A 72089-nucleotide genomic window follows, 5' to 3' on the forward strand; every position below is an offset into this window, starting at 1 on the left:
AGTGTGAGGTGAGTTACCTTCCAGTAGCGGTGGGTCTAAGGCCACAATGTCGGCCCACCAGTAGGAGACGTATGATAGATGATTGTCTTTGTGATATCATCTAAGCTTGCTACTACTTGATATGTTATATGCTAGCATGATATGTTGTGTGTGATAGTAGTCGAGTTCGGTTGTTAGGACCGAAGGGTAGTCAGACACCCCAGATACGTCTGACAGTATGTGATGATATGTTTGCATGCTGGCTTGTAATGTTTTATGCGATAGAGGTAGTATGAGGGGACCAGTCCCCGTGTTCGGTTGTTAGAACCGAAGGGTAATTCAGGCACCCCAAATATGTCTGATAGTATGTTTATGTTACGATATATGTGATAGTAGCAGTAGGGGGTGGAATAGTCCCCGAGGGTCGGTTGTTAGGACCGACGGGTAGGTCAGCACCCCAAAATGGCTTGACATGGGTAGGTCAGCACCCCAGAATGGCTTGACACGGGTAGGTCAGCACCCCATAATGGCTTGACACGGGTAGGTCGGGCACCCCAGAATTGTCTGGCAGTATGTATGTTATGTGATTGTATGGTATATGGTATGATGGGGGAACTCACTAAGCTTTGTGCTTACGGTTTTCAGTTTTGGTTTCAGGTACTTCGTGTTAAAGGAAAGGAGTCGGCTTGATCGCAGCGCATCACACTACGGTTTTCCGCACACGAGATCTTTGGGATTACACTCTGATATTGCTTAATGATAACACGTTTGATTATTTCTACTTTGGTTTTGACATGACATTATGTTACAAATGTTTTATTACATTGTTGGTTTTATAATGGCGTATTTAAAAATGAAATTTTTGGCCTGTATTTTTGGGATGTTACATTCGGGGTGCTAGAAACCCTAATGGGCTCAAAGGAGCTCTAATGGGCCTAATGAAGTTTAATGGACTCTAATGGACCTAATAAAACCCAAAGGGGCTTAATAATATTTCAGTGGGCTTAATAGGCCCCATAAAGCGCTAATTGATCTAAAAACCCAACAAATAAATAAATGGGCTAGTATATGGGTTGGAAACCCTAATTAGGGTTTGGAAAGCCCTAATGCCAATGAAACCCTAACTTTAAGAATTAATCGGGTCACACACACAAGAATTATTTAATAACTTGAGATATTAAATAATAAACTTTGGCAGAGATTAATCTAAGCGATAATGGACTTAATGGGTTAAGTAGGAAACTTAACCCTAATCATCATTTTATGTGAAACCCTAATTTCACTCGGGTTTAATTTTTGGGCCTTTCTATTGGTCCTTTATGATTTGGGTTATTAAATGGACTATCCAAGATCAAGCAAATGGTCTAGAGTAATTTAATGGGCCTAGGGTAAGGCCCATGTAAGGGGATTGGGCCTAATTTGGAAAATTGGGCCATAGATGGGCAAAGTTTTGGGCCTTAATGAGTATATGATGTTGGGCCTTAGAATGAGACCATGTATAGGCCTAGGCCCAATTTGGAAAATTGGGCCATATGTTGGGATTTGATTCCTAATTGACTTTGGGCCTACAGATTGGGCCTTGGGCTTAAATAAGCCAAGCCTGGGGTAATGTAGTAATTATTCAAGTATGAATTATGGTTATGTGTTGGAACCCAATTATTAATTGGGCGTTATTTTGGTGTTGACAGTTTGGGAATCTGTCAACTAATAGATGGGGTTCAGCCTGCGGGACTTCAGTAGTGTGGGATTGTGTCTACGGGACTTCAGCAATGTGAGGTGAGTTACCTTCCAGTAGCGGTGGGTCTACGGCCACAATGATGGCCCACCAGTAGGAGTTGTTGTTAGATGATTGTCTTTATGATAATTGTTTATGTTTGCTACTACCTGTTATGTTTATGTGCTAGTATGATATGATGTTATGTGCTAGTGACAATAGGGGAGATAGTCCCCGGATTACCGGTCGACAGGACCGAAGTGGTAGGCCAGCATCCAGATATGCTAGGCAGTAATGTCTTATGTGTTTATGCTATGCTTTTTATGTGGTAGTGTTAGGGGGTGAAATAGTCCCCGGTTACCAGTTGAAAGATACCGAAGGTGAGGCCAGCACCCAGATATGCTAGGCAGTATCCGGTCGAGACGACCGAAGGGGAGCCCAGCACCCAGATATGTTAGGCAGTATCCGGTCGAGAGGACCGAAGGGGAGCCCGGCACCCAGATATGCTAGGCAATATCCGGTCGAGATGACCGAAGGGGAGCCCAACACCCAGATATGCTAGACAGTATCCGGTCGAGAGGATCGAAGGGGAGGCTAGCACCCAGATATGCTAGGCAGTATCCGGTCGAGAGGACCGAAGGGGTAGGTCGGGCACCCAGATATGCCTGACAGTATATGTATGTTATATGATTGTGTGGTATGTGGTATGATGGGGGAACTCACTAAGCTTCGTGCTTACGGTTTACAGTTTTGGTTTCAGGTACTTCGTGTTCAAAGGAAAGGAGTCGGCTTGATCGCAACGCATCACACTATGGTTTTCCGCACATGAGATCTTTGGGATTACACTCTGATATTATTTTATGATAACACGTTTGATTATTTCTACTTTGGTTTTGACATGACATGATATTACGGATGTTTTATTACACTGTTGGTTTTATAATGACATATTTAAAAATGAAAATTTTGACCTGTATTTTTGGGATGTTATAGAATCTCTGGTACATTTGGTGTAATTTGTGCCATGGATCTGTAGTTTGGTTGGATTTTCAATCCATGCATGTGATTTAGGTCATAAACCCTCATTTTGACCAAATATGGGTTCAATACATGCATTAGACATGCATGTCTGTAAAGCACCAACATTTAGGTTAGTTTCGATGCTAGAATCACTTCTAGAAAGGTTGGATTTCGGACCTTAATGAGTAAGTACTTGTTGGTTAGGTTCTTGAAATATTAAGCCTTTTGGGACTTATGTAACGTCCCAAAAGTTCATAGTAAAATTTTCGTTTTTAAAACAATAAACCATGCAAATGAGTTGTTCGAAAACCGATCAAGGTGAATATTTTATTTAAACATCAGAGAAATATTGAAAATTTTCAATGCGAAAAACTCTGGTGAATAAGGTGCAGTCATGTCGTGCCCTTCACTTTCGTACCGAAAATACCTGAAACCATAAACATAAACTGTAAGGACAAAGCTTAGTGAGTTCCCTAAGTATCACATACCATAACATACAACTGTCATGGGCTACCCTCACGGTCTTTCCTTGCAATGTTGAGGGTCAAATCCCGGTCTTACATACAAGTCATGGGCTACCCCCATGGTCTATCTTTGCAATGCCCAGGGCTAAATCTCGGTCTTACATACAAGTGTCAGGGGCCAGATCCTGGTCTTTCATACAATTACCAGGGGCTAGATGCTGGTCTTTCATGCAAGTATCATAGAGACAAGTAGCATTCTACACAACAAAGTAATGGGCCGACATTTGTGCCTTCAACCCACGGATACAGTGAGAAAACTCACCTCACAGTCTGAAAGAATAGTTGCACCGATCACTGCTCTAAAAGCTATCTCTACCAGTCACCTATACAGTTAACAGGAACCCAAATCTCAAACTATAAATCAAATTACCCAAAATGCTCTCAGGTCAAACTTGGTCAAAATCCTGGTTAAAGTCAAAAATCAACCGATTTGACCAGGTCAACTCAATTGAGTACGTTAGGCGTACTCAACACGTACTCGGGGCATACTACGCCTTGACCAGAACTCGAGGGACTGACCACGTACGTGCAACATACCCTTTGGTACGCCCAGCGTACATGGCTGCCATCCTTCCAATCCATTAAGAGCTTAATCCTTTAAGCTCTTTCTTCCAAAATCCAGATCTAACCCTCAAATGATATCCTTAACCATAAAGTTTCCAACTTTATGGTCTTGCATGGATATTAAGTCTTCAACATCCAAAAACCCTAACTTCTTAACCCATTAAGACATCCAAGACCATGCATGGAGGAAAACTAGGGACCAAGGTCACATTTTTATGGTTCCTAATGACTCCATAATGGATAAAGTTGCCAACTTTATCCATTAGAATGGTCCAAAGAACCAAGAGCTAGTCTTTAAGTTTCAAAGGGACCAAAAGTGCATATCTTTCAACTTAATTCATTAAGTCCAAGTCTCCAACCTTTAGATCTGAATCAAGATGATGTTTAAATGGATAACGTTTCCAACTTTATCCATAACAAGGTCACAAACTTTCAAGATCTAAACTTTAAGCACTAAAGTGACCAAAAGCTCATAACACCCAAAACTAGCTACATCTAACAAATACATCATCAAGATTCAAGCTTTATACCTCTATAAGAAAGATCAAGGTGAACAAAGTTTGGATCTACAAGCTCCAATGCAACCAACACTTCTCCAATGAGCTCTTTCTTCTCCAAGATGCATCAAGAACACTCCAAATCACTTAAAAACACCTTATTTTTGTTCACAAGGCTCAAACTATGGTTAGGGTTTCAAGGGAGTGTGTTGGAGAGGTGGAGGCTGAGAATGGAATCGGTTTGGGGAAGTTAAGGAGCTTAAATAGGGCTCAAACCACGAAAATAGGGTTTGGGCACTTATTGCGTACGCCCAACGTACTCTTGGTACGCCCAATGTACTCAGGGATACCCTAGTACGCCACACGTACTTCCTATTACGCCCAACGTATGTGGTTTAACCCAAAACTGTCCTAACTTCAAACGGTTATAACTTCTTCATTTCAATTCCGATTTCGACGATCTTTATATCGACGGAAAGGTGAGGAGCTATACAACCCTATCTAATTACTTTTAAATTAAATCACATCAAACTAAAATTCTTAACTCATAAAAGAAGTACAAAACATCATTTTTCCCATTATACCCTTTGGATCTAAAGCACAAACCAAATCTTGGATCACATAATCTACATTAACCACATCCAAATGGGTCTAACATTATTTTCCTCAATGCCCGAAACCTTATGATAATTGATCTTCGGGTCACAACCCCGAATTATGAAACGAATTGAACCAGAGTGTTACAACTCTCCCCCACTTAAATTAGATTTCATCCTCGAAATCATTTCTTATTACCTTCCAGGAAACTATATGATCCGACCAAAACCTCTCGAACCCCACTTCGACGAGAAGGTTGACTCAGACTCACGGCGACCTTCCAATGCTACCATCGAAACTTAAACATAACATGACCCACACGCCTTGATAGTGATCGAATTATTGATCCACTAACTTATTCAATATGGAAAAACTAGCACTTAACTGCTATAAGTCCGGAACCTAAAACTTTACCTGGCCTCCTCACAGGCATACTCATTTTGAAACACAATCAATCAGACCTTTCTCTGCAATCTGAACTGAAAAACATCTTCCGATACTAAATTATCTAACTAATACCCTTGGCGGATAGAATTCTTGACCGTACATTGTTGCCGAAAAGACCATTCATATCAGAAATGGGGACCCTCAATGCAAGTCTCATCCCTTTTAGCCAACCCGGAACATATCTCACACTCAAAATACATGGCGACCTTTTACTAAACTAAAATATATAATTTCCCCAATTGCCCAACAATCTTGCGCACGGTCACACAATAGACCCAACCATTGAGTCTAACTGGTACAGGCTAGTTGAGCTTAAACACCACACAGATGACTTCCCTTGATCACCGAGTCATACCATTCTAAACATGATCTAATACCTTATTTAAGTCTCTTTTTACCGGGTCTCATCCATACTATCATAACCCTACGGGCCTCGCCCACTAGCCTCACCCAGCCTGCACAATCGAACAGGCCTCGCCCACGGGTCTCACCCAAACGAGTGTTGCACAGGCCTGACATTACCTTGGATCCAACGATCCTCATACCAAAACAATAGAAATCCTCTGACAATACTGTCAATCTTAACCCATGCATGTGTTAATCCTCCTTCAGCCCAACGACCATTCGTACAGTGGCCAACATCATTCTGATGAATGCTACAACTACATCGCATACTCACAACACTTCCCCAACATCATATCATCCTTGTGTATGCTACAGTTACCCATTGGTCTTACAATCACTTCCATAACTGCCTATAAATCCAGTGAATACTATGGGTCACCCCGCAGTCTTACAACATTCCCATTATGCCATGGCTACATCACATGGTATTGCTAGCTATCTACAAGAAAACTTCGCCATGAATCAATACAAGTCAAAACTCTAATCTGTTGATCCTCAACATGCATTCGGTTCGGCTTCGAACTTTAAGGCCTTAATCAAACGAGAACAGGCAAAGAGGTCCTACATAACCCCCAACATGAGACTAACCACAAACCAAAATGCACCACTATTGATGGTTCACAACGAACCTTTCTTTCAGATGTTATAGTGTATGTTAAGTCATAAAAATATGATCTTGGACATTAGTTCCTTCCCATGATTAGGTTGTCTTAATGGGTCAAAAGGTTAGGGTTTTTGGTGACAAGGTCTTATTATCCATGCAAAACCATAAAGTTGGAAACTTTGTGGGTAAGAACACTTTTTAGGGTCTAGATCTGGATTTTGGACGTAAGTGCTTAAGGATTAAACACTTAATGGATTGAGTGAGTGGCAGCCACGAACGCTGGTTGTATCAAAGTGTACGTTGCGCGTTCAAGGTCAGCTCTTCGACGTTTGGTCAAGAAAGCAGTACGCCCCACGTACGAGTTGGGAACACCCAGCATACTCACCGAGTTAACTCAGTTGACTTTGACTTGGATTTTGACCTAGGGGTATTTTAGGTATTTTGACCTATATTTTGAGTTTTGGTCACTTTTTTTAAAGGTGACTGGTAGAGTTGATTTTAGAGCAGCGTGCTATTTCTATTTTCTCGTATGTCTATGAGGTGAGTTTTATCACTGTATACATGGGTCGAAGGCACCAATGTCAGTCCATTATTTTGATTCTATAGAATGCTAGTTGCTATGTGATGTGTACTTGTTTGTATGATTGGGTTGAAATATACCCCAGGGTGGGGCACACTATGGTATGTCGGGTTGAAATATACTCCATAAGCTGGCCTCATTTACAGCCTCCAATGTCCCAAACCCTAGCCACGAAACCCTAATTCACTTTTGAGAGTTTTGAGCCAATTTTGTGCATTCTTTGTGATTTTGAAGAAGAAGATACTTGAAAAAGGAGCAAGGACGTGTAAGAGGAGAGTAGATCCAGAAGTTGGGTTTCATTTCTGATTCATATGAGGTATAAAGCTCCTACCTTGCCTATAGTATGCTTAGATCTAGTTCTAGGATGTTTTCTCTATGTTTTGGTCCAAGATTGTTGGGTTTTGGGTTTTGGACACCCCATGTGGGCAAACCCTTCAGATCTAGGGTCTTTATGGGATAAAGGTGCCAACTTTATGGCCATGGAAGTCCCATGCAACTTGTAGACCATCTTTTTGGCCTTTTGAGACAAGTAGACCATGCATGTAAGTAATGATAGGAACTTTACGTGACCAAATTGTCCCTAGAGTCCAAATCTATGAACATGTGGCTTATCTTGATGTTTTGATGGCTTTTGGAGTTGGATCTAAGACATTTTGAGTTAGGGTTAGGGCTCATTTCTTCTTGGATGGGTCTTAATGGGTAAAGTCGGAAACTTTACCCTCCTGGATGTGTATTCGGCCCAAATCTGGAATATGGGACTTAGATTCGAAGAATGATGGCTTAATACATTAAGAAGGCTTAAAAACTGAAGGACTCAACGAGTTCATAAAGGAACTCGACGAGTTGGGTTGTAGTGTCCCGATTCTGTTAAAAAGAAGAACTTGACGAGTTTAAGGACGGATTCGACGAGTTGATCTTGAGAATTCCCTATTCTGTTGATAAGGAGGAACTCGACGAGTTGGATCGTGATTCCAGGGTTTTGTGATTTATGGAACTCGGCAGGTTGCAGGGCCAACTCGGCGAGTTGAGTCAACTCGAAATGTTAACTTTGACCAGAATATTGACTTTGACCAAAATGTTGACTTTGACTTTGACTTTGACCAAAGCTGACCCTTAAGGGGTTATGAGTATGAAAGGGTAATTAAATGAAATATTTTATGTGTAGGAGTTTGAGTGGGGTTGATTTCAGAGTCGAGGACCATTCAGCAACTTTACAACATTTGAGGTGAGTTACCTTCTAGTAGAAGTGGGTCGATGTAGCACCTGGTTCTTGGTACGTATTCTTGTATTTAATTCTGTTAATGATTTACAATTTTGGCCTTGGACTCGGCGAGTCGAAGGACTGACTCGCCGAGTAGAAGCGGGATGAGACGTGGAGTTTAAGTTGCAGACTCGGCGAGTCGGGTCCCGGACTCGGCGAGTAGCCGCTGTCTGGACAAAAACCCTAATCTAGGGGTTTTCACCCTATTTAAATGACCTTATGCAGCCTCCATCACGCCTTTATGCTCCCAAACACCCCTCACTGAAACCCTAGTCGTTTTTGAAGCAATCTAAGCCTTGTCGGTGGATTTTGGTGTTGTGATCTTAAGGAAGGAAGGAGAGAAGCTTGAGGAAGCAAGTAAAGATCATGGGAACCTGAGTTTGTGCACCTTCTTCAGCTCATTTAAGGTAAAAAGCTGTGATCTTGCTCATTCATTTGTTAGATCCCTCTTTGGGGAGGTTTAGGGCTTTTATGAGCCATTTTTGGTGGCCAACCATGTTTGCAAACATGGTTGGGGGTTTAAGCTTCTGAATCACGTCATGAAAGGAGTCACTTGTGACATCCCCATTTTCACGACCAGAAAAGACTGATTTTTTTATGCTTTGTTATATAAAATCAGAGTAATCTTTTAAAGAAAACGGTTACGGAATTTGTTCCCAAAACAAGATATGATAATAACTTATCAAAACATTTCTCAAAGAGAATGTATTTTCATTTAATAATAAAACCTCGGGATGTCATGTTCCGATACAGACATATAAGCATAAACAGAACTTACATTCAATTACACTAATGATTTACATCTCCTTTAATCTCTCAGTGCAAAGCAGCTTCGTATCGATACCTGTGATACAATTAAACTGAGTGGGTCAGGCTTGGGAGCCTGGTGAGCATATAGGATTTTCAACCCACAATAATATAATTATTATATTCAATCATCAAACAATCAACCCAATTACCCATCCCCATTATCTTTTTTTAATCTTCCCTAAAGATATTATCCTAAGGGTCATCTCCTATATCATTTTTACCTCTCATCTCCTTACATCTTATATCCTTATATGTTTGTTCCTAAGAACTTTTCCTAAGGATCATCGCATGAATACGTAGCCACAACATCGCCTGGACTAGTAATTCATAGTAAGGGTTAGACTATCATCGCATGAATACGCAGCCACAACATCGCCTGGACTGGTAATTCATAATAAGGGTTAGTCTATCATCGCATGAATACGTAGCCACAATATCGCCTGGACTCGTAATTCATAGTAAGGGTTAGAGTATCATCGAATGAATACATAGCCACAACATCGCATGGGCTCGTAATTCATCACCTATAGGTTATGAGCCTGCTGGTGTTTCCACGGGGTCATCTAGAATAGTCCATGGTCGCCATCTATACTCTGGTAGATGACTACATCGTCGGTCAAGGTTATGGTATCTCCTCTCATTTCACATCACCTATTTATCATCACCTATCTATCATCACCTTATTATCATCACCTATCTCTCATCACCTAATTATCATCACCTATTTCTCATCACCTAGTTATCATCACCTTTCTATCATCACCTATCTCTCATCACCTAATTATCATCACCTATTTCTCATCACCTAATTATCATCAAACATCATCTAATTCATCTACCCATGTTCTACCCAACATTTTGTAGATATAAAATACATATACAGATTAACTCATTTAACACCTATATAAAAGATCCATTCCACACTCATCTCAACTAAACAACAATATATAAACACATAACATGTATTTCATAGCAAATACTTCATATCTTTATGTTAGAAGAAAATAACCACACACTCACACATATAAACAACAATATATATACACATAGCACGTATTTTATAAAATACTTCATATCTATGTGTAAGATGAAAGTGACTATACACTCACCCAAACATATACTTAATACATTCAAACAATACTTGTATTATGCTCGTGTTTATGAAAGGGACTATACACTCACACATATAAACAACTTTATATTATACACATAGCTCGTATTTCATAGCAAATACTTAATATTTATGCGTTAGAAGAAAGTAACTACACACTCACTTGATTAGAAGATGACCGGACAGCACTACGGCTTGTAGAAGTAGTATTCTTTGGCAGATCTGGAAGATCTTCACAAAAACCGGACTCCTCGCGGGCAGAGCTTCGGCTCGGGAATTGCACTTCTCGGGATCTTCGGGGCCACGGGACTTGCTTCGGGGCTCGAGAATGATACAGGGGTTTCGGGATAATTCTTGCACGAAAAACGATGCAAAAACGCGAGAAAAAGGGAAGAAATGAGCAAATAACTCGGTTGCCCTCGACCTCCTTTTATAGGGGCTGGAAGGTCGAATTATGCTGGGCGTAACTTGAGATTACGCTGGGCGTAACGACGATAAGATCGCTGACTCCCCCCCCCTTCGGATAATATCGGAATATATATATATATATATATATATATATATATATATATATATATATATATATATATATATATATATATATATATATATATATATATATATAATATCGAAAATATTTAATAAACTTCAAAAATTCATATCTTCCTCATACGAACTCCGTTTTCGACGTTCTTTATATCCACGCGTAGGTGAGACTACGATCTACAACTTTCGTTTAGACTCCGTTGGCTAATTTTGACTTTATTTTTATTATTTATTTTTAGTAGGGCGGGACAGGAAAATTTCGTTATAAATTCATAACTTCTTCATCCGACGTCCGTTTTCGCCTATCTTTTTATCGTTTTACTCCTATTAACGAGACCTTTGATTCTCATTTATATTGTTTCGACTAAAAACCGCTCGGTCTCAAATCGAGTATTCGGGCTGCATACCGCTAAGTCGAAACTTTGAAAAATCATAACTTTCTCATAAGAAGTCAGATTTGGGCGTTCTTTTTATGCACGCTCATGGTTTAACGAACTCTACGACTTTCATTTAGATCGCTAAGGCTAAATATCACTCTAACATAAATTCACTTTTTACGTCATTCAACGTCGTGTCGGTTCTGTCGCGAAACTTCGACAGGTCATAACTTCTTCGTTATAGCTCGGATTTTGGCGTTCTTTATATGTACGGAATCCTTGTAACATATACTATAACTTAGATAAGATTATTCCTTCAAAATAATCTTCCATCAAAAATTCATTTTTGACGCCTATCGTCTCTAAATTGACTAGCCCTAATCTACGGGCATTACATCACTAGGTAGATTTGGGTTGCTTTTGCACCCATGAAAGGCCTCATGCGCCATATGAGATTGTTTTATGTCCTTTTGAGCTCAAAGTCCCATGCAAGCACGTAAAGTTTGTAACTTTACGTGCTAGATCAATTGTAGAAGCTTGGATCTAGCTTTTGATCAAAGGATGTTCATCAGAGAGCAAAGATTTATGGAGTGGACGTGACCAACTCGGCGAGTCTAGGGGGTTCTGTCCCATTCTGTTGAGGGTCGAAAGGACCCAGTTGTGTGTGGAAAGTTTGAAGGGGGTCTCCGGGGAGTGACCCGACATTCTGGACTAAGCCATTGATCTGGAAGTTCATGGGACTCAGCGAGTGCATGAAGGTGCTCGGCGAGTCCAAGGCAATCTTCATAGAACTCGACGAGTTGTTCATACAACTCGGCAAGTCGAGGACAGAACGTGTTCATCGGATGAAGATTAACTCGACGAGTTGTTCAAACAACTCGGCGAGTCGGATGAAGGACCATTGGGTATCAATTAGGAAGTGAACTCGTCGAGTCAATGCCTAACTCAACGAGTAGAGACGGGAGTAAGGACAAGCGACTGGATATGGACTCGACGAGTTAGCAAGCCAACTCGGCGAGTCGGGTCAACTGGAAGTTGACTCTGACCTTGATTTAACTTTGGTTTGGAATCGGTCAGGGGTAAAATAGTCATTTTACCCTGGGAATAGTATCAATGTCTGATTAAGTGTTTTATGGAAATATAGCCGGGGGATCACCGGAGCAGCTTTCAGACATCTGCAGATTAGCTTTTCAGCAACCAACATTTTGAGGTGAGTTACCTTCCAATAAGGGTGGGTCTAAGGCCACAATGCCGGCCCACCAAGTAGGAGTAATTTAGAAGATGATTGTCTTTGTGATAATTATCTTGGTATGGATACGTGTTTGGTTATGAGATATATCTGTATGATATGTTACGTGCATGATAGGGATAGTTTTCCCTGACAGTGGTGCTTAGGACCGAAGGGTAGGTCAGTACTCGGATATGCCTAATTGTATGCTTATACCTTGTTGTTGTATGCTAGTAGTATGGGGTGGAATAGACCCTAGTTACCGGTTGAAAGATACCGATGATGATTACCGGTTGAAAGCTACTGATGATGATTACTGGTTGTAAGATACCGATGAAGACTACCGGTTGAAAGATACCGATGATGATTACCGGTTGAAAGATACCGATGGATTTGTATGGTATGTGGTATGATGGGGGAACTCACTAAGCTTTGTGCTTACGGTTTCAGTTTTTGGTTTCAGGTACCTCTTCGTCTAAGGGGAAGGAGGCGGCGGCGTAGCATGACATCGCACACACATCTGATTTTCCGCACGAAGTTTTCTGGGATTGTACTCTGATATGATATTTGTTTATGACATGGGTTTCGAACATGATACATTGTTTTATGAAATGTCGTGTCGACACAGTATTTTCTAAAGAATGTTTTTATGAAATAAATAATTAAAATGAAATTTTTGGGCTTGAATTTTGGGTTGTTACAGTCGAAGGCACCAATGTTGGCCCACTAGTAGCTGATTACAATAGAGATGATTGTGCTTTGTGATAATTGTTTGGTATGCCACTATATGTTATGTTTTATGGGCTAGTATGCTATGATATTATGTGATACTGGTCGGAGGGGTAAAATAGTCATCGGAACCAGTTGAAATAAACCGGAGGGTAGGTCGGGCACCCAAATATGTTTGACAGTAGGTTTATGCTATGTTATTATGTGGTAGGGGTAGGGGTGAAATAGTCCCCGGAACCGGTTGAAATAAACCGGAGGGTAGGTCAGGCACACATATATGTCTGACAGTATATTTATGCTATGTTATTATGTGGTAGTGGTAGGGAGAAATAGTCCCCGTAACCGGTTGAAATAAACCGGAGGGTAGGTCGGGCATCCAGATATGTTTGACATGATAGGTCGGGCACCTAGATATGCCTGGCAGGGTAGGTCGAGCACCCAAATATGCTCGACAGGGTAGGTCGGGCACCCAAATATGCTCGACAGGGTAGGTCGGGCACCCAAATATGCCTGATACGGTAGACCGGGCACCCAGATATGCCTGGCAGTATGTGATTATGTGGTATGATGGGGGAACTCACAAAACTTTGTGCTTACGGTTTTCAGTTTTGGTTTCAGTTACTTCTTCTTTGAAAACAAAGGAGCCGACTTGATTTCAGCGCATCACACCATGATTTCCACACATGAGATCTTTGGGAGTTATACTCTGATGTTGTTTTATCATGACATGTTTGACTATTTATACATTGGTTTGATATGGGTTGATACTATGGATGTTTTCAGACAAATGGTTTTATAATTATTAAATTAAAAGTAAAATTTTTGGTCTTAAATTTTGGGATGTTACAAATGCCTACAAATCAATTCTAACATTTCCATGCTATTTACTACAACTTTGAATTTTACACATTACTACAAGTCAAAACTCAAAGACATTAATCACATGTGATAACCTTAACATTCACTCTTACAAATTATGTTGATGTTGATCATGCGACTAATCAATCACTTCGTTTTGCCGAAAAAGAAAAAGAAAAAAACTTCTAAGTTCTAACATCATCAGAGAAGTTAATTAATGGAATACATTTCGTAGCTATCGTGAGAAACAGAACAACCATACACACTATGATCAGTGATCACGATTACAAACGACAAATATATTAATCAATGGACATAAGCGAGTTTACATAGATGGTTGGTAAGTCACTTGACCCACCTTAATTTTCAAACCTTATAATAAGTTATATAGGAAAAAATTTAGGAACGACCTTGAAATTTTTTAGGACCTATCTTATAATGTTTGATCAAAATGGGTGATCAGTGTTAACGACCCAATTAGTTGATTTATAAATTTATCTATGTCTAACCCACATCGGAATCAAAGTAAAAGTTATATGATTTTTGTTACTTATAAAAGGGAAGGGTGATGGGAAGGTTTATTATGGATTGTTTAAGCAATAAAGTTTTCTATCTCCCACTCCAACATTATTCAATTGAGTTTAAGGGAAAATGTTAACGATTTAAATCTTAGACTTGGTTTATTACAAGTTTAAACTGGTTTTAGTTCTTTAATATTATTTTTGCATGTTGAACCGATTTTATTAGTTTAATCATGCTTTAGTCTAAAAAGGGATTGTGTTTTAAATTGAATCGGTATGAGTTGTATTGAGTTTGAAAGACTTCTGATTCTTTTGGTCAAGTAGGAAAAACTCGCCTTGGTAGCAAGCCGAGCCCAAGTAATTTCTGGAGTACTCGGCCGAATTATCCGAGTTTTACAATAGTATACATGACCTAACCCACAACTATTAATTTTAATTATTTCATTTTTCCTGGTTTCACTTCCCTATCATTTTTTGTTGTAAACTCGCCACTATCAATGGAAACCACAGGATACAAAACAATTAATTACGAACCATATTATCATTTATCAAAATATCAAATTCGAGTGGCCTTAACATCAACTAGTAATAGCAAAGTAATTGGACGTCTGGATCTAACATGTATGATTGCTTTACAGGAATAAGTTGATGGAGGTAGACGGACCGACAAGAATTGCGTAGTTTGATCAAAGCTATTCTTTGTTGGGGTGGGAAAATGAGGTTTTTGCAGGGAAGTAGCCAGTTGTAGACTGTAGACTGTAGAGGGCAAAATGAAGGGCCAAAGTGGGGAGACTGTATAACGACACGGTTTCTGACAAAGTCACAAAGTGACAAAACCCCACACTCCCTTTATACATTTGCTACTTGTCAGTGCAATTGAAAAAGCTGTGTTTGGTTACAAAAATGGTCCTTTTTGAGTAATAATCATTTTCATCCTTATATATTCCTCCCTTTTATGTTAACTAGTCGATAGTTAATCGAGATCTTTGGTACGGTAATTCAGAAAATATCAAATGATCTAAAGTGAATGATTAGATGTTAGAGAAAAAGACAAATTTAAGTAAAGGTATTATTATTATTATTATTATTATTATTATTATTTTGAGATTTAGAGAAAATTAAGTTAGGTCCAATCATAAATTGTTAGGTCCAATCTGTGAAATAACCAAAACAACAGAGTTTCGGGTCTTTTTTTTTTTTTTTTTTTCAATCGTAATCGCATGTTTGACCTGTGAAAATGTCCAATTTTCGAAAAATAAAATTATTTTTTTCGGAAGCCTGGCCTATGAAATTGCTATTCATTGCGATATTGTTCATATTTTTACAAAAGTCATGGGTTTTTTTCTTGTTAAGAAAACAAAAAAAATTTCCAAAGATCATTTTCACAATAAATAGAACTTTATGTTGCTAAAACCAAGCCTAAAGGTTGGTGAATTCATATGTTTGACCTATGAAAATATGCAACATGATGGTTCAAAAACAATTCGCTTGTGAAATAAGTGTTTGCACCCTAGGAAGATCAGGTTAGTCAGGGGAGTATTAGTGAAAAAAGAGAAAGATTATTGGCTGCATATACACGGTGAGGGGATGATTCTTTTTTTTTCTTTAAGTTCAGTACTGACAATAATATAAAGCTCATGATGACATGATAACAGTTTATAAGCTTGAGATTATATATTACTTATAGAATAGTTATAAAAGTTAAAATCTATTGTTACTATGATTTATGAATAAGTTTACAGTTATTTCAGATCACTTACATAAAAATAATTCACCGCGTAAAAATAAAGAGGGGGAAATAGTAAAAAGTGTGTGGGTGAGTGTGAATTGGGTGCATATAAAATACAAAAATGGTCTGGAATATCATTTTCTTCAAAGTCCAAATTCCACACAAAAAACAACAAAACTTTCGTAAAAGTCATGACTTCACACGGCTTTCGTTTTACTCAGTCAAGAACTGCTAGTCAAATCATTCTATTTATTAGTGGCTGCAGCTTTCGGTCCAGTCGTCGCATGAATCTGCTATAGAAATTTTGTTCTTTGACTAGATTACCAACGATTTTCTCTTATATCCATTCAAAATTTCTTCTTCTTTCTTATCAGTATACGTAGCGGCACCTTCCTCCTGAAGATCCTCACTCCTTCACTGTACGTTCTTCATCTTCAGAATTCCCTTTTGTTGTAGTATAACTTCAAATTTACGTAAATTATTTGTTGTAGTGGTGGAATTGCTTCTGGGTTTCTTATTTTCGGAGTACCTGATGCTTAATTTTGTTCACTGTTGCCGAATTTTATGATTCAATCATTTGGATCCACGAAATATTCAATTAGGGTTTGTAATATCTCAATTGGATAACTGAAATTCGTGAATTCTAAATTGAACATAAAATTACTGGGTGTTTGTATGCGCGTTCAAGTTCTGATCTTTATTTGGGTCAAAATAATCAGAATTAGGTGTTTGGTTGCCTATTTTTGGAAGTTTTAGTGTTCAGAGACTCTTGTTTATCACTTCCCATAACGCTGTCCTTTTTGGCAATGAAATTCCTTTTGTTACTTTATTTATTAGTTCTTTATACAATCTTAAATGACATAAACACTTCCTAAAACACTATCGAGATAGGGGCTGTTACATTAGAGCTGATTATCATATTCTTATCTTCTAGTCATTATCTTATCCTTATTATTCAATTTCACGTAATCATTCATTCTCAGTTCCCACATCCATAACCCTCTTTAGATGAGAGTTTCAGCAAGAAAACTGAATAAAAGATTTCATAACGATCCCTAGCTATAATACTATATGCTGCTTTAATAGCTAATTATAATTTTTTAGGTCGCAATACTTACTTTAAAACTCATATCCAACATGCTCAGTGTCTGAATTCTGAGATAAGTTGTTTTATTCTTTGACTGTTTGGTGACAGTAGCTTGTTTTCAGATTACAAAAATGAGTTAACTCGATACTATATGACATAAACATGTCATACCATCTACACATATCACTGAATACGGCTTGTTTGTTTTGCTATCTTTTGCAGGTTTGGTTCTTGGAAAAAAAAAAGGTTTTCTTGGGTATTACTAAAGTTTGATATGTGCCACACTTAAAATCTTCAATGGCACCAAGTAACATACCAATAATTACCACTTGTGTCTTTATTCTTTTGTGTGTCACATGTACCAATGCTGTCCAGAGTGATATTGATTGCCTTAAAGCCTTTAAAGCTTCAATTGAAGATCCAGAAAACATCTTAATTTCATGGGATTTTAATAACAATACCGAAGGATACATCTGCAAGTTTGCAGGCATCGAATGCTGGCATCCTGATGAAAACAAGGTTCTAAATATAAAACTCCCAGACATGGGACTCAAGGGCACATTACCTCTTGCACTCCAGAATTGTACCTCCATGACAGGATTAGATCTTTCTAGCAACAAATTTTTTGGAAATCTCCCAACCAACATGACAAAAATTCTAGGGTTTTTGACAACTCTTGATCTGTCTTCAAACAATTTCTCGGGGGAAATCCCTGCAAGCTTTGCAAACTGTTCCTATCTTAATGTTCTCAGACTCGGTAACAACCGGTTTTCGGGTCAGATTCCTTTAGAATTACGTAACCTTAATCGCCTCAAAGAGTTTAGTGTTGTTAACAATCAATTATCTGGTCAAGTTCCATATTTCCAAAATGGTACAGAAGCAAGCTACGCGGGTAATCCAGGGTTATGTGGGGGTCCTGTTTTGTCCCCTTGTCCAGGAACTGTTAAAAAATCCAATACGGGTGTCATTGTGGGGGCCGCTGTTGGTGGGGCCACTATTGCTGCGTTAATTCTAGTTTTTGGAATGTTGTTCTTTATGCGTAAGGTTGTTAGGAAAAGGAAAGATGATGATCCAGATGGAAATAAATGGGCCAAGAGTATTAAAGGAGCTAAAACCATCAAGGTAAGATTATAATTTTAATCCTTTTTATCTCTATTCTGTCATGTTTGGTGAATCAATCTGACAGTTTTTAATGTCATTGCAGCTTTCCATGTTTGAAAACCCGGTTTCCAAGATGCGATTGAGCGATCTAATGAAAGCCACAAACAGTTTCAGCAAAGATAATATCATCGGGTCAGGAAGAACCGGGTGTTTATACAAAGCAGAATTCGAAGATGGCAGTTTACTTATGATCAAAAGATTACAAGACACTCAACATTCCGAGAAGGAATTCGCATCCGAAATGTCAACCCTTGGAAAAGTCAAACACCGAAACTTAGTCCCGCTGTTAGGGTTTTGTGTCGCAAAAAAAGAACGCCTTTTAGTCTACAAATACATGGCAAACGGTAACCTCCACGACAAACTCCATCTATTATTGGAAAATGACACAAAACCCCTCGATTGGCCTTCGAGGCTAAAAATCGGAATCGGAATAGCCAAAGGGTTAGCATGGCTCCACCATAACTGCAACCCGCGTATCCTTCACCGTAACATAAGTTCAAAATGCATTCTACTGGATTCCGACCTCGAGCCCAGAATCTCTGATTTTGGGCTCGCAAGGCTCATGAATCCAGTAGACACGCATTTGAGTACTTTTGTAAACGGGGAATTCGGCGATTTGGGATACGTGGCCCCCGAATACGCGCGTACCCTTGTGGCCACCCCAAAAGGCGATGTGTATAGTTTTGGGGTTGTCCTTTTGGAATTGGTGACTGGTGAAAGACCGACACATATCAGTAAAGCTCCGGAAACTTTTAAGGGGAGTTTGGCTGAATGGGTTATTGAGTTGTCGTCTGAAGGGAGACTTCAAGACTCAATTGATAAGTCGTTGGTTGAAAAAAGAAATGAAAGTGAGGTCTTTCAGTTTTTGAAAGTTGCGTGTAATTGTGTGGTCCAGGCTCATAAGGAGAGGCCCTCGATGTTTGAAGTGTATCAGTTGTTACGGGCGATTGGTGCTCGGTATAATTTTTCAGCGGATGATGAGGTGTTGATGATGCCGAGTGATAGTGGTGATGGTGGTCATATTGAACTTATTGTTGCTGGTGGTGTACAGAAGGAGTTTTGAAGATAAGGTATGGTTTATATGTAATTAATTTGTTAGTTAGTTTGTTGTTGTTGAAATATATATAGATACATATGTTTACAGATTATGGTGTCCGTTTTGAGTTTGACCTATGATAGAAAATCAAGTGTCAACTTTTTATTAGTGATCACAAGTGTTTTTTATTTAATCTGATTAAATTGTATTTTAGGTATGTTTTTATTAGTGTAAAACTTTTATAGACTCTGTTTAAGCTAGAAGCTGTATTGGTGTGTAAATATAAAGATGCACTTTTGAATCAAAACCGATTAATATAAGGTTGAAGTTAGGAAAAAAAATGATGTTAAAAAATCAACACTTATAGAAAAAAAAAAGTTGGTGGTGTAAAGTTACACATTCATTAAAGATAATAATATCCTAAAATAAAATATTAAAAATAATGTTTATTAAAACGTCAAATGTATGGATGGATATAACTATAAAAATCATGGCGGAATTTACTATTTTAAATGCTCACCAAACCAAACAATGATACATCGTTCTAATCGTGCTTACAAGATAAACGGTATGTTTCATTCATATTAAATATTGATCGTCTGTAGATACATATTAATAAAATCATATTTTCCCATGCTTGTTATGGCATTTAGCATATTTGGGATCAGTTTGGTAATGAATTAGTCGATATATAACCATATGATTCAAATGCAAGACCTCTATCTTATTTTAGACACGTTTCAACCAAGCATTTAGCTTCGACGCTAACACAATGAGTTCAACACGAAAACAGCCTCACGTTCTGGTGCTCTCATACCCTGCTCAAGGCCACGTTAACCCCATGATCCAATTCTGCAAACGCTTGGTCGCCAAAGGCATCAAAACAACATTTGCAACAACATTTTCCTTCTCCAAAAATGTCCATATCGACCTTAACACCACCCTCATCACCTTCGAAACATTCTCTGATGGGTTTGATGACAATTGCCCTGATCAATTTGTGTCCCCAGATGTTTACTTCCCAAAGCTTCGTGAAGTAGGCCCAAAGTCCCTATCGGATCTTGTTAAAAAACTAGGGGGTGTCAACGCCATTGTTTATGATGGGTTTTTGCCTTGGGCTCTTGATGTTTCTAAGCAATTCAAGATCATGGGAGTCGTCTTCTTCACTCAAACTTGTGCTGTCAATAATATTTACTATCATGTCAACAGAAGCCTTCTTCAAATCCCATTGTCGGATTCGGATTCATTAGTCTCACTTCCTGGATTACCACCGCTTGAAAACTGGGAAACTCCTTCATTCGTGCACAAATTTGACTTGTTTCCTGCTGTTTCTGATCTAGTTTTTGGTCAATTTACCAACATTGATCAAGCAGACTGGGTGTTGATCAACTCATTTTACAAATTGGAGGAAGAGGTTGTGATTTTTCTTGAAACTATTTACTGATCATAAAGGATTTATCTGATACTCAAAATCGTAATTCCTTGATTGTAACATGCATATATAGGTGGTCAATTGGATGGGGAAGTTGTGGCGTGTAAGGACGATAGGCCCAACGCTTCCATCAATGTACCTTGACAAACGATTGTTAGATGATCGAGAGTATGGAGTGAATGTGTTCAAACCAAAACGGGTTGAATGCATGAACTGGCTAAACAACAAGCCAAAAAGATCGGTTGTTTACTTATCATTTGGGAGCTTGATGCAGCCTGGATCTGAGCAAATGAAAGAAATAACATGTAGTTTGAGTGATGGTGGTTTTAGCTTCTTGTGGGTGGTTAAGTCTTCTTTAGAGGACAATATCCCCCAAGAGTTTGTCGATGGCATGTCAAAGAAAGGGTTAGTCGTGGCATGGTGTCCTCAATTGGAAGTATTGGCTCATGAGTCAATAGGATGCTTTGTTACACATTGTGGGCTCAACTCCGTTCTTGAAGCCATTGGTTTGGGTGTGCCGATGGTTGCAATGCCACAATGGTCCGATCAGACCACAAATGCCAAGTATGTGGAGGATGTTTGGGGTGTGGGAGTTCGGGCTAAGCAAGATGTTAATGGGATTGTGACCAGACGAGTGTTGGATGCGTGCATAAGGCAAGTCATGGAAGGAGAGAAAAGCATCGAGATCAGGAAAAACACAACCAAATGGAGGGATTTAGCGATAGAGGCTATCGAAGAAGGTGGAAGCTCAGACAAGAACATCAACGAATTCGTAGCAGAATTGAGCTTACAATATTGAGAGGGTGTTTGGCTTAGCTTTTTAAATGACTTTTGATTTTATCTTTTAGAAAAAGTCCCAAAAGATGTTTGGTAAAAGGAAAAGGACTTTTGTAAATGACTTTTCCCATAGAGTAATTTGAGTCTTTTTGAAAAGTCACGATTAGCTAATTTTTCCCAACTTTTCACCAGCTAAAAATATTAAATTACCAATATACCCCTCATTTACCCTAAACATGTCTTTTTTTGTCATTTTACATGTAAGTATCTAATACATTTTAAAAACCACATATATCATTAAGCTTACATTTCTCCACCCACGTCATTAAATATTTGATAAATTACACAAATCATCTCTCTAGTTTGGGGCAATCTGCCCATTTCATCCCCTCGACACAAAAAAAGGCTTGTAGTGCCCTTACCATTTTTTATAATTTAATTATTTAAATAAATATTTGAAGGGTTGTAGGGTCCTCATCATCATCTTCATTTTCTATTATGAGATATACCCCCCACCCCCCCCATTAAATACATAGACTTGAAGAGGCCAGACAACTAGACAAAGGATGTGTGAAGTAAAAAAAAAAAAAAAACTCAAAAAAATCCTAAAAATCATAAAAAATACTTAGAGATCACAAATCTTTTTTATGACTTTATATTCTTAAAAATCGCAAGTTTTTTATAAATTCGCTGGAAAAAAAAATTAAAAAATCGATTTTTTTATATTTTTTATAATTATTTTTTATTTTTTTTATTATTTTTCTATTTTTTGGTTTTTTTTTTCAAAAAAAAATTCAACGAAATTATATAAAAAGTTGCGATTTTTAAAAATATAAAGTCGGAAAAAAAAACTATGATCTCTAAGTATTTTTTCATGCATTTTTAGGGTTTTTTGTTTTCCGTACAACCTAAACCTATATATATATATATATATATATATATATATATATATATATATATATATATATATATATATATATATATATAAGGCAAGGTTATAATGTAGATGGACAACTATTGTCCGAACGTGTTGACAATGTTATTCTATGATAATATATATATATATATATATATATATATATATATATATATATATATATATATATATATATATATATATATATAAGGCAAGGTTATAATGTAGATGGACAACTATTGTCCGAACGTGTTGACAATGTTATTCTATGATAATTACTAAAAGAATAAGTTGTTTAGTAATATGAATACGTTCAACCTCAGACAACTATCAGCATTTTCATGCATTTTCACCAGTTCTTATTCATTTTTGTTCTCATACATCGTTTTTCACTCATTTTCATTCTTATAGAATACGACTCAATAAACATTCTGACAGAATGAGAATAATAATAAAAAGTCTATAATAACCTTATAGACGATTTAATTAATGAGAATGTGTGATGATGACAATAGTTATGTAAGATTGAACGTATTCATATTATCAAACAACATATTTTTTTTGTCATTCTCACAGAATAGTACCGTCCATACGTCCGCATAATAGATGTCAATCCACATTTGAACCTAGCTCTCGTTCTCTCTCTCTCTCTCTCTCTCTCTCTCTCTCTCTCTATATATATATATATATATATATATATATATATATATAGAGAGAGAGAGAGAGAGTTTCATATTAACTCTGTAAAAGAGCCTTTATAGAAAGAATATATATATATATATATATATATATATATATATATATATATATATATATATATATATATATATATATATAGACACTTGTAGGACTGTGTAGCCCTAAATGTGAGATACACTAACAATTAATGTATTATCTTGTTATTTCAAAGGAATATGAACTTGCTTCCAACTATATTTTCAATAGATAACTTATTAAACTTATAGAGATCAGTTGATTCAAAAATCGTATTTGAAACGGATTAATTTGGATAGAGATTCTCAATGGTAATACGCCATGGCGCTCAAAAAACGTCAGTATAATGCCAGCTACACCGCCCCCGACAGGTGTTATGTTATGAGGCATTAGTGTGGTAACGACTAGAAACAGATTAATTTGGATTGAGATTCTCAATGGTAATAAATTGAAAATATATACACACACACACACACACACTTGATGAGTGCCCACGCAAAAGGGATGTGATAAGTAGCTTTTTTGTTGAATAATTTTTTCAGGAAAAATAATTATTAGATTTTATTATTAGTTATTATGTAATAAAAATTTACAACTTTTATATAAAATATTTATGTTTATATTGCTTGTTTATACTATTAATATAAATTAATTAATATTGGTGTTTATTTAAGAACATAAATTAATTTATACACATGAATTTAATATTTATAATCTTTATTTACTTCAAATTGAATTTCTTGATTACTTTCCTTAATTCAAGTCTTCAAACTTTTAACAATTATTAATGAATTATTTATATATAATTGATTTGTACAAAAACTCTGTAACTTATATCTTTTAAAATTCAAGATACAACTATCATTTTTTATAATATAGTTTTATATATATATATATATATATATATATATATATATATATATATATATATATATATATATATATATATATATATATATATATATATATATCTGTGTGTGTGTGTAACGTCCCAGAATTCAAGTTCAAAAGTTTCATTTTTTAATTAAGTTGTTCATAAAACATTCACTAGAAAATATTCAATCAACACGTCATCTCATAAAATCAAGTATCATGTTTCAAACCCACAACACAAGCAAATAACATATCAGAGTACAATCCCAGAAAACACCGTGCGGAAAATCAAATGTGTGTGTAGTGCAATGCTACGCCGCCGGCTCCTTCCCCTTAGATGAAGAGGTACCTGAAACCAAAAACTGAAACCGTAAGCACAAAGCTTAGTGAGTTCCCCCATCATACCACATACCATACAATACCATCGGTATCTTTTAACCGGTAATCGTCATCGGTATCTTTCAACCGGAAACTGGGGACTATTCCACCCCCTACCACTAGCATACAATAGCAAGATATAAGCACACAGTCAGGCATATTCGGGTACTGACCTACCCCTTGGTCCTAAGGACCACTATCAGGGAAACTATCCCTATCATGTAACATATCATACAGATATAACTCATAACCAAACGCATACCAGACCAAGATAAATTATCACAAAGACAATTACCTTCTAAATACTCCTCAATGGTGGGCCGGCATTGTGGCCTTAGACCCACCCCTACTGGAAGGTAAATCACCTCATACAAGTAGCTGCTGATAATTAGTGCAAGAAACCTCCGTCCGCTACTGCTCCAGAAATCCTCCGGCTACGAACCCCACAAACACTCAGTTAGAAACGGATCTCTATACTTAGGGTAAAATGACCATTTTACCCTCAACCAAGTCAAGTCAAAGTCAAAGTCAACTTCCAGTTGACCCGACTCGCCGAGTTGGGCCATCAACTCGTCGAGTCCCTCACTCTCTACTCATCCCCATCCGCAACTCTACTCGTCGAGTTGGGCCGACAACTTGACGAGTTCTTCTCCCATTCGAAAGCCACAAGGAAACTCATCCGACTCGCCAAGTTTGAAGAACAACTCGCCGAGTCCCATGAGCAGATCTCCTACTCGCTTCCAAATCCTCACCAGGGCATTCTTTATGAGGATTTGGGTTTCTAGGACTATTTCTACACGTTAATTTGCTAATTCCGCGAGTAGTGACGAAGGGTTGGACCTTCTACACTTAAACCCCTCTCAACTCAGTAACTGTTCATATGACTCGTCGAGTTTGAAGAACAACTCTTCGAGTTCCAGGAAATCTTCATAGGACTCGCCGAGTTGTTTATCCAACTTGCCAAGTCTAATGTCATCTTCATAGAACTCGCCGAGTTCCACTTTGGGACTCGTCGAGTCCCTTCGACCCATTTCCCATATAGGCCAAATCTGAGACATGCAACACTTCCAAACAATAGATCTATGTTCCTAGGGCATGCTTATCACGTAAAGTTGCAAACTTTACGTGCATGCATGGACCTATAAGCTCCAAAAGGCAAATCCAAGCTCTTTATAAGGTCATATACTCAATAGGAACCTCAATCACTTCAACCACAGAGGCTTTATACTTCTAATACGTCCATAAGGTCTAAATCTGAAGTCCTTTCGGATCATAGAGCATAAACACATAGAGTTTGAGGTTTTAGGGCTTAAAAACCACAAACTAGGGACAAAAGGGGATCTAATGAACTAGAGATCAAGGTAGGAACTTTTCTACCTGAATGGAAGCCTTCCACAGAGTAGATTTCGTATCTACTTCCCCTCCTTGCACCCTTCAACCTTCACCTTCTTCTTCTAAGCTCCAAACTTCCTTCACAAAGCCAAAATCACTCACAAGAACAATATGGGGGCTAGGGTTTCGCTCTACAGCTCTTCTGGAAGTTTTAGGGGCAAGGGAGGCCGAGTTAGAGTGTTTAAATAGGGTGCACACTCCTAGATTAGGGTTTTTGTCCGAACAGCAGCTTACTCGCCGAGTCCGGGACCCGACTCAGCGAGTCCACAACGTAAACCCCGTGCCCCTTCCCGCTTCTACTCGGCAAGTCGATCCTCTGACTCGCCAAGTCTAAGGCCAAGATGCAAAATGCACAAAGAATTAAATAAAAGAATACGTACCAAGAACCAGGTGCTACAGTGTGTGTGTGTGTGTGCGCGCGCCTAGGTTATAATGTGGATGGACAACTATTGTGCGGACGTGTGGACAATGATATTCTATGACAATTACTAAGAGAATAGGTTGTTTAATAATTTGACTACATTCAATCTTATATAACTATCGTCATTTTCATGCATTCTCACTAATTCTTATTCATTTTTGTTCCTACACATCGTTTTTCCCTCATTTTCATTCTTACAGAATACGACTCAATAAACAATTTGATAGAATGAGAATAATAACAAAAAGTTTATAAGTTATAATGTGGATGGACAATTATTGTGCGGACGTGTGGACAGTGCTATTCTATGAAAATTACTAAGAGAATAAGTTGTTTACTAATGCGAATACGTCCAACCTTACATAAATATTATCATTTTCATGCATTCTCACTAATTCTTATTCATTTTTGTTCTCACACATCATTTTTCACTCACTTTCATTCTAACAGAATACGACTCAATAAACATTTTCACAACATTCTGATATAATCAGAATAATAATAAAAAGTCTATAATAACTTTATAGATGATTTAATTAGTGAAAATGTGTGTTAATGACAATAGTTATGTAAGATTGAACGTATATATATCATCAAACATCATATTTTCTTTGTCATTCTCACAGAATAACACTATCCACACGTCCGTACAATAAATGTCAATCCACATTTGAACCTCTCTCTCTCTCTCTCTCTCTCTCTATATATATATATATATATATATATATATATATATATATATATATATATATATATAAAGGAAGCATTTTTCCTTTCACCACATTCATTTACATAAACCAAATGTAATAATTATTATTTCATAGTTAATGGATAGTATACTATAAAAGGCTAATCTATTTGAGTAGACACACAAATACCAATCACATACGAAATTCACACAGAAAATAAGTTTAAAGGTGTTTGTGTTGGTTTGAGGGCTTTATACCATTTTTCAAGCCATGTTATTATGTTAAAGTTTTTAATTTGTAAGTTTGTTATATACTAATTATTATTTTATTTAATTTTTTTGGTTTAGTATTCTTTTAAGACGATCATTGTATGTTGTGGTTGAAATTTTATTGTAAATTAGACTGGATTTATGTTATCGATCATATGTGATGGAATGTGATATAGATAATATTTAATTTAATATTGTATATATGTATGTATGTTTGTGTTGCTTCAAAGCAATACTTAATTAAAAATCATGTATATGTCCTATTATCCATATTATCCATGTAAGTCTCTTTTAAAATGCAAATTATTTATCTTATCACTTTATATTTTAGTATATATTTAACAATTGAAGTATGATAATAAGTGTTTTTTAAAAGTTTTCTTTCACTTATTAATAATAATAAGTGGTTTTAAAATTAATGAACAATAGTTATAAGTAATAAATCAAATTATAAAAATCATGGATATGTCATGTTATCCATGTAAATCTCTTTTGAAATGCAAATTGTCAATCTTATCACTTTATTATTTAGTATATGTTTCATATTTGAAGAATAATATAAAGTGTTTCTTAAAAGTCTTCTTTAACTTAATAATAATAATAATAATAATAATAATAATAATAATAATAATAATAATAATAATAATAATAAGTGGTTTAAAATTAATGAACAATAATTTTAAATGATAAATACGTCAAATTATAAATTACATAATGTTAGCTACAAATAATTGTATTTTAAATGAACGTCATTAAAAAAATTAGTAAATAATTGCATAAGTAAAAAATACAAATTAATCAATTATAACAATTGTTAAAAATAATACTAAATACATAATTATATTTAATTCTATTAATGAGGAAGGTCGATTGATGTCAATAAATATTATTGTTCAAAATAGTTGAGAATATATATATTTCAATATTATAACAATATATTTTTAACCTATGTCGCGCAACGAGTGGGAATTCGTTTAGTGTGTGTGTGTGTGTGTGTGTGTATATATATATATATATATATATATATATATATATAGAGAGAGAGAGAGAGAAAGTGAGAGAGAGAGAGAGAAAAGTAAGTTCAAATAAAAAATGTAAATAGTGTGAAAACGTAAAAACACTATGTTTATGTTATTATTCAGCAATAAATGTTGTATATGTGTCTTGTTGAAGTAATTCTATTGTGAATATTCACGTTTGATTATTCTTATATTCATTAGAATGTTATTATTCTATTATTGTTCTTTGGAAGATATATCTCGTGTCTGGTACTGCACGGTTCCACTCTACAAGAACTCTGGATCATTCTCTTGAAGCTCATCCTCTTCATCATAAACGATTCGCTTGCCTCGAAATGACCTGAACCAATAGGGAAATCCCAATTCATTGGGTCTTTCGATACAATCCAATAGAAAGCCCCAAGGGCGCAATATTCTAGGAGCCCAAACTATGTGATCGAATAAATCCTCCTCTATCTGTTGTCGGTCGTCCCCCTCTTCAAACTCCGATTCGTTTTTTCATAGAGAAATCTCTGATCAAGGATAGAACAAGATCCATTTTGTATCATATCTAAGGGATTCCTTGGTTCGGATCGAAGAAGCAATGTCACTCGATCCTTATCAAACTGATTGCATGTCCATGAGGATCCCACCAGAGTGCCTTCCACTTCTAATAGGCCATGAACTAGACCATAATCATTCTCAACGAGTCCATAATGAGTGATCCCATTTTTTTCATCGGGTACGGGTAGAGACCATTGATCTTGAGTGACCGATCCGGCAGAACAACTCAAAAGATAAAGAAGTATCGTTAATTTCTTCATGCTAGATCTAAGTTCGAAGTACCAATTGTACAAATAATAATCCACTTCGTTACATGATTTCTTTTTCATATAGATAAATATAGGATGGCTTTTGTGCCGGTCAATCTGTATCCCATTCTTCAGGTATAGTTTTCTTTGATCACAGATCGACAGTCCTTTCTCCCCTTTTGTCATAAGGCGTGGTCTGACTCTAAACCATTCCTCGGTTTAGGTCTCTACTAAGCATAATTCGTAAACTATGCAATGGCTATTTTAAAAAGTTTATATATGTGCATTTTTATAGTAAATTTTAATTTTGATTTTAACATATGACTATTCATTTTTCATTGTTGAATAATGACATAAAGTTGTGGATACAATATTAATGACAAAATAATAACATTATATATATATATATATATATATATATATATATATATATATATATATATATATATATATATATATATATATATAATGTATGCTCGTGCAAAGCGGCGACGATAAATAGCTCTTTTGGCGAATAGTTTCCTTACGTGGAAATAATTATTAAATTTTATTATTAGTTATTATGTAAAAAAAATTATCATTTTAAATAAAATATTTATGTTTAGACCTTATACTTATATTGCATGTTTATACATTTAATGTAAATTAAGTAATATCGTGTTTAGTTTTAGAAATTTAAATTAATTTATATATATATGAATTTAATACTTTAAAATTATCATTTTGCTCCAAATTAAATTTATTAATAACCTTCCTTAATTAATTAATTCAAGTATTCAAACTTTTAGCAAGTATTAATGATAATTATGCATAATTGATTTGTACAAAAAGTTTTTGAACTTATAAATTTTGAAATTCAAGATACGACTAATATGTTTTATAATATACTAGTAGTGTACCCGCGCGATGCAGCGGTACCTAATTCCTTTCGTCAAATTGTTTGTAAGCAGTGAATAGTTTCCGAACAAATAGTTTTTGGGTGACGTATTAGTAAGGTACATAATTCCGTTTTCAGTTCTTAGTTTATGGTTTATTCGGTTTTTAGTTTTTTTTATTCCAGTATCGTACCGCTCTAGTTCTAGATTGGTTAACATGCCTACATGCATAGACAATTCTAGCATATACCTAGGTGGGTCGCAGGTAAAGATGAACACTTTTCCCGAAAAACTGGACTAAAATTGGTTAGGAATGAATAAGTTGTTGTGGTTCGATATATGGTTTTGTGAATTGGGGTTAATCAGTTTTCGGGCTTTTCGATCCAGTTCCAACAATTTTGGGCATATTCGGTTGTAAAAACCCAGAATCGGGTAATAAACAATTATGTTTTTCGTTCCGGTTCCAACAGTTACATTAAATGTCGATGCCTACTGTTCAAATGTGTAAAATGACCCATAAAGTATTGCAAGTGTCATTTTAATTCGTTTATGGAGATTAGTTCATGCAACGAAATTGATAAATATTACTAACAGTATCTTTGGCATCGTAAGTTTAAAGCTGAAACATTTTTTATTGAATTATGTAGCTTTAGTTTTTCCAACTTCCCATCATAGAATATGAAACTACTATATAATTATATTAATTGTGCTCATAATATGAAAAAAGCAAAAAAAAAATCATTTTAGTTTACAATTGAATTTAGTGGCCTACAAAAATATGCTTTTATTGCATTCATTGGGACACCCAAACACATGTTTTTTTTACCAAAAACAGTCCCTCAATTTAAAAATAATACCAAACAGCCCCTGATATATAACTTTTTTTTTGCCTAAACAACCCGATTTTTTCAGTTATATAGCTTAAATTGGTTCTATCAGTCAACTTGAAAAAGCAAGGCATTTATCCGAACCAGTCATAAATGAGAATACTTTTTTCCATTGTGAAGGGAGTCATAAATAACAGCAGGGACAAAAATACCCGAACCAAAACTACAGTGAATATTTTACAAACAGTAACGTATAGTTGATTAGCATCTAGTAATAACAATGCACTTTCACTATGCAACCATTTATGACATCGAAATTTGGAAGTGCAAACCTTCTAAGAAAAATAGGAAGCATAAGCAGAAACCAGGTGTGTACATTGCCATATAGAGTGATATGTTAGCAATAGATTGTACCAATGAAAAAAAAACTTAGAATACAATCCAATGAATGCAGTTCCAACGTGATCACATTATCAATGCATGGGTAAGGCATTAAAAAATACTTAACAAAACTTATACATGTTTTGTTATATTTTGAGGATTAAACAATTGATCAAAGTTCTAAAAGGCAGCATTAACCTCCTGTTCTAGGTGCTTACCATTCCTATTTTGGACGATTATACCTTAGTCATCCAAAAGTTGTAAAATATCATTCCAGACTAAACAGATAGTGTTACTTCCGCCTCATTAACACATTTCTGTAATTTGTTTCTAACAGCTCGTTAGCAACAACCATCTGCCAAAGAAAAAGAAAAAAAGTAAATTAAGGCTTCTTAAACCAGACAAATAAGTCTATATGTTCATAACACTAAAATATTTCAAAATGAAGAACCTATTCGAAATAAACATTCACAATTAAAAAAAAAGGTCCAGTCTAATTTGATTTAGATGAATCTGCATGGATCATGGTTCCTCTACAGGTTATGTTACAGAGAAAATGATAAGAACCAGTAGCACTTTTCTTAACAAATAGCCTTTATCTCCGAGTCAAAATTAAAATCCCTAATATCTAGAGTCATTTACATATCACAAATGAATTCAGAAAAACTTTATATCATGAATTTCTCAACCCGTCTTTCATTAAAATACCAAAGCACTCTACTGGACGACCTGGATTACACAAAAGAACCCAAAAAAAAACAAAATGAAAACAAAAAAAAACATATGGAAAGTGAAGCAATTAGCTAGTAAAGGATTATAGCATGAGAATCAAGTTTTTATGACATAAAATCAAAGAAGCAATTAAAAAAGAACTTATATCCCCAAGCGATATTCATAAAAAGGCCTCGACTTCAAAGGGTAGCCACAATAGAAAAGTGTATGGGGGTTCATCAGGTTACAAAAATAAATTTACAAAGATACATTACCATGTAGATGCCTTTGCCTGCAGACTATGTATCGAAAAATCCTTAACATATTTCTCCAGCATCACTAACCATAATTAAAACATGTGTTAAAATGAAAGAAACTCATTGATTACAGGATGTACTGATGATATTCAAAATCAACAACCAATCAGTTTCTAGAGAAGCATATACGAACTCAATTGAGAAACAGGTCAGTCAAACCTACATACCTTTAGAACATAGCTCCAAGTCTAGTCTATTGAAACCAACAGTAAGAATCTGGAACAGATGAACAAAACTGCTTCATATACAAATATAACATAAATAAAAGTGAATCAATGCCTAAGCAACATCTAAGAAAACCATTCACCCGAATTGAAACTGTAGTAAAAACAAAACGAACTTCATAATGGTTGGAAAATATTAGGAAATATAAGAGAATAGTAGCACGCATATTTTTTTCTTTGGATTTTTCGTGTAGTAAAACAAAACAAACTACATTAGCCATGAGGAATCTTTGTTCTCTCAACATGATTTTCGGTACAGATATGTGAATATGGAAAACCCAATAAAAGACACAAATAAAGCCCATAGAATTGTATAGATTAGTAACCTGAGATAACTAATAAGAACCACAAAACAATGCTTGAGTTCAGTTGAATCTAATGGAGAAAAATCAAAATCAAAAGACAATACAGTAAAAAATGCAAAAGCATAGTTGTTCTTACCTAGATCCCGTTTTACAAAAGAGATAGATCTAAGATTCAAGCCTATGAAATCATAATATCACAGTGTCTGATCGAACATCCTCAACACTCAAGACAACTTTTTCAATTTCGCCTCATCCCACTACAATTCCCTACAACAGTTCCACAAAACATTGTCAACATATTCACTACAATACAACAAAATACCACACAACCACCCACACAAGAAACGATACCCGACACACAAGCGGGGGAGCCGAAAAAAGGGGCCAACAAAGGGAGAGCAAGAAGAAAAGGGAAAGTGGTCGCGGTGGAGCAATCGAAGATGAACCTCCAACATGGTGGACTACGGAGGAAGAATACGCGTTAGCGGTGTAGTGGTGCGGGACATCAAAAAATCCAACTCAAGGAAACGATATGAGAATAGTTGCTTTTTGGGAAGCTGTGATCGGAAAATTTCGGACCATTTTGAAGAATGATGCAAAATATCGCAATCATGATATGTTGAGTAGCAAGTGGACTCAAATAAGAAGGAAGTGCACAAAGTTCAATTCCATCTACAACAAACTTTCCTCACACAAGCAAAGTGGTGCGACCGATTTTGACGTTTATAGAGCGACGAAAGAACAATATCATGTCGACACGGGTCACATTTTCGAGCAAGAAAAGATTTGGGAGATTGTCAAGGAAGACCCAAAATGGAACAAAACGGACACATTTACGGAACAACAATCCAAGTGGTCTCGCGGCTCGGGTTCGGTTGACGTTTCGGACGAACGCACGAACATTGACCTCAATGCAAATACGGATGAGATACCGAACGTCTTCAACGACATCGAAGAGATCTCCCCGCCTCGATGACCGATAGATCGCGACAAAGCGAGGCGGGTTCAACGACATGTGGCGGAAAGCGAGAGTAGACTTCGAGAGCAAGCAGAAATGAAACAAAAATTTGATGACCACAACGAAATCGCACGTAAAAGATATGAGTTGCAACGTGAGCATCTGGAGTTCCTTCGTCGTGAAGCCGAGGAAGATCGCATTGCGAAGGATTTGACAAATTTTCAAACTAGCGAGGAGAATGTGTCACTGAAATGGGCGGAGGTGTTCCAAAAATGAAGGCGAATATCGAGCGGAAATATTTAGCCGAAGAATAATATATCAGTTTTATGTTTTCCAAATTATTAGGTCTATTGTATGTTTTCGGTCAATATTTTTTTTTTCTTTGCTTTGTAATATTGTTTTTGGTTTTAAAATGATATGTTTAATTTAGTAGGTAATTGAATTATGTTTTATTATGTTATATGTTTTTTAAAATATTATGACATAAATTTAAAAAAATAATAATAAAACAAAATAGAAATTAAAAACATAAAATAAATAAATAAATGAAAGGTGTTATCATATATTACTAGTTTATAACCCGTGGGAACCACGGTTAAAAAATTAATTAAACTTTCTAAGTAAAAACTCAAAATTATTAATTAATAATTTTAAATAACTTATTAATTAAAATATATTTTTTTAGTTATATATAAAATTATAATCGTTGATTCAAATAAATACGTAAAATATATCATCTTATAATTTGTATAAATTTTATTTTATTATAATTTGTATAAATTTTATTTTATTTTTATTCTAATATTATTAATTTAATGTAATTAGATTGTGATTTAAATTTTGAAATTTGAAATTTGAAATGAAGAATTAATAGATTGATAAGTATCATGATATTAATTACAAGTGTCAATAGATTGATAAGTGTCATGATATTTATTACAATGCTTAAAGAACTACTCTTTTATTAATAGGGAAAATGACCTTTGAGGGTAATAAAGTATTCGTCTTGTATTCATTAGGTCCCTTATCTTTTTTTTGTCTTTATTATACCATTGAACTTATAATCCCTTTTCACCAAAACCACCGCGACCGGTTATCACCTGTTTTACCGGTTACCACATTTAATTAGAGATGACATGTCTTATTACGTGGAATTAGAACACATTTAATTACCGTTTCTCTTTCACCCGTTTGTCCTTACAGTTAGGGTTCGTTTTAATTGAGGGAAGAAAAAGTTCAATCGAAGCATACGGTTAGGAAATTGAAGAGAAGTGGTGAATGCGAGTGTTATAGTGAAGAAGATGGCCTCCGATTCCAAACAAAGTAAGTATTTAACAGTTTATATACATTATAATGGTTTATTCGCACGAAAACCATTAGTGTACTTGAACACTGTTGTTGTTTCAATCTGTGATGTCGATTTTGGTGCAATGGATTTCAAAGACTTTAACTTGTTCATTGCAAAGTTGATTGAAGGCAGTTGTGATAATGTATATTATTGCACTACAAATGAACCATTGGCAGAGGGTATTAGGAGAATTAGGAATGATGCTGACTACTTTGAGTTTATTGAAACGGGTTATAGTGATGAAGCCGGTCTAAGAATGAATGTGTATATAGACCACGAAAATGAACCTGTACTTGATTGGGCTGATATGGAAGTAATGGAAGATGATGAAGGGCATTATTCTGAGGAAGACCTGGATGATGATAAAGATTCACAACTTTCTGATGATGTTCCATATGAGCATGAAGCAGATGATTACATTCCTTCTCTTGACAAGACTATTGGTGATGAATTCTTACATCGGGTGTCAGGTATGTGTAAGGATATAGATGATGAGGCTGAAACTGATGAGGTTGAAACCAAGAATGGAGATGACAAACCAGTGTACCCTATCCATAATGAGAACCAGAAATGGGACAAAATGGTGCCAATTCTAGGTATGAGATTCTCTAACCCCATGGAATTGAAAATTTGTTTGACTAACTATGCAGTGAAGAATGGGTACAACCTTTATTTTGAGAAAAATGATAGTCAGAGGTTATTAGTGAGATGTTGTAAAGAGAACAAGAACCCCTCTTGTCCTTTTAGACTGTGGGCTTCCTGGATGAGCAGTGAAAGGTCTTTCCAAATTAAGTCATTAGTTGATGAACATAACTGTTCAAGAGTCTTCAAACTTGGTTCCATTGTAACATATAAATGGATTGGAATGCATTTTAAGAATCAACTTGTGAAGAACCCTAAAATGAGCATAAGGAAAATGAAGGCCAAAGTGAGTACAAAGTTTAACTTGATTGTTAGTGTCACTCAATGTAGAAATGCTAGGAGATATGCTTTGGATGAGATAGAGGGTAGTTTGATAGAACATTATGGTAAAGTATGGAGTTATGGAGAAGAAATAATGAGGACAAATCCTGGTTCAACAGTAAAGATAGATGTGAATGTCATGTCTGATTCCACAACCTACTTTTCTAAAATGTATGTTTGTTTTAAGGGTGTGAAGGATGGTTGGATTGCAGCATGTAGGAGGGTAATAGGGGTAGATGGTTGTTTTTTAAAGGGTATATGTAGAGGTCAACTGTTAGCAGCTATGGGTAGGGATGCAAACAACCACATCTTCCCTATTGCATGGGCTGTGGTGGAAGTTGAAAATAAGGAAACATGGAAGTGGTTTCTTGACCTCCTTCTGGATGACATTGAAATGGGAATTGGTCATGGATTGACCCTCATATCAGACCAACACAAGGTATATTTTTGTTTTGTTTTGTTTAAGTTGAATGTTTTTGTTATGTCATCTATTTCATGCTTTCTTTCAGGGATTAATAGAGGCTGTCAAAGAAAGGGTTCCAGCAGCAGAGCGTAGACAATGTGCTAGGCACATCTATGCTAACTTCAAGAAAAGATTCAAATGTGAACAATATAGGAAGTTGTTTTGGGCAGCAGCTGCTAGTACTACTCAACCAAAATTTGAGGCAGAAATGAATTCCATAAAAAAAATTGACCCTTTGGCTTATGAACACCTCATGGAAAGGGACCCTAAAAGTTGGTGCAGGGCATTCTTTGAAGTGGACAGGGCTTGTGATGCTTATGAGAATGGCATATCAGAAAGTTTCAACTCTGTTATTGATCTTGCTAGGAAAAGGCCACTCATCACCATGTTGGAAGAGATAAGGATTTATGCAATGGAGAGGATTTATAAAATGTTGCAAGAGGGAAAAAGTTGGGGGAATTTAAAAATATGTCCATCTATAAGGTTGAAGATATCAAAGCTAAAGAAACAGCAAAGGTATGATATAACTTCTATTATATTAATATTATATGTCTCATATATAAGATTAATAGAACTTCTTATTTTTTTGGGCAGACTTTGGGGTGTTATACCATCTGGGATACAACAATATGAAGTTAGGATTGGAAATGATGGATATGCTGTGGACCTTAACAACAACACATGTGGATGTAGATCTTGGCAAGTATCAGGTATCCCATGTGTGCATGCAGTGGCAGCCATTTCATACCTTAACAGGAATGCAGAGGATTATGTTGCACCATGGTTCCATACAGCCATGTTCTTGACTTGTTACAACCATACCATTAACCCACTTAATGGTAGTTCCATGTGGCCTGAAGCTCCCTACATGAAGCCATTGCCTCCTCAAAAAAGAAGGTTACCAGGAAGGCCAACCCTTAAAAGGAAAAAAGATCAATCTGAGATGGAAAGCAAGGGGAAAACAAGGCATACTATCTCAAAAGCAGGTTCAGTTAATAGATGCACTATTTGTAGAGAAAGGGGCCACAATAGATCAACATGTCCTACTAGACCAGCAGATGTAGCATCCACTTCAAGGCCAAAAAACAAGAAACCTAAAAAATGTAAAAAAGAGAAAGGTATGCTATTAAAACAATATAATTTAAATGGAACATCCAACTCATTAGCTACATATTTGTATAGCAGGTAAAGTGGAACCAGTTCAAGTGGATCCAGTTCAAGCAGATCCAGTGGATCTAGTTCAAGTACCAGCTCCACAGGTTGATCCAGTTCAAGCAGATCCAGTGGATCCAGTTCAAGTACCAGCTCCACAGGTTGATCCAGTTCAAGCAGATCCAGTAGATCCAATTCAAGTACCAGCTCCACATGTTGAACCAGTTCAAGAAGATCCAGTGGATCCACTTCAAGTACCAGCTCCACATGTTGAACCAGTTCAAGCAGATCCAATGGATCCAGTTGATGTACCAGCTCCACATGTTGAACCAGTTCAAGTAGATGATCCACATCCAGATTTTGATGTCCCTGCTCAACCAGTTGCAACTAGACAGAGGATACGAAAATACTCGGAAAGAATTACCAAGATAGGGTTGAGGAGGAAGGTTTTGAAGAAAGAAGGAAGCACTGGACACAACCCAATGGTGTTGGAATGATTTTATTTGGAAAGACAAACTTTTAGTCTTATAAATATGTAATTGGGAAAAATTTAAGAATCATGGCACATGGCACATCTTTTGACATATTAGGACAACTGTGGGCACAACTTTTGTAATAGTGCACATGCTGATGGAATATTACAACTTTGTCTTTTATCTATATGCTTTGGTGTACGGTTATTTGCATATAGATTGTTTAATCTTATATTATCTATCATAAATCAAGTAAATTTAGTATTACTACATTAAGCAAAGTTTGGTGTTGTTGTTGTTGTTAATCTGGACCATATTACCCTTGGATCACATCAACACATTGACAATTGATTACTGCCAAATTTAATATGGACCATTTTACCCTTGGATCACATCAAGACATTAACAATTGATTAATGCCAAGATTTAGTCTTAATACATTAAGAAATGTTTGATGTATCCAATGTGGTTAATCTGGACCATTTTACTCTTGGATCACATCAACACAATAACAATTGACTGCCAAATTTAATATGGACCATTTTACCCTTGGATCACATCAAGACATTAACAATTGATTAATGCCAAGATTTAGTCTTAATACATTAAGAAATGTTTGATGTATCCAATGTGGTTAATCTGGACCATTTTACCCTTGGATCACATCAACACAATAACAATTGACTGCCAAATTTAATCTGGACCATTTTACCCTTGGATCACATCAACACAATAACAATTGACTGCCAAATTTAATCTGGACCATTTTACCCATGCATCATGTCCAATTCATTAACCTTTTAAACAAATTAATACTTCTTGGAAAGCACTCAAAACATCAAACTATCATTAATCAAAAAGATTTAGTCATAATACATCAAACAAATTACAACATTAAGGATTACATTTAGTCTTTGAATACAGCTAAACTAAGGGTTAAATTAAGGGCTAAACTACTTCTTAAACACAAACAACAGAAACAACACAATCATCACAACTTTATGAGTAAATAGCTTCCATTTGAGTTTTTCAAACTCTTGTCTAACAACCAAATTTTCTTGTTCCATCTTCATCTTACATATGCTGATCTCGTTTTCCAATATAGAAACTTTGAGGGTTAAATTGCACGGTTCTTTTTTGTCCTTCCCAGAATTGACTTCATTTTCAGGGGTTTCAGGCTCCAACCATTCCCAGAACTTGCATTTTGGTCCTTCATTCTTGAAAAAAGTAACAAATTGGTTAAAGAAAGAAGATTAAACGAAAAGTAAAAAACAATTGCTTTACCATGGAGTTTGGGCACAATCTAAATTTTTTTCCAGGATTGTCTTTAGTTCGTGAAGTTCGTACACGAGATGGCAACCCACAGTAACAAGGGTTTTCAGGTTGAAATTCAACATTTCGTTTGGAAGAAATAGAAGAAGAAGAAGAAGACATGTCGATCTAGGGCAAGAACGGGCAAGAACGATGCAGTACTGTAACTTTGCAATTAATAAGCCCAGTTTATGGCACATAATGCCACGTAATATCCACATAAGTAGTAACCTACAACAACCGGTATCAAGGGTTTTGGTGAACAGGGATTATAAGTTCAATGGTATAATAAAGACAAAAAAAAGATAAGGGACCTAATGAATACAAGACGAATACTTTATTACCCTCAAAGGTCATTTTCCCTTATTAATATAGGAGATTTGGTATTGGCCATTTCCAGGTGAATCATCAAAAATATTGTTCATTGCTCATTTTCACATATAACATAAAGATATGATTAGGATGACAATATGGACATTTTAAGTAGATAACATGTAATAATATATTGTCAACAACCAATAGCCTAGGAATATGCTCTCTTCAAGAACAATTACAGTGATTAATTTCTTCATTAACTTACCAACTTAATTAGATCCAAAGCTTTTTTACAGTGAGTTTCCAGCGTCAAAACCTACCCAAAATCATCTAAATTTGTCTACGTAAATACAACAACAAAGAACAAGACAGAAGTAGCAGATTAACCACCTAATACACCTACAGAGAAGAAGAGCTTTCATCATCGGAAGAACTGTACTGTCGCTTTCCATGAAATCCATCAAAAACTGGACCTCGGTTTACCAATACTGGCAGTTTTTGAGTGGATTCCATGTTTATGTTTATGGAACCAACTTCTTTGCAGACCCTATCAAGAACAGTCAAGAAATCCCTCACCACCATAAAGATTCTAAAAGGCTGAGCTTCAAATTTCACTGAGTTTCCATGGAAATATTCAGTGATTTCTTTGACTAAAGAAAGTGACACCGCTTCCTGGTCATGAATCTTGATGACCTCCTCTTGTGCTATCTTCAAGAATTTCTTCATTGCATTGGAAAACGTCTTGTTGTCTGAACCTCCTGCTTCAATCAATCTAACAACATCCATAACATTTGCAATCCCGTTTGTTAGTCTCACCACATCCCCATTCAGAACCTCTGAATCCATTCCAGCAGCTTTCTTGACATTTGAAAGACCCGAACTCAAACTAGAAACAATTTGAAGACCAAGTTTCTGGCATTGATTGTCATCATGGTTAGCAGTTGTGTTTGAAAATCGGGCACCTTCAGTTCTAACTATCTCCTGAACAACAAAGTGCAAGAGGGTGGTTTTTCCATCAGCACCCTTAACATCAATGAGTTTTAAGAGGGTATCGAGTTTGAATGCCTGAGCATCTCCACGGTTTGTGCCAATATTCATACGGTTTCCGGTTTTGAGCACAGCTTCTAGCAGTTTTAGGAACATCCTGCTGTTTTTAAGTTCTTCACAAGCAACCTGATTTAGATTGAAACATTTGGGAGCTATTAAAACACTAAATCATGAACATTGTCATTTACAATTGATGTTAAATAAAATTTACCTCTAGAGTTTGAAACGATTGTTTGAGGTATTCGACTTCTGATTCAAAATTGGAAACAAAGAGCATTGCCCCGACTCTTCTAAATGCAAAAGGAACATCAAGAACAGCCTTGAGAAATTTCTCAGCTGGACCAAGTTTGAGAGGTGAATCATCTTGATGTTCTTGAAGTTTCCGTTCTTCATCTTTTGTTGGAGCCATCTTCATTAAACTTTCAAGGAGCTCGGTGCCCAGTGTATCTGCATTGCCTGTATAATTGGTGCATAATGTGATTGATACAGTGTCGTTTGTAAATTATGGTGTGGTGTAAATGGAAATGAAGAAGCTCACCTTCTAAAAGTGCATCACAAACTTCCTCAGTTGTCACGCTAAGTGCCCTCAATGAGATTGCGATGTTCTGAGACTTCTTTGGATCGAGAACTTGGTTTTCATGGCTGATTGTTGAGGAAAGAATCTGGCGTTTGATTGTTGATTTTTCGTTTGAATTTGCATTAGGTGGTTTTACGATGAATAATGTCTCTATCATCTCTTCATTTAATCTGTTATCAATGGCCCCAAATCATAACATGAGAAGAACAGACAAAAACATATAAGGAGGAGAATATCGACAGGTTTCTTACTTAAAGGAGCTGGATTTGAGGTGATCCCACACCATTTCATGATCAGAGCTTGCTCTCACTTTATCCCAGTGAAGAGGTTTTAATTTTGGTTTTGGGGTTTTCTCGTTTGTTTCAAGATTTTCTTGATTTATCGGCAACATTTCTGTAGGAGAAATCACTGGTTGATGGCTAGATATAGGCACATGTCTTGCAGGTTTGATCAAAACCGGTGGATTCAGCCGAGTTGATGGTGGTGGAGTTGTGGGAATTAGGGTTTCTCTGTGCTTCGTCGGTGGCTGCGGCGGTGGCGGGATTCTCGCCAGAGGAGAGCTTTGATCGTTTGATGAGTTTGATAGTCTGGGTGACGACTCTAAGCTGTTCTTACTCAAACCAACATCCGGAGACGGGATTATTAAAGGATGCGGCGGCAGTGGTGGTGGTGGAGGTGGTCGAGACGGCGGAGGAGCAGTTTGAATTGCAACAAGGTCTGGCGATTTCAGTCTTGAATTTCTCGGGCTCAGGCTAACCGGTGGAGAAATACTTAACGAAATGGACCTCGCCGGAGATCCTGAACTTGACGAGGAGTAGGACGAAGAAGAAACCGACCCAATACTCCTACGCGACTGATAATTACCGGTCGCCGCTGCGACGGTAAAAGTTCGTCTAGCACCGGATCCACCACCGTCCGATGCTCTCGGAGAGTAAAATTCGTCAAACTCTTCGTCTTTCGATTCCACCTCAGAGGTTTCATAACATCCATTTTGCATAATAGTTTGACTACGTCCGCCACCGCTACCACTTAACGGCGGTAACGGGCGGAGCTCCGGCGAACCCACCTTTTGCAAACTCGAATCCTCTTCACCACGATTATGACGACCACTGGTACCAGTAGCATCGACTCCACCATGAGAATTAACAAGCGTGCCTAGATAAAGGAACTCCGAGCTCGTTTGCGACGGACGATTGAGCTTCGGGATTCGATTATAACTACTATTTCCACCACCACTTGCAACATTACTCGCAGCGGCACTAAACACGCTGTTAGTATAAGATCTTTGAGGTTTTTCATCACTTAACGACTGAGAATCGTCAGAATACCTTCGCTTTTTAATCCTCAAGAAAGCAACAATGAAAAGAACAACAACGGCAGCAATGGCGAGAGTAATGGCAATGGGAATGAGTTTGGATGAAACGCGTTTTGGTTTCGGGGAGGTGGGGAGATTAAGGGAGGAAATGTTGGCCGGGAAAGAGGCGGAAGAGGAGGCAGACGGCTGAGGAGGTGGCGGTGGCGGTGATGGGAAAGACGGGAAGAATGGTTGGTCATTGGTTGGGGTTGTGGTTGGGGTTGGGGTAGATAAAAAAGGCACGTCTAACGATGGTGGTGAAGATGGTGGCAGAGCAGAAGGAGGTTGAACCGGAGGGAGTATTGGGGGGTCCTGCGGGAAGAAAGGTTCGTGTAGCGTCCGGCGGTTAAGGGAGGCGACGACGGTGGTGGCAGTGGCGCAGGTGGATGTCAACACGAGAAGGAAGAAAAAGTTGTGCATTCTCATGGGAGGGTTAGCAAGAGGTTCCATGATTGAAGGCTGAATATCAAAGAACAGGGTTTTCCATGGCGCTCTGTGTTTTACTGTGTGTGTGTAGTGCTAATGCGTTAAAAGATTTTACAGTGATGGGATGGGGAGTGTTCGTTCTGACCCCCGAGGACTCGAGGACTGTTTCCAGCTAAGATTCTTGCTAAGAAAACTCCAGAGATATTATTGACATATTAAGATCCTTGTTGTTTCAACCACGTGTACTTTATGCATTCAAAATTGCATTGTTTTTCTGGATTTGTAAATTTAGGTTTGCAAAAAGCCGTGACAAAGATTTAGGTTTTTGGTAGTGTGGCGCGTTTCTCAATGGAAAATTGGATACCGATACGTCCAATTACTTTCTCATTTTAACTTAATTTTAAATAAAATTACACGGTCGGTTTTATAGATTACCTTCATAGATTTGTTTTGTCTCCTGTTTATTTTCTTTTCTCTCCATTTTTGTATCCTTTAGCCTCTAACTAGTTTTAGTTTTAATGTAAGCTTGCCGTTTAAAAAAAAAAAAGATTACCTTGATAGATCGATACAAAATTCCGAAATTGAGTAAATTATTATAAACAAGTTTTAAAAAAATAAAAAACAATTTTGGAAAATGACTGTATTTATTTTGGAACTAGGGTTTTACACGCTGCGCGTTGCAACTGATAATTGAGAAGTGATAAAAAAAATAAGTTGCTATATGTGAAACATGAATTTAGAAAAACTTAATCTAACAAACCATAATGGTCTGATGTCAAAACAATGCTAATAAATATAATAAAACCGTATTATATATGACATGAATAAATAAGTAATAATTTTTTAAGTTAATGAATGGAAGTTCAAATAATTAAAAACGTATCATATGTGATCCGGCTTATATGTATAAAAATAATCCCGAAAATAAAAAAAAATACATTTAAATGTTGACGAACTCGAATTTATATCCCAACAGGTACATTAATTTTTTTAAATAAACAAACTAAAGTTATAAATTTACACCGAAACAATTTACGCTGAAACATTCACCACCTCTAATTTATGTCAACACATATGAAAGGTTAGAAAAATCAGAGGAGTGATAAGTGTAGGAAAATCAAATTATACATATTATGGGAGATAAAACAAAAGTTTAGAAAATAAAATGAGTGAAATTGACATTTTTTAAAGTTCAAATACAGGGGTGAATATGATATTTAAAAGGTGAAGGGTTGAAAATGTTATTTACTAAAATACGAGGATAATAGTAATAGAAACTTAGGGGTTGTTTGGTAGGATCTGAATTTTTAAGAGGTCGGAATTTCTAAGAGAGTCTGAATTTTTAAGATCTGGATTTAAACATGTTGTTTGGTTAGAACCTCTGAATTTTTATACCAAATTATAAAATTGACCATTTTACCCTTATGTATTGTTTTTGTTTATAAAATAACTAAACCAACTTTTTGAATAACTAAAAAATATAAAAACATCGTACAAAAGAAAACACTTGCAATTTTATATTAAAAATAACGAAATAATGTATACAAACACAATCATATATGTTCTTGAAAATGAAAATGGAAAAATATTGCTAATCTAAAAACCATAATCACAACTAAAAGTTAATCGGTTAAACCAATTCAAGAGTAACCATCTAATGACCAGAATCTATTACTTGCAAATCTAATCTAAATACCATAATAACAACTGAAACTTGATCAATTAAACAAATTCAAGATTAATCATCTAATGACCACATTTTCCATTTGAATACTTCCATATATGTAGCACATAAAACCCTGGCTTGCACACTTTCTCTTCTGGCTTCAACATTATCTGTCATAGACAAACCAAAGGGGATACAATTAGGCTCTTTTTGTGCTTCAAAGTCTACATTCAACTATTAATCAAATCTTCGTAACACGATTATATACCATAAATGTTTTTGAGGACAAGAAATATAATAATTTTCATTAACTGTATATATAAACACAACTATACACCAATTCATCAATCAAACTTTAAGAGCATTTCATATTGGATGAAAATTTATAACCAAAACATCATAGCCAACTGTTGTGATTTAGGGTTTGAAATAAACACAAAAAATTCCACAAAAATCGGAAAACAAACCATCAGGTTCTTCTTCTCCATTATCAATATCAAGAAAATGCTTCAATAAATCAGATATTAGAATAACATAAATCGAAGCAAACTTCACATATATCAAACACTTTCATGTTTGAAAATGCATGTGCTTTCATCATGAGGAATGTCTTTATTCAAACAAGTTCTATGAAGATCATAATTCTCTTCCTATATGGAGAATAAATTGGCTTTAACAAAATCATCTATTTGCAAGAGTACAGAGTCAAAGAACTTGATACCTTAAGTTTCGTGACTTCATTCCTTAATGTTATTGCATAAGATGCAAACACCACACATAAAAGTGCAAGCGGCATTAATAAATAAACGTGACATCATCATACACTAAAGATTAAAATGCGGGATAGATGCTCTGAGGGCTCCCTGTAGAATAACAACATGACATTACAGACTTTAAAACAGGATTCAAGTGATAAGTTCAGTACATTTAACTCACATAGATAAAATTTGAGTTTCAATGGAAAATTAGGAAATAGACCACAGTTTAGTTTTATATACCCGCTCAGATTATGACTGTATACATATAAATTCTAGCAGAGAAGAATAATTCACCAGGTTACGTATCAACGAACTCCTGATCCTGCCGTTTTTGCGTGCAGGCGAAGATGAACTCATGGAAGACGAAGAAGTCAAATTAGAAACTGGAACTTGAGCAAGCACTGGCGGAACGATTCTCTCCGATTTTGAATCTGACCCCGGCGTCGGTGAATGTGACGTACTCGCCGAGAGAGTCGACGATGCAGTGGGCTCGTTGGAGGCGTTCGTTGCTGACGACGCTAGCTGTACCAGCAAAAGCAGTGGCCGACACTAAAGGAAGAATAGAGAACAGAGGCGATGGCGAAGGGAGGTGCCGGAGGTGGTGTTGACACTGGAAGGAGGTCGAAGCCTCAGAGGTTGCGTCTGTGTCTTGTGTGCGATGGGGGGGGGGGGGGGGGGGGGGGGGGGGGGGGGCAGCTGTTTATGTGATTAGGGCAAAATGGGAAGCGGCCCTTTTTTTTCTTCTTTCGGATGTGATAACAAGTCTGACCGAATAAGAGGTAAATATCATATTCAGATATGAAATTAATAGATAAACAAACACTCTTAATTGAAAAGATTCATATATGTCTCTTATTAAGAGGCAATAAGAGGCAAACAAACAGTCCCTTAGTAGGATTATTTAAATTGCCAAAAACTAAAAATGATTAAAGAGTGAAAATGAAAAATAAGAAAAATGGAAAGGAGTAAAAACAAAAGAAACTTAAAAGGGGGACCTAATTTGCCAAAAATTAAAAATGATCGAAGAGTTAAAATGAAAAATAAGCAAACGTTGAAGGGAGTAAAAGGGAGTAAAAGCAAAAGAAATGGTCACCCACTTTTGTATCTAGAATAGATATAATGTGTTTGATCTTTAAATTCTAAAAAGAGATATTGGTTTTTTCAAAGCAAATTCTTTTTATTAATGTTGGAAGTGTCTATTTGAAAATCTTTAATATCATTGTTTTAATTTATATCTTAATATCGTGTATATTTTAAATTTAGTATTTTTGTTTAATTTTTTGTTTGACTTAATTAAAAAATATTTTTTGCTCGAAATTTCGAAATTATTCTTGGAATTTCAGATTTTTTTCGAACTCCAAAATTTGAGTTTGAAATTCCGGAATGTCATTCCAAAATATATTTATTTTGTCAGAAAAAATGTTTTTTTTCGGTTTGGAATGTTCATTCCGGACTTGGTGGTTATTTTTGTCAAAAACAATTTATTTATTTTTATTCAAATACACATTAAGAATTTAAGATGGTGTTATGATTTCATCTAAAAATAACTTCTTGACTTATTAGCTTTTTGAAAAGTCAATAAGTCAAAAAAGTGTTTGCCAATATAATAATGATTTTTAAAATAACTTCACATAAACTTTCATAAATGAGATTTTAATAAGTTAGGATTTCTAATTTTTCAAAACTTCTTATAACTTTTCAGGTTGTAAAAGTCAAATACCCCTTAAAACATGTATAAGTTAAGACAAACATTTTTTAAAAAATAACTTATTGACTTTTCATTTCATAAAAGTTAATCCAAACACTTTTTGAAAAACTTATTTTCTTATCAACATAAGTCAATAAGCCATTTTGAAGTTGAAAATGACATCTCAAAAACCAACTAAATTGTGGTTAGATTACTCAACTTCTCTTTATTGATTCATATAATTATCAAAACATCTATCATTTGGTCTATGTAGTTTTATTTCTTGTGTGGTGAGTTTTTATGGTTGCATTTCTCAAGAAAATTGATCTAAAAAATTATATTATTTTTTTTATATAAATTTTATTTAAAAATAATAATTTATTTATTAAAAAACATTTATCCTTCACTATTCGGACTATTAAAACCCTTCAATATCCAACTCCCACCGTCTCCATGTTAGATTTACAACACCTCCCCCAAAGGGACTTTTGACCTAGAGGTATCAAATGTTGAAAATATGTTCATCCCCTAAGAGGTTGAGGGTTCAAGTCTCATGTTAACAAAATAAGTAGTTTAGAAGTAGAATTTTATAGGTTTGTGTGTTAGTCATTCAAAAAAAGATCTACAACACTTATAATGTCACCATCATCCACCATCACTACCATCATTTGTCTCCTCTACTGGACACTTTGCAACCCTCTGACCTTCTCCTACGACCAAAAATCAACCACACTACTATTTCCCCTCGTCTTCCGGCAAAAGACCTCTTTAGTGTAGTCCCACCTATTTTGCTCTGGTCTACATCAAACCGTAGTTAAAGCTCGTCGTGTGTGTTTTCTCTGGATTGAACTTAGTCGATAACGTCAATGTTCTCTAAAGATTTAACACAACTACAAACCCTAGTTTAATGTCGTTGTAGGTTTAGATTTGAAATGATTACCAAATAGGACTTATTTTATGTGATCCTCAAACTTGATTCCGACCCACGAACCTGAATCACGAACCTTATGAACTCGTATAGTTAAACAGGTTAGGCGGGTCATATTTGGGTTTGACTCATTCGATTTTAAGGGTTGAACAAGATGAAACAAATATTTACATGGGTCATGTGTGGGTCGAGCTTTCTAACTCACCAACCCAACACACGACATGATTGGCATTCTTATATATAAGAGGTGAGTAAGTGATTACTACTTAATCACTTTTGAAACGTAAATCAATTTAGTTTTAGCCTTAGAGAATAAGAATATCAATAACACAAATAAATAAAAATATTATGATATGCCACAATAAATCAATGATTTCAAAAATACATATAGTATGGGAGTAACACTTAACATAAAAACGTAAATGATTAAAAATAAATAAATGTTTATTTGTAAAAAAAATTATGACAACCTCAAAACATATTATCGGAATATATAAGAGAAAAAATAACAAATAATTAATTGCAAAGTTTTAGTTTAAACGATCAAAAAGTTATGTTAGAATAAAACTGTATTTGTTTTTAACAAACTTGAATATTGTTTAGTCGATATATCTTCTGTATATTGATATAATGTTAAAAGAAATGCAATATTCTATAAATAAATTTAGTCTTGTTGTAAGGTATTTCGTTTGGCTTGGAACAAGAAGGTGCTATATAACGGATCTATTCATTTATTGCTTTTTGGAGACGTTAAAAGTTAAAATGGTGTTATTCTCATTCCCATAAAAAGATTGCATCATTTGTTTTATTTAATAAAAATAACTTTTGACTAATATCATGTAATTATTAAACAACGATATATTTGAATGAACTCCTACATGATGACTCATTACTCCGGTAGCAATAAGCTCTCAAGTGCGAATTTTGAATATTGTAGGTCTTCTTTTTGAACGTCAAACTTTATCATGGAGTTATAAGGCTAGTGCCAGTCGTTTATTATTATGATATTTATGTTTACATTTTATTTTTTTGGCATATTACCATATATATTTGAAAAAATTACTAATACAGTCAAATTTGTTAATTATTTTGTAAAAAATTGATTAGGACCAGTTATGAAATACGTATTCCATCTGCAAACATACAAATAGTTTATGCACATTTCTGCTTCGAAGACTTGTATGTTTACAGATGAAATATTCATCTACGAAATCATTGTTTGAAATATAAATACCAACAAGCTAGCTGGATTTCATAGATAGATTGCACCTCATCTATGAAATGTTTTCATTCTATCTATGAAATTATTGTTTGAAGTATAAATACCACAAAGTTATCATATTTCATAGATTGATTGCAATCGATCTATGAAATGCTCTCATTTTATCTGCGATTTGTCAGTAGAATTTTTATACATAGTTAGTTTTGACTATTAATTTACTAAGGTTGACTTCGAAATCAAACAGTTATGACTATAAATTCATACAAATTAGTAGATTTTATATAAAAAATCTTAGTTTATGACTTATATCTTTAGAATTCTTATTTATGACTTATATCTTTAGAATTCTTATTTAACTTCTCAAAAGAACACATTTTCTCATACATAGCTTCTTTAAAGAATTTTCCCAACTAAAAAACTTGAAAAATGAGTGATCTAAAAGAAAGGATTTTATACCAAAAAATTTGTTGATTTCATAGACAGAATGGCTAATTTTATAGATGGATTTTCCATTTGTGAACATACAAGTCACCGAAGCAGAAACGTGTATAAACTGCTTGTAATTCACAAATTGAGTATTTATTTCATAGTTGGTATTAATCTATCTGCGAAATTGATCACTATTGTCTGTAATTTTGTTTTGTTTGTCTTTTTTTTTTTTTGCTATTTTTTACAAAATATATAATTAGCAACTTTGGCTATATTAGTAATTTTCTTTATATATTTTTCCAAACACTTTAATGTTTTTTTAATTCTTTAATTTAAATTAAAAACCTAAATTTCATTAGCTAAAATTTAAAATTACATAACAAGAAATTAAACCATTAAAAAACATAACAATAAATAAGTACAAATAAAAATTACAATTTATAATTTTCTTTAGCTCTGTCTTTTATTGTTAGAGTTGCTTCAAGATCCTCCACGCAAAAATGGCTCATGTCTTGCATTAATAATTGCATTTTCTTGATGCGGTCCTTTTTACATGTCTTTCCTTGTGCGAACTTCATATGTTCTTTCAATTTTGTATTTAATTCTTCAAACTACACTATTATTTCTTATATTTCATTCAAAGACATGTCACCCGTTAAACTTGACGATGTGGCTTTTCATTTCTTTTGGAGTAGGTGGTTGAATTTCAAGTAAGGATGAGAATTTTGCCCGAAAACCCGAACCGAACCAAACCGAATTAGGCCCGAATATGCAATTTGATTCGGTTTTCAGATATATCTATATTATGCTTATTCGGTTATCGGGTTTTTTGGTTCGGATTACCAAAATAAGAGCTTATTCGATTCTAAATACCTGACCCGAAATTAAAAAGTCATTTAATTTTAATCATAATTACTTTCCCTTGTTAGTCGCTAGTAAGTAGTATTTCCGAATAGTTATTTCGTGTTTGACAAATGTTATTTTGGATATGGTTAAAAACTTAAGATTTATATTTTATTTCGGGTGTTGAATGTTTAATGCTTAACTTATATACTTATATATAGATTTTTAGATATTTTGGGTATTTAATGTTTAGTGTTTAGTATATAGTTTCATAACTGTATCCTAATATTTTGGTGTTTGGCTTTTACATTCTTATATCGCAAGAATAGTTCATTCATGTTTACAATCTTACCACACTAATTCTAACTTTTTTTGCACCTTTGAAACAATTATGTATACATTGTATTATTTTTAATTAAAAAATTTGTTTATTTAAAAGATTTGTTATGTAATCATAAGCTACAAAGGTCATAAAAAATACAATTTTTATAACCATATTGTAAATGTTATTCGGGTTATAGAATCCTAGTACGGTTTATTTTGTTCTTTTCAGTTATATTATGTCCTTAACCATCTTGTATATGTTATTCGGGTTATTCGAGTAATAATTGAACCGAACCGATTAATACATGTACCGAATCGAACCCGTATTGGTTAATCTGTCCGGTTTTCGGTTCATTCAATTACCCTTATTCAGTTTTCAGGTTATTCGGGTTCGGGGGATCGGTCCATTCCGGTTCCGACCTGTATAACATCCTAAATTTCAAGTATATCATTATTGTCGTTGAGGTCGAACCTGACATGAACATCTGATGTTGTTGTGTAGTTTGAGTGGGATGTTCAACTTTTTTTTTGATACCACCATATATATATATATATATATATATATATATATATATATATATATATATATATATATTTCATTGTTCCAACTAGTCTCTTTTTCAATATTGGTTATCTCACATTCCCCACCTTTCCATTAGTTGACTATGTTGTTATACAAGATTAAGTGACAAATTTGTTTACATTGTCCCGCTTCGTGTGAATTTGGTCTTTGCTTCCATATTTGTTTCATTTCATTTCTTTGACGAAACAAGTCGTAACACACATCAAAAAATGGTCTCCTTTTTTGTCATTGTTTGGGTCAATACATTTTCTTATTACGACTTCAATGCTGTCTCACAACTTTTTCATCCGATGACAATGGGACCATAAACCACAGCCAGGACAACTCCTCTAGGTGAATAAGGAGGGATGGTTAGTCGTAGTCTCAATGAAACATGTATACAATGAAGAACATCTATAGTAGGGAGAAAGCAACTGGATGGGCTCGGGTGGAGCTCTTCTTTAAGTGCACACTTTGATCTCACGTGTGCCGGTTTCTCTCATGTGTAACTAGGTTTAATCGCTCGGGCACTGTTGTAGGAATCAGTTCACTTAGTGTTGGCCCAAACCTCCTGTAGTATCCGACTCGACAGTCTCCCTAACATCACCAATTTGCGAAAAAAGAACAACTCGATCTATATACAATAAAACAGACCTATACAAATGAATATCAAACGCCGGGTGACCAAGATGTTGGGAAATTTGTTCAATAATTGAACCGGCCACCTATCTAAGATAGTTCCAACTGAAAATTTGCATGCTTCTTTTTGCTTCCTTTTTTTTCTTTTTGTTTTTTTTTTTTTTTTTTTGATGAAACAAGAAACCCTTTGACTCAAAATTTGGTTCCCAAAGGTGTGTAAGTGGGACCGAAAGGGTAATGATATAATCCGAATGGTCTAAGTGTGAAAATGACCATGTGTGGAGCATAAAGATGTAATGTAAGCTCCTTTTCAAACTTGTGGTTTTTTCAAAGATAATGAAAATGTCCAAATGTGGACTAAAAGACTCTCTAAAATTCTAAGAAAATCACAAAAAGATATGGTGATGTAAAGAGACTGGATATGGATTCTACTCGGGGACAAGCACCAATGCTTCATCCTAACAGTTCAAACATGATCAAGTGTGATCCTCTCGGCGGTAGTGACCGCAAGGCTAAGAACATCAATTGCTATAGTATATCCTACAGTTGTTAGTATTGTATGCACAATTTTTCATGAAACTACCTGGTCATGATCACTTACCCCTTCAAGCTACCAGCATCTGATCCCAAGTATGAAATCTCAAACTGCAGCCAATGGTCCCAGTTCGATGGGTGAGATGGCAACAAGATCCTGGACCAATAATGATACAATAACTGTGAACCTGTTCCATGGCATCCAAGAGAGGTGAGAATAAACAGACAACAAAAATGCATGAATGCTAATGCCTTAGGCTAAATGTTATGCAAAAATATAAAAGGTGAAAAAGAAGAAAATAAAATCTTTTTGGAATTTTAAATAAATAAAAAAAATGAATGAAAATTAGCTTAATACTAAAATGTTATGCAACTTAGCTAAAAATGCATGAAAAAAAGAAAAAAAAAAGTAAAAGAAAAGGGAAATGCCCCACCCCAAGCTTATGAACAAGCATTGTCCTCAATGCTTAAGGAAAGGGCGGAAAGGACCTAAATCGTAGGGTTGGGTAGAGCATAAGGGTTTGTAGAGGAGGAAAAATGGTGAATAATGGTGGTGGTCTCGCGGGATTCTGACCGGTAGATCTCCGGGAAATCAAGTTCTTGTATGGAGTGCGGGCAAGGCGCGGGCCGCGTAGAGGCCGCGTGTAACATTCTTGGTTTCCTCTTGAGTTCACAGAAGGTTTAGAAGAATTTTGGGTCAAAACACGCGGGTCGCGTAAAGGCCACGTGAACTGAAGCTCAAAAAATACTAAGTGTTGAAACCAGCCCCGCGGGCCGCGTGGAACCCGCATGCTGGCCGCGTGTGCTGAACAGGGCTAGAGATGATTGTTTTACGCGGGCAAGGAATGGGCCACACGTAAGCCGCACATGACCTTACGCGGGCCGCGTGGATTTTCCCGCGGGCCGCGGGACTACCTGCACCTTAAAATTTGAAATTTTTCAAAAAAACTTGATTTTTGGCCTAAATGATTCCCGCGAAGTCCCGGTTTCAAAAACACAACAAAAGGTTTGGACCAAAGGTGAGAATAAAGCTTGAAATTTTTCAAAAATGAACATTTTCAAAACAAAAAAAAAATTTAAAATCATTTCATTCGGTTTATAAAAGACGAAAGCACAATGCTTCCCAAAAATGCCCTTCTTTAACGTCTTTGGCGAGACGCCTCCAAACTTCACTTTAACACTTTGGGGCATCCAAATGGACGACATCTTGGACATTTGAATCAAAACCTTCGTAGAAAGGTTTCAACCGATGTCCATTAACATTGAAAATTTGCCCCGTGTCGACATTTTTTAGTTTCCACATCTCCATTGGGACTCTTTTCTTGTATTTGACTTTCTTTTTACGGGAGAACCATACCGGACTTAGACCTTTGATAATAGAAAGCATCCAACCATATTCTTTATTGTACTTGTTTAGTAAGGTGACCAACTCTTCCATCTTTGACATGGTGGTCAAGTTGGTGACCGGTTGGGCATCTTCATTCTCAACATATGTATCCTTTAAAGGGTCCGACATATTTATCATTCCCGGCTCTTGTGGTTCATCTACCACTAGAGTTAGTTTCTCAATGGTAGTGGGTGGCTCAACCTCTCTTTTGTTAACACCGAACACTTCCTCTATAGTTTCATTGACATCTTTCTCAATTTCTTCTTCCTCCTTGATAGCCTCTTCCACTTCTACTCCGTCTTCCTCTTCTCCACATAACACTCTTGGGCCATCAAAACTTTTCTCATCTTTCAAAGGAATGGCACATGCGCTATGCCATGGGCTCTCTTTATATCGTAATTTGTCTTGATATTCCATTATACTTACTGATTGAGCAATTTGTGTTATTTGTTGCTCTAAGATTTTGAGGCTAGCTTGGGTTGTTTCTTGGAAAATTTGGGTAGATGTGGCAATGCTTTTCACAATCTCCTCTAAGGACATGCTTGGTGTTTCAAGTTGTTGAGGAGGTGGGGGATATGGATGTTGGAATTGTGGAGTTGGTTGGTATTGGTCATTTCTCCAATCTTGGTATGGGCTTTGGTATTGATTGTATCCCCAAGCTTGGTTGTTGTCCCACCATTGATCATGTTGAGGTTGATCATAACTCCATTGGTTTGACCAGTAGTAGCTTCCCTGCTCTTGCACTTCTTCCCATTCTCCTTGTAAATATGGACACATGTCGGATTGATGTCCATTTTGGGCACAAAAATCACAAAGAAGAGGTGAGGGTTGCACACTTTGGTCATTTTCAATCATCATAACTAACTGAGCTAGCTCAGAAAGTTTATCTTCAATACAAGGAGTGTTCATTCTTGAACCATACTTTTTTTCTTCAATTTTTTAGTTTTAAACTAGAGTACCTGCACAATGAGATCTAGGCATAGATAAACAAATTGATTAAAAATAAACCAATCCCCGGCAACGGCGCCAAAAATTTGGTGGTTGTCGAGGCCAACACAAATAATAACCCTAAATATTACACACTAAAATAGTGTATAGTGGTAAAGGGATCGAATCCACGGAGATTGGTTCAATTTATAACTCTATGAAAAATCTCTTTGTAAAAATACTTGTAAAATGACAATAAAAATAAAATGGGGGGTTTTGATGTTTTGAAATACTTGAAACAAACTAGAATTAACTATGATTTAAATAGACAAATGCAACAAAAATAAGAGTTTGATGTAAAATCAATAAGGGAGAGATGGTTGACTTAAAGTTTCCTCACTTTGACTTTTGATGAACATATCATTAGAATCCAATGGTGCAATACTTTGATTTAAATCCTTAATTTGGCTATAGTAATCCAAGGAGCTTGAGATTACCTAGACTTTTCTTAATTGTTGAAATGGCTAGAGAAGCTCGTAACAATTTCCTTAGTCAAAGTCACTAATTCCAAATAGCATGTAATTAGTGAAAGTCAACTAGCATTAAGAACCAAAAAGTCACCAAATCCAAGAGGGGTCAAATGCTTTCACCACCATGTTGGAGGAAATGTTTTTATGATTGTGTGAAGCAAAAACAACACAAAAATCATTTGTTGCTTGCTAATTTGAGGATCATTTACTTAATCAAGAAATTAGCCAACTAATCACCACAAACATATTTAAACTCATGAACAAAAACATAATAGTAGTGATAATATGATAAAACACAAAACAATTCCATAAAGATTTAAGAACAAGTTCATGGATTCTTCAACATCCAACAAAAGTTCAAAGGATTCAACAAAAAGTCAACCAAGATTTGCTTAGCCAAGCATGGCTAAACTCAAATGAACAAAGTTAGATAAGATTGTACCAAACATTTGACAAGATTCAAGAGATGAAAAGAAGATATTCTTCAAGTGTTCTTGGCCTCCAAAAGTGCTCCAAACTCTAGAGAGAAAGTTTGAAAATCGGACCTTCAAGATAAGGCTAAAGAGGCACACCAAACTTCCCAAAATAGAGCTCTTAGCAAAATCCCGAAATTGCCCTAGTCAGGAACCCACGCGGGCCGCGGGGAATCTTACGCGGGCCGCGGGCTCTGACGGGTATTTTTGGGCTTCTTCAAGTTTTGGGCCCCCACAGCTAATCCATTGGCCCAGTTCGAATCCAATCAACTCCTAGCCCATTTTTCTTCAATATTTCTTCAATTAAAGCCCAATTTGCTTATCCACATCACTCTAAACTTCCGCAAACTCCCAAATATCGATCTTGCACACTCAAGAATTCTCCCGCATCTTTCAAATTTAAAGCTCAATTCTTCCAAGACTTCAAGCAATTGACAGGTCCACCCCATGAGTCACCTTCATAGCCATCAATCACGAAATCCCCAATTCCTTTCAAGCCCAATCGCCTCCCAAGAGTGCCGCCCCGCTAGTTTCCAAGAAAATCTGCAATAATGCTCAAGAAACTAGAAAGTACCCCGAAATGGTCATAAAAATAACAAAAGGGAAAATATGCATGGAAGTTAATTAAAATGCGAATGAAATGTACTAAAATAAACTATAAAAAGAAGTAAATAAAATGAAGCTATCAAGATGCGCTGCTTAAATGAGCGCCACGACGTGGCGATATAATGCTTACGATGAGGTAACCATTTTATACCAAAACCTAATTCCAGGAATTATGTCCCTATTTAAGGGAAGTGATGGTTATGGTTTTCACACCCTCAGCCTCCATTACCTCCCTTTCACTCTCATAGAAGGCCTAGCCTCTATTGTTGAAGATCTTGAGCTTTTGTTTAGGATTGTTCATGTAACATTCGGATTTCCAGGTACATTATTTATTCATTTATTTTGGAGATTTTGGAGGGACTCGACGAGTTGATGCTTAGACTCGCCGAGTAGAGCCGCGATTTTCCATCCGAGTTAATGACCGGACTCGGCGAGTCGACTAGTGGACTCGGCGAGTCCGTGTTGTTTAATGAAACCCTAATCCCTGGGGTTTGAGGCCTATTTAAAGGGGCTTATAGCCACCATTTGCGGCTACTAGACCCCTGAGTGAAACCCTAAGCGATCTAGAGTGTTTGTGAGGAAGGGGAGGCCATTTTTGATCCTTGTGTGGGTGTTTTTGCAAGAAGAAGGTGACCAAGGCAAGAGGGAGCTGAAGAAGGCGCTATTATGTGGATTTCAGAGCCTAAGAGCTTCATATTGAGGTATATATTCGATCCTTCTTCAGTTTTGGGTGTTAATCATTGAGAGTTAGGGTTTCTAGCCCATTTAGAGTGTGATTGTTGGTGCAATTGGTCCCTTCTTGTGTTGAGGTTGCGGATCTGGATCCAAAGAGGTCCCGAGACCTTAACTCCCTGATCTTTATGGGGTGTCATTGGGTAATATGAGCTTAGGGTGACATTTTGAGGCCATTTCTTCCTATAGAGCCATTGGATCTTTGCATGGGCATCAAGATCCAGACTTTACGTGTTTATATTGCTTAGGGAGGCCAGATCTATGGATTAGAGGAACGGGTCTGACCTCATGAGGTTATTTGAGCTTGTGCATGATGTAGACTCGCTGAGTCCCAAGAATAGACTCGGCGAGTAGGGCTAGGGTTTCCCATAGTTCACTCAGTGAGTACTTGCCGAGTTGGGGGAATGACTCGGTGAGTCAGAGGGAATTAGAGGACTGGAGTTCAAGGCGGAACTCGCCGATTTCATAATGGGACTCAATGAGTTGAGTCGGGGTGGCCCCGTGATTCATGCCAGGTGTAACCCGTCGAGCAAGGGAAAGACTCGACGTGTCATGTGAGACTAGAGGGATAGTGGACACGCGTAGACTCGCCGAGTCACCCAAGTTCACTCAGCGAGTCGGGTCAAAGTTTGACCGTTAACTTTGTTGACTTTGAGGGTTTGGTCAACAATGGGGTCTTTGTGTCAAGAGAGGGGTAAAATGGTCTTCTACACTTCTGAGGATGCCAAGAGAGGGTTGAGTCTAGTATCGAGAGTTATATTTATGAGAGTATTTACTTTCTGTGATTAGGCGGAGGCTAGACCATATTTCTACCCAGTCGGAGATTTACCGAGACATCTGAGGTGAGTCTTCTCACTATACTTTACCTAGAGTGGTAACAGAGTTATGTGTTAGTGTACTGTTGAGTTATGTGTCAGTGTATTTGTATGTTATCTATGTGTTATTGTGATATGTGATATGCATGATTCAGATTTTCCAAAGATAGGACCAGTGGGTCCATAGAGTTAGGGCTAGAGGGCCCACAAAGAGTTGGGACTGGAGGGTCCCACTGAAACACACTGACCAGAGGGTCAACAGAGTTATAGCCTTGAGTGGATAATATGTGTTAGAGTGGTATTTTGGGGAACTCACCAAGCTTCTTGCTTACAGTGTTTTGTGTTATGTGTCTCAGGTACTAGTGAGCAGCGTGGGAAGGCGCCGGCATGATTCGTACACACACGCATGGAGTTTTACGTAATTCGATTTTGGGAAATGTTTTGTGGAACCAAGTTATGATACAATGAGATTTTATTAATAAATGTGAATAAACAATGTGTTTTGAAAAATGTGAAAAATTGCTTTAATTTTTACGGTGTTACAGTTCATTATTTGGATAAAACCGAATTCTTCAATTGGACAAATTGGATTGGACTATTTGATTCGAATATTCAGATTTTTTGATTGGTTTTCAACAAAACCGAATTACTATTTTGGATTTCGGATTTGTTTTGGTTTATAAAATATGAACCGAATAATCCAAAAAAACCGAATAACAATTTACTATTTATTTATTTTTAATATAACTATAACTATTTATTAATTTTATAATTTATTTTTTCAAATAAGTTCGAAAAGGTTCATCTAATAAAAAACATTAATCACCATTTTCTCTTAAAAGTTATTTATCTATTAAATATTAAACTATAATATACATTCTTAGTAGTTTATAAATTTTAAATCACAATTAAATATTTTTTTGTTCTTCTATAAAAATTGGATAATATTATAATTATATGTCATTTTAAAATGCTTTAGTTTTTAAAAACCGAATTATAAAAATCGATCCAACCGAATTGTAATTGGATCGGATTTGAATTTAGTTTGGATTATTCGGATCCATGTTGTGAAAACCGAAATCAATTTGGATTTACTTGATTGGATCGGATCGAACCAATCCATCCAAACGAACACCCCTACTTTTGTTGGTGTTTTGAATGATAAGGAAACTTACTTGGTGTATAGATATAGCTTGCAAGCCTCATCATCATCTTTAATCTTATATTTTGGACCTTTGTAAGTGTTCAAGGTCCAAGCTTTATTGTTTTATGTATTTAGATTTAGGTTTTTGTCATTTTTTCTTCAAAGATGAGCTAGTTGGAATCGTGGGACTCCATAAAGTTAACAAATTTATGGATCCTTGAGGTCCCTTTATGAACATAAGGTTATGATCTGAAGTATGTTGGTGTTTTGAGCTCCATGCATGAGACTTTGGTGTTATTCTCCATTTTTGACCAACCTAGAGTTCTAGACTTACATTGGACATGCATTACTAAAAAGCATCAATCTTTAGGTTTAAATGGACGTTACTAAGCCTTCTGGAAGGAATGAATAGAAGATTTAATGAATTGAGAGTCGAATCCATTAAGTTAAGAAATTCAAGTTCCCACGACGTGGCAGCCTGCTCGGCACGACATGGCGACTAGGGGTTTCATGACTGTTTTGGACGGACCTTTCCATGACATGGTTGTTTGATTTCCACGACGTGGAAATGTATTTGTTTGCGAATGAGATTTTGGATCGGGGTTGAGTTCATCAGCTACGGCGTGTTCATGGATTGGGCTCAACGTGGAAGCCTGCTGAGGTTGACTTTGATCGTTAACTTTATGACTTGGTCGACTTTTGACCAATTGGCTAGTTTTAGAAGGTTGATGTGTGTGAAACCCACTAGTTTTAAACCTACTTTTAATTATCAAATAACACACAAAAGGCAGTGAACCTATCAATTGTGGTATAGTTCAAGCAAGTAGGGTATCGAACACAGGGAACGACAAATTAAACTAAAAACTAATTTAATCTAAGTTAATTAAAAAACAGGGGTTGTTCTCTAGTTTTACAAGACTAGAAACTTACTAATTTAAGCTAGAAAATAAAGACTTTGACTAGATTCAATAACGGAGAAGTACTTCTATTTAGTTCAACTTAATTGATTCTATGGTTGATTTCAAGGTAAAAGTGCAATGGATTAATTCTTTTGCTAGTTACCGATTCAATTGATTAGTTCCGTATTCACTTCATTAATCCTTAGCAAATAAATCAATTTAAACAATGGCCAGTTGTCTATTTTAATTAAATTTACTAGATATAATATTCGGGTTAAGTTAGACTTGCAATAGCTAATTAATTTATCTTTTAATTAACTTCTTGTTTAATGGTCATCTCACAAGCTTGCACATAAATTTACTTGATTTTCTTATTAATCCTAGTTTCATGTTCACTACACTAGACATATGACAAAAAGTGTTCACTAAGCATATGAGATTGATAACTAATAGATGTTCATGCTAATTAATTATCTCCTATTAATAGAAAATCAATTATCATTCACACACAAGGTTCTTTAGCAAGCTAAAATAACTAAATTAACCAACATAGAATTAATCCTACCAAGAATCAAACCATATTACCAATTTCGTATCCCCAAATAGAAGTTTAAAGAATTTAGTTCATAACTAAGGTAAATAACAGCAAACAAATAAGTTCAAGTTGCTTAATCATGTTGACAAAACAAAAGAAATAAGTATAATGGTGAAATTATGCCTTAACTACTCCCGGAATTGGATTCTAGCTTCCTTGGTCGACTTCTAGGGTTCTTCTGGCTTCTTATTCGCAGCTAAGCACTTCTGAAACTTCCCAGAACTCCCCTTTTTTCGATCTGTGGAATTATCTTTAAATAAGTTGTCCGACTCGTCGAGTCAAGTGGTGACTCGTCGAGTCCCTCTCACATTCTCCGTATTGCGATAACTATCTGGGATCCCGAGTCATTATCTTTCTGATTCCTCGACCGGACTCGTCGAGTAGCTATCTGACTCGACGAGTAGAAGCCTTTTTTGGGTGTTTTTCCTTCTTCATTCCACTCTCGAGCTCCTAACCGCTTCTCTTGCTTCCTTTTGCTCCCGAGCTTCATCTTTGGACTGAAAAACATAATTTAACACTTTTAAGTACCTTTTGTCCATAATATGCGATAATTTAGCTAATATATGAATAAAAAACTATACTAAATACACACTAAATATGCACATATCAAAATACCCCACACTTGTCTTTTGCTTGCCCTCAAGCAAAACTGAATTTTAACACATTAGAATTATGTATAACAACTCCAATCTAACCCAGCCATTATGCCAAGACCGCAACGCATGCATTTGTGTCTAAAATTTTTCCTAACGAACCCCCCATATTCCAAATACTCACATTCCTCATAAACATTCTCCCACTCACCCCGAACTATGCTCATTTTATGCAACCCTCCGAATCCATCCGCAGAAAACCTCTTTACCCTCAAGGTATTTTTAATTGAGCAACCCAAGCATACATATTCTAGAAAATTACAATTTTTCGATACCACTATGGAGCTCTTTTAGAATTCTTCACTTCCTTTGGTAATTTGATCTTTGATCTCTTTGAATTCACCACCTTTATTGTTTGATTTTCGGGTATCTTCAACTATTTGGATTTCTTGGAATTTTGATCTTTTGATCTTCACTTTAATTGCTCCAAAATTCATACAATTTCTCTTGTAATTCTCTCTCTCTCTCTTTTTTTTTTTACATGTACCTCTCTTTTTTCACTCAAATCCCTACATGCTTAAGCAGGGGCGCTCAACCTCAACCTTTATTGGTTAACGATAATAATTTTCCTGGATACATTTCTGGTTTAGGCTGCTAAACATATTGCATCCCTCAGGCTGAGCAAGATCGTGTTTTTGTCTCATGATTTCACTGAAATAAGGAAGCCACAAATGCACTAGAACGTATATAGGCTCAACTAAACATTTGGATCTTCATGCAATCATTAACACAATCCGAACATGGAATCCTAATTTTTACCAAAATTTTCTAATTTAAGACCTAAGTAATACTTTTGGTATGCAAAAATTTTTAAAATTGACTATTATGTAACCAACCCCCTACCCCACACTTATGTGATGCAATGCCCTCATTGCATCTGATGCATAAAAAACATAAAAAGAAACTAAAGAGGGAATTGGAACAAACTCCCCTGGGATAGCAGTCGATAGGCTGATCACACTCATTTAAGCTCCATCTCCAATCAACTTTAGACATGGTAATATCTCATCCATGCCTTGGGTGTCAAAACTCATGTGGATCGCTCCAAATACGCGGAAATCAGTATAAGATCTTCAAGAATGGATATGGAAGAATAGGTGAGCAAGTTGGACAAGTAGCAGCATCAAATCAACAGTCCGTCGGTATATAAGTGAACGACTCGTCGAGTCTTATGGTGGACTCGTCGAGTACCAGCGCGCCTTATCAGAATATGTTGAAATACAAGGCGACTCGGCGAGTCAGATTAGTGCACTCGTCGAGTAGGCCACTGAACGAAAAAAACTTGGTATTTTGCAACTGTTTTAGCTTCTAAAAACTTCTTTAACCCTTCCTTACATTTGGACTCAATTGCTCATACCCCTAGGACCGGACTCGACACTTTGACGTTAAAAACCCGCTTCCTTGACTCGCTCTCACTCGCGAAAACATCCATGCTTTACATCTCTAAACCATCCTAAGCAAGCAATCATAATTCAATCCTGAAAATAACTAAAGCAAACAACCATTAAACATAATAAAATCTCAAAGCATACACACCAAATAAAAAAATAAAACAAAACAAAAAATTAAAATTGTTTAACACAAAAACATCAAAATCAATCTTCATCCTCCTCATCATCATTGGCGGCTCCACTTCCCCCGGCTCCACTTCGTCTCGCAGCAATCCTCTCATCCCAAGATGGAATGAATGGGTAATTCCCACCATCAATATGTGGAATATTGAAGTGGTCAAAAAGTCGTATGTGGGATTGGTTGCAAAAGTTCAGCCCCCTTGCCATTTGATCCTGCATCCGCCTCATCTCTACATTGTACCAATCCATTGGTACGTCTTCATTTTCGACCGGAATCACTGGCGGCTCGTCCTCCACATCCCGTTCTCTTCTTGATCTCACCCTCATTCCCGGTGCTTCGGGACCAACAACGGGGTCATCGTTTGGAATGGCATAATGGCCACCACCATAGTCTTCAGTTATCCGTGCTCTTCGGAAAAGAATGGGATTAAACGGGGGCGTCGGGATCAATGTCATGAAGTTCCAGGCACCGCGGTTCATCAACCCGAATGAATTAGCCAATCGAGTGACAAACATTCCTCCGTTGATACGGGAGGTTTTGCGATCTTTGACCGCACCTTCCGAAAGGTATGAAGCAATACACCAAGGGATGTTGCAAAAGACGCCGGGTGTTATTATGCTCCATAAGTAGAAAACGTCAAGGTTGGAGACCTTGTCATCGTCTTTCCTTTGGTTGATGGTGGAGGAAATAAGGCGGTGAATGAGGCGGTGAGTCGGGGATCGGATGCTCCCTTCTTGTACAGACTTTGGGATGTAAACTTTGTTTCCTATGGTATTCCACCAACCCGTGCTTGTAACTCCATCGGGAAATGCCATATGAGTGTTTGCCAAGAAGGCCCGAAAGATGTGTGTTGACACCAAGGGTTGATCATAGATCCCTAGTCGGCAGGCAAGGTCCACCACCGAGCATTGACGATACTCGCCCCCAAGACAAAAAGTAAAGCTCGTCGGGTGAAAGACATCCACTCCCCTGGTGAAAGACACCGTGGAGAAAAACTCCAAGCAAAGCTCTAAATACACCGGCTCTTGTATGCGGAAGACCTGGCTCCACCCGTCACACACCATAGTTTCGCCTTCATGTTGGAACTCCTTCAAAAGGTAAGGAGCTAGTTCTTCTTCATAGCTAACACTTTGCAGCCATTCCCAATCAATTCTGTTCGGCACATACACCTCCTTCTTCTTAATGTCGGAGAGCTTCTTCTTCCACTTCCTCATTGTTGAAGCGGATTCAATTTGCGGGAAGTTTAACCATGGAAACTCCCCTTGGCTACCACTTGAAGATTGTCCTCTTCTGAACATGATTTCTGCAAAATAAACACACAAAACCCAGAAAACACAGAATATAGTTAAAAAAATATCTCCCGTCTGTAACTCGACTGGACTCGTCGAGTCCAGGCCCGACTCGGCGAGTCGCGCAACCTGCACGAGTCGGTCGACGGGTCGCATAAAATTGGACCATATAACCTGTAATTTCTGTCAAGGGTTTTGTTCAGGGACTTCCTACTAAGTAATAAGGCCAAAATAAACGTTCAAAACAACAATATTCATGAAAAATCGAAACCCTAGAATTTCATTACTTTTCAAAAACGGGTTTTTTCATGCAATTGCAGGTATAGATGGCCTTATAATCACATTCTTTCTAGAAATCAAGAAGAAAGTTGTTACCTTTTGAGTTTAAACCTTGAGAAATTGGAAGAAGATTTGAAGACAACTTTGAATGCTTGAGAGAGCGTTTGCGAAAGGGGTACCCGGCGAGTGTGGTGTGGAAACTGAATTTTTAGGGTTAAAACCCTATTTACCAGATGTAAAAGTAATTTCGAGATTATATTTTTTTTCTGTAAATAAAAACGACTCGTCGAGTCAGGGTCAGACTCGGCGAGTCTAGTCGCGCAGTCAAAGATTTTCTGAAATCAATATATACTCGTCGAGTCAGAGTCAGACTCGGCGAGTCATTTAAAAATTTGCATATTTTTCAAAATTTTTCTGTTTATTATGAATCATTTCACCCCACACTTAGGCTAGGCACACTCTCAAGCAGACATGTCCGATAATTTGGAAGATTAAAATTGTGAAACGGAACAAAAACTAAAAAAAAAAAAACTAAAGAGTAAAAGAAAGCAAACTCTAACGACGGGTTGCCTCCCGCCAAGCGCTTCTTTTTAAGGAGTCATTAGCTAGACTCCTTCCCATCTACGTTTTGTCATCTTCAAGCATCGGGAATGTACGCCTCTCTTTTTGTGGTTTATACTTGGTCTTGTAGGCGTGAATCTTTTTCTTGTAAGTCCTCTTCAATTCGTCTCTTCTCCTTTTCATTGCCTCATCTTCAGCTGCTTGGGATTTCCTTTTTCTCTTTTTCTGCTTTACCCTCTTCTTTTTCACCAACTCTTGAACATCCTTCTCTTTAAATTTAATAACTTCATATTTCATGATGGTCCGTGCTCTAGGTTTAGTAGTGAATTGGTGATCAGCTTCCTCCTTCCTTTCCTTTATTCCTGCATCCTTTCCCGTGCTTAACCCTTCCTCGAATTTGACCGTATCAAGGCATGCCACATCGGCGTGTTGGACCTCCATTCCTTTTACTTCTTCTGCCGATTGTTCTTCCAAAGAATTAAAAATAGTAACTGAACCCAGGGTATGTGAAGAACTATCAACAAATAAATTAGCTTTGGTCAAGTTTTTATCCAAATCGACTGGACTCGTCGAGTCCATTATGGTTACTCGGCGAGTCGGATCGGGTTCCATCAATCCTGGAGTGTTTTCTGAGTTGGCTCCTTCCAGTAGCTTTTCTAGTTCCTCCAAGTCTTTGTTAGCATCTTCAACTCCTTCAGAGTGTAGTGTGAATTTACTTGGGTTTTCTTTTAATAAAATTTCAAGCTCTTTTTTTAATACCTCATCATCCAATTGGATAAATGAGATTTCTTCTCTCTTTTCTTCTTCTTGCTTGACTTCTGGAATAGCTTTAAACATCACCGACTCATCACCCACTCTTAATGTCAATGTAGACTCACCTATGTCAATTAGGGCACACGCGGTGTTTAAGAATGATCTTCCCAAAATAATTGGTATTTCGGGGTCTTCTTCCATTTCCACCACCACGAAGTCTACTGGAAAAATAAACTTGTCCACTTTGATAAGGAGATTTTCACAAATGCCTTGTGGATTAATTATTGTTTTGTTTGCCAAATGGATTCTCATATTTACCGGCATTGGTGCTGGTAAATTTAGCTTCTTAAAGAATGAGTAGGGCATCAAATTAATACTTGCACCTGAATCAGCCAATGCTCGTGTAAAAACTTCATTACCAAATTGGCACGGAATTACTATGTTACCCGGATCACCCTTCTTCTCAGGCAGCTCACTCATCAATATCTCCGCAACTTCAGCCAAATCCTTCCTAGCAGCAAAAAGGCCTTTAAGCAAGTTAAAGTATTTAGGAGTTTGGAGCATTGTTTCCACAAATGACATATTGACTTGTAAAGCTTTAACATGCTCCATGAAGGTTCTATAGGCTAGAACTTTTTCTGCAGGCATGGCTCTGGTTGGGTATGGCAAAGGAGGATTGTATGGCTTTAGAAAACCGGCAGTATCTTCATTCCCGACTGGACTCGTCGAGTCCATGAGAGTGACTCGGCGAGTCTGGTCGGGTTTTTCTGGTTCTGGTTTTTCTTCCTTTTCTGCCTTCTTCTTGGAGACCCTTAGTGCTTCTGTAAATTTTTCTTCACCGCTGGAGGTTATTACGCTCACGTTCTCCATTCTTGGATTGGGCTCGGTGTTGCTCGGAAGTTGACCCGGTCTTCTTTCATTCACTTGATGTGCAAGCTGTCCCAGCTGTTTCTCAATGTTGAGAATGGAAGCTTGCTAATTCCTCAGCATGTTTCTGGTTTCTTGCATTGCTACATCGTGATCATTATGTCTTTTCTCGGATGCGGTTATGAACCTTGTGAGTATATCTTCTAAATTTGCTTTCTTTTCCGCCACCGGCTCTTCCTTTTGATAGAATCCCCTCTCCCTCTGTTTGTATTTCTCCTCCTTAGCCTTTTTATACTCTTCGTATGGGAGCCATTCCTTCTTTGGTTTCCTCCAGTCTTCATCGTATCTATCGCCACTGGAATAAAATACTTGAGCCTTTTTATTTCCATTCTCGTCTCGATCACATTCCTTGGTAAGATGGGGGCCGCCACAATTTTCGCATCCTACCCTAATAGCATGGATCGTTTGATCCATTTTCGTCATTCTTCGGTCTAGGCTATCGAGTTTAGCTATTACCACTGCCATGCCATCGTTCACCGAGTTTACTGCTCCACGACTCACTTCATTCCTCGGATTGTGGTATTCTCTAGAATGCTTAGAGAATTCTTCAATTAATTCCTTTATTTCCGGGGGTGGCTTTCGGGTGAGCGGGCCTTGTGAATCGAGTAGTTGCCTTGTGGTGACATTAACTCCATCATAAAAGATGGAGACCTCTTGTTGGCTATTAAGATCATGGTGTGGGCAATTTCTAAGTAGGCTCTTGTACCTTTCCCAAGCTTCATAAAGAGATTCTCCGGGTTGTTGCTCGAAGTTGGCAATGGCTTTCTTTAGCTTGGCTATCTTGGAAGGTGGGCAGAAATGGTCAATGAACTCTTCTTTCATCTTGGCCCATGTGGTGACCGATCCGGGAGGAAGTGATTTTAACCAATATTTCGCAGCGCCTTTAAACGTGACAGGGAGCATTCGAAGAAGCTGGGTCTCGCGTGGAACATTAGGCACGTTGAAGTAGTCGGCCACATCATTTACTTCGTCCAAATGCTTGTAAGCGTCTTCATGATCTCTCCCGTAAAAAGGGATCTCCTTGAGTTGAGCGAGAATATGGCCCTTTAGCTCAAACGTAGCGGTTGCGGGAATTGCGGGTTGCACAAGTCCCGGCCCGGTGTCATCACGCATCCTTTTCTTCCACTCCCCCATGGGGACTTCATCGATGTTAGCCATAGTGATAGCTAACTCTTCTTCGGAATCGGTTTCGTGCTCGGAAATATGCTCTTTTTCTTCCTCGGTCTCGTACTCGATATCTTCATGAATTGGTTCTTCAATTGTTAATGAGGCACTGAATGCTCCTGATTTGCTGCCTTTCTTCTTGCTGAAAACGGATTTCAAGTTCTTGAGTGGTGAGTTCTTTGAAGTTGCGGTTTCTCCTACAGCTTTTCCCTTGCTTCTCTTTAGTGCGGATTCCGGGTCTTCCAAAGGTGGTACTAGAGGTGTGTCCGATCCTCGGGTCATGAAACAGCTGAAAAAAAAAATGAAACAAAAGAAACGAAACGCGTAAAAGGAATAAAAACGAAATAATAACTAGGGACTAAAACAGCGATGGACTCGCCGAGTCTGCTCGAATGCACTCAGCGAGTTCAAGGCCAAAACAGAAAAGAAAATTTTCTAATTATTCTAAAAATGGAATTTTACTAAAACTAAATCTACTTACTGATTTGCTTTGTAAATAACTTTGTGTAAGATAAATCCCACACAAAGGATCGATTAAACTAGATTTTTCTATTAATTTTAGAACCGTTCACCGACAACGGCGCCAAAAACTTGATGTGTGTGAAACCCACTAGTTTTAAACCTACTTTTAATTATCAAATAACACACAAAAGGCAGTGAACCTATCAATTGTGGTATAGTTCAAGCAAGTAGGGTATCGAACACAGGGAACGACAAATTAAACTAAAAACTAATTTAATCTAAGTTAATTAAAAAACAGGGGTTGTTCTCTAGTTTTACAAGACTAGAAACTTACTAATTTAAGCTAGAAAATAAAGACTTTGACTAGATTCAATAACGGAGAAGTACTTCTATTTAGTTCAACTTAATTGATTCTATGGTTGATTTCAAGGTAAAAGTGCAATGGATTAATTCTTTTGCTAGTTACCGATTCAATTGATTAGTTCCGTATTCACTTCATTAATCCTTAGCAAATAAATCAATTTAAACAATGGCCAGTTGTCTATTTTAATTAAATTTACTAGATATAATATTCGGGTTAATTTAGACTTGCAATAGCTAATTAATTTATCTTATTATTAACTTCTTGTTTAATGGTCATCTCACAAGCTTGCACATAAATTTACTTGATTTTCTTATTAATCCTAGTTTCATGTTCACTACACTAGACATATGACAAAAAGTGTTCACTAAGCATATGAGATTGATAACTAATAGATGTTCATGCTAATTAATTATCTCCCTATTAATAGAAAATCAATTATCATTCACACACAAGGTTCTTTAGCAAGCTAAAATAACTAAATTAACCAATATAGAATTAATCCTACCAAGAATCAAACCATATTACCAATTTCGTATCCCCAAATAGAAGTTTAAAGAATTTAGTTCATAACTAAGGTAAATAACAGCAAACAAATAAGTTCAAGTTGCTTAATCATGTTGACAAAACAAAAGAAATAAGTAGAATGGTGAAATTATGCCTTAACTACTCCCGGAATTGGATTCTAGCTTCCTTGGTCGACTTCTAGGGTTCTTCTGGCTTCTTATTCGCAGCTAAGCACTTCTGAAACTTCCCAGAACTCCCCTTTTTCGATATGTGGAATTATCTTTAAATAAGCTGTCCGACTCGTCGAGTCAAGTGGTGACTCGTCGAGTCCCTCTCACATTCTCCGTATTGTGATAACTATCTGGGATCCCGAGTCATTATCTTTCTGATTCCTCGACCGGAATCGTCGAGTAGCTATCTGACTCGACGAGTAGAAGCCTTTTTTGGGTGTTTTTCCTTCTTCATTCCACTCTCGAGCTCCTAACCGCTTCTCTTGCTTCCTTTTGCTCCCGAGCTTCATCTTTGGACTGAAAAACATAATTTAACACTTTTAAGTACCTTTTGTCCATAATATGTGATAATTTCGCTAATATATGAATAAAAAACTATACTAAATACACACTAAATATGCACATATCAAAGGTGGGCTAAGGGTTTACCTTGTATGGTTTATTTGGAGGTGTATACCATCCAAGTCATTGACTGAGAGAGTTATTAGTTGTTGACTACGTCTGCGAGGTGAGTATTCTCACTATACTATGTAGGTTGCTAGATTGTCTTTGTGACTCTTACATGAAAGATTGTGGTTGGATCCCAGCACATGTATGAAAAATTGTGGTTGGATCACAGAAACTGTATGAAAGACTGTGGTTAGATCACAATATCTGTATGAAAGATTATGGTTGGATCACATCACTTGTTTGTCTTTGTGACTTCATGGAAGACCATGGTTGAATCATGGCAGAAAGGTTACTGTTGGGCTGCAATCTGGAAGTGATTGTAAGATTATGGTCGGATCATAGCATTCACATAGGATTGAAATAAACCCCTAGGGTTGGGTCCACTAATATTTATGGTATGTGGTATTTTGGGTAACTCAATAAGCTTTGTGCTTACGGTTTTGCGGTTTAAATATTTTCACATACTTTTAGTTCCAATGGGAAGGACCCATTTTGACTAAACAACATCCCCTGATGGCTTTTCCGCACTGATTTTTACCATTTTACTTTGATGTTTGAGAGATACATTTTGTTATGATTGGTTTTGAAGAAATGTTTGTATAGTTTTAATGATTTGAAAATGAAATTTTTTATTAATATTTTTAGGATGTTACAAGTTGGTATCAGATCCTTGGTTTGAGGGATTTGGGCACACTCTCGGGTATGTTTGGGCTCAAACTAAGGAATTGATATTCGTTTTTTTTATGAAAAAATAAATTTTCAAAAAAGGTTTTTGTCAAAGAAAGGGGTGTGATGTGTGCAATCAGTCGAGCTCAAGTAAGTGATTCCCAAAACACGCATACATGAGTATTATGCTTATTATGATATTATGTGAGTTGCATGCTAGATTAGGGTTAAGGATATCCTCAGGAATTGCATGATAGAATTGTTTGATTTGTGTGATGCCTTGTAGCTTATAAAGAATTGGATGTTATGTATTACTTGGAGTCTATATTGACAAAGTTAATTGCTAAGTGTATGTTTAAAAATTATATATGATTAGGATCACATAGCCTTAGAATGATTGATTTAGCCTTATTTCTTGTTCCTTGTTTGGTTGTGGACTTAGGTGGAATCATCTATTCGACAGTCTATTTGATCATGTATTGTGTATAATTTGCATGCATAAGGCAACGGACGGTGTTGGCAGAGGTTCCTAGTATTGAAGAAGCAATTGAGATGAGGAATGGAGAGCCTAGCGAGTATTATAGCAAGATATGTATTATGTTTATCATAGGGCTTATGAGAGTTTCCATAGTGAAGTGACTTAAAGGATTTGGGATGATTCTTGCGGAATGTACGAATATGTATGGAGGGTAGTATTGGTCCCATACTACTAAAAGCACAGAATCCGTACTCGAATAAAGGAAAATCACAAAGATCCTAAGGAACTTGTAGTGTGAGAGTTCCCTCAAGTATGATGTGATCATTTATATGTTTACTTTTAAGTATGGTGGTAAGTACTCAAGGAAGAGGCTCTGGTGCTGAACCGATTGATGAGAGGATACGTGAGTTCATTACGTCTGAGATCACTCGTGGTATTTTGGATGCGACTCCTGTGATGTTTAGTTCCATCATGGAGGGAAATATGGAGCTATTGGATGATCTCTTAGGGTCCTTTCATGCAGAGATTGTAATTGGGCAGTTAGGGGCACGAACTCTCTCCTTTTGGGGGTTCAAGGCTTGTAGAGCCCTAGAGTTCTTCGGGAAAATGACCATATTGCCAGAAGACGATGGATCAATGATATCGAGGATGCTCAACAAACGAGTTTTTACCCCGATGGGTCGAAGGTTGGATTGTTATCTTGCCTTATGAGGGATGGAGCCCACGATTGGTGAGAGGAGGTTGGTCACGCTTTGGGAGTTGAGGCTATGGCCAGGACTTTGGATAATTTTGTGACGAGATTTAGAATTTAGTTCACACCTCTCTACAAGAAAAATACCCTTTTACGGCGTGCAAACCGTGACACTCGTTGATTTATGTTACACAAAAGAGATTGACATTAAAAAAGTGTCATATCTTCAAAAAAAATTACGGATTTAAGTCAAGCATTATTGT

At 36.5% G+C, this 72089-nt stretch overlaps 3 protein-coding genes and 1 long non-coding RNA gene across 5 annotated transcripts; 2 read left to right on the forward strand and 2 right to left on the reverse strand.

The window, feature by feature from the left end:
* Positions 1-16278: 16278 nt before the first annotated feature.
* On the forward strand, positions 16279-19613 carry LOC111903937 (probably inactive leucine-rich repeat receptor-like protein kinase At5g48380). 2 transcript variants are annotated; one of them, XM_023899704.3, is made up of 3 exons: positions 16279-16520; positions 17411-18310; positions 18393-19613. In XM_023899704.3, the coding sequence occupies exons 2-3, from the start codon at positions 17486-17488 to the stop codon at positions 19410-19412; spliced, it is 1845 nt and encodes a 614-aa protein (XP_023755472.1). In that variant the 5' UTR covers positions 16279-16520; positions 17411-17485; the 3' UTR covers positions 19413-19613. The 2 variants fall into 2 exon arrangements, with proteins under 2 accessions (XP_023755472.1, XP_023755473.1); XM_023899705.2 differs by lacking the exon at positions 16279-16520 and adding an exon at positions 16557-16704.
* Positions 19614-19762: 149 nt separating this feature from the next.
* LOC111903938 (UDP-glycosyltransferase 74G1) lies at positions 19763-22184 on the forward strand. Its single transcript, XM_023899706.3, has 2 exons — positions 19763-20799; positions 20891-22184. The coding sequence occupies exons 1-2, from the start codon at positions 20158-20160 to the stop codon at positions 21614-21616; spliced, it is 1368 nt and encodes a 455-aa protein (XP_023755474.1). The 5' UTR covers positions 19763-20157; the 3' UTR covers positions 21617-22184.
* Positions 22185-39927: 17743 nt separating this feature from the next.
* Positions 39928-43512, reverse strand: LOC111903935 (formin-like protein 1). The gene is made up of 4 exons (XM_023899700.2): positions 41555-43512; positions 41265-41473; positions 40938-41182; positions 39928-40852 (listed from the first exon to the last, which is right to left on the reverse strand). Exons 1-4 carry the CDS (start codon positions 43105-43107, stop codon positions 40079-40081), a joined length of 2781 nt encoding a protein of 926 aa, XP_023755468.1. The 5' UTR covers positions 43108-43512; the 3' UTR covers positions 39928-40078.
* Positions 43513-44575: 1063 nt separating this feature from the next.
* Positions 44576-46171, reverse strand: LOC111903934 (uncharacterized). The gene is made up of 3 exons (XR_002854359.3): positions 45802-46171; positions 45471-45612; positions 44576-44919 (listed from the first exon to the last, which is right to left on the reverse strand). It is a non-coding gene; the product is annotated as an uncharacterized LOC111903934 (long non-coding RNA).
* Positions 46172-72089: the final 25918 nt, after the last annotated feature.

Source organism: Lactuca sativa, chromosome 9, assembly GCF_002870075.4.
Source record: "Lactuca sativa cultivar Salinas chromosome 9, Lsat_Salinas_v11, whole genome shotgun sequence".
Classification (NCBI taxonomy): Eukaryota; Viridiplantae; Streptophyta; class Magnoliopsida; order Asterales; family Asteraceae; genus Lactuca; species Lactuca sativa.

Coding starts and splice junctions, on each gene's coding strand:
- LOC111903937 (XM_023899704.3), top strand. CDS start 17,486: ATGGCACCAAGTAACATACCAATAATTACCACTTGTGTCTTTATTCTT. Junction 18,311..18,392: donor AAGGAGCTAAAACCATCAAG/GTAAGATTATAA, acceptor ATGTCATTGCAG/CTTTCCATGTTTGAAAACCC.
- LOC111903938 (XM_023899706.3), top strand. CDS start 20,158: ATGAGTTCAACACGAAAACAGCCTCACGTTCTGGTGCTCTCATACCCT. Junction 20,800..20,890: donor TTTACAAATTGGAGGAAGAG/GTTGTGATTTTT, acceptor ATGCATATATAG/GTGGTCAATTGGATGGGGAA.
- LOC111903935 (XM_023899700.2), bottom strand. CDS start 43,107: ATGGAACCTCTTGCTAACCCTCCCATGAGAATGCACAACTTTTTCTTC. Junction 41,474..41,554: donor CTCAAATCCAGCTCCTTTAA/GTAAGAAACCTG, acceptor CATTGATAACAG/ATTAAATGAAGAGATGATAG. Junction 41,183..41,264: donor TTGTGATGCACTTTTAGAAG/GTGAGCTTCTTC, acceptor CCAATTATACAG/GCAATGCAGATACACTGGGC.